At 37.7% G+C, this 67,869-nt stretch overlaps 11 protein-coding genes and 3 non-coding genes across 19 annotated transcripts in view; 5 read left to right on the top strand and 9 right to left on the bottom strand.

Moving 5' to 3' along the window:
* LOC133733059 (exonuclease 1) overlaps window positions 1-3,332 on the top strand; it is a 5,616-nt gene extending 2,284 nt beyond the window's left edge. Inside the window, exons 6-15 of the mRNA XM_062160670.1 lie at window positions 1-156; window positions 241-313; window positions 702-819; window positions 1,309-1,568; window positions 1,650-1,695; window positions 1,788-2,143; window positions 2,226-2,277; window positions 2,569-2,791; window positions 2,879-3,032; window positions 3,115-3,332. The exon at window positions 1-156 is cut by the window's left edge and continues 20 nt beyond it. Of these exons, the coding sequence (XP_062016654.1) occupies window positions 1-156; window positions 241-313; window positions 702-819; window positions 1,309-1,568; window positions 1,650-1,695; window positions 1,788-2,143; window positions 2,226-2,277; window positions 2,569-2,791; window positions 2,879-2,963 (1,369 nt within the window). The 3' untranslated portion in view covers window positions 2,964-3,032; window positions 3,115-3,332. The remainder of the gene's footprint in view (window positions 157-240; window positions 314-701; window positions 820-1,308; window positions 1,569-1,649; window positions 1,696-1,787; window positions 2,144-2,225; window positions 2,278-2,568; window positions 2,792-2,878; window positions 3,033-3,114) is intronic.
* Window positions 3,333-8,094: 4,762 nt separating this feature from the next.
* LOC133733058 (protein S40-1-like) lies at window positions 8,095-8,856 on the bottom strand. Its single transcript, XM_062160669.1, has one exon. The coding sequence runs from the start codon at window positions 8,671-8,673 to the stop codon at window positions 8,290-8,292; it is 384 nt and encodes a 127-aa protein (XP_062016653.1). The 5' UTR covers window positions 8,674-8,856; the 3' UTR covers window positions 8,095-8,289.
* A 5,670-nt stretch (window positions 8,857-14,526) lies between these two features.
* On the top strand, window positions 14,527-14,874 carry LOC133731284 (transcription initiation factor IIA subunit 2-like). Its single transcript, XM_062158694.1, has one exon. It carries the CDS (start codon window positions 14,527-14,529, stop codon window positions 14,872-14,874), a length of 348 nt encoding a protein of 115 aa, XP_062014678.1.
* A 5,554-nt stretch (window positions 14,875-20,428) lies between these two features.
* LOC133729339 (uncharacterized) lies at window positions 20,429-24,502 on the top strand. 2 transcript variants are annotated; one of them, XM_062156850.1, is made up of 5 exons: window positions 20,429-20,829; window positions 21,170-21,991; window positions 22,046-22,122; window positions 22,208-22,306; window positions 24,201-24,502. In XM_062156850.1, exons 1-4 carry the CDS (start codon window positions 20,727-20,729, stop codon window positions 22,298-22,300), a joined length of 1,095 nt encoding a protein of 364 aa, XP_062012834.1. In that variant the 5' UTR covers window positions 20,429-20,726; the 3' UTR covers window positions 22,301-22,306; window positions 24,201-24,502. The 2 variants fall into 2 exon arrangements, with proteins under 2 accessions (XP_062012834.1, XP_062012833.1); XM_062156849.1 differs by having other exon boundaries at window positions 20,433-20,829; window positions 21,170-22,122.
* Window positions 24,503-24,680: 178 nt separating this feature from the next.
* LOC133729340 (membrane protein PM19L-like) lies at window positions 24,681-25,952 on the bottom strand. The gene is made up of 4 exons (XM_062156851.1): window positions 25,502-25,952; window positions 25,175-25,394; window positions 25,034-25,079; window positions 24,681-24,946 (listed from the first exon to the last, which is right to left on the bottom strand). Exons 1-4 carry the CDS (start codon window positions 25,626-25,628, stop codon window positions 24,863-24,865), a joined length of 477 nt encoding a protein of 158 aa, XP_062012835.1. The 5' UTR covers window positions 25,629-25,952; the 3' UTR covers window positions 24,681-24,862.
* Window positions 25,953-32,600: 6,648 nt separating this feature from the next.
* On the top strand, window positions 32,601-34,752 carry LOC133733056 (pentatricopeptide repeat-containing protein At5g46460, mitochondrial). The gene has a single exon (XM_062160667.1). The coding sequence runs from the start codon at window positions 32,674-32,676 to the stop codon at window positions 34,429-34,431; it is 1,758 nt and encodes a 585-aa protein (XP_062016651.1). The 5' UTR covers window positions 32,601-32,673; the 3' UTR covers window positions 34,432-34,752.
* Window positions 34,753-34,873: 121 nt separating this feature from the next.
* LOC133727851 (cysteine--tRNA ligase 2, cytoplasmic-like) lies at window positions 34,874-36,276 on the bottom strand. Its single transcript, XM_062155248.1, has 2 exons — window positions 35,894-36,276; window positions 34,874-35,427 (listed from the first exon to the last, which is right to left on the bottom strand). The coding sequence occupies exons 1-2, from the start codon at window positions 36,130-36,132 to the stop codon at window positions 35,400-35,402; spliced, it is 267 nt and encodes an 88-aa protein (XP_062011232.1). The 5' UTR covers window positions 36,133-36,276; the 3' UTR covers window positions 34,874-35,399.
* Window positions 36,277-44,362: 8,086 nt separating this feature from the next.
* Window positions 44,363-46,054, bottom strand: LOC133733055 (large ribosomal subunit protein eL32z-like). Its single transcript, XM_062160665.1, has 4 exons — window positions 46,020-46,054; window positions 45,787-45,897; window positions 44,741-44,922; window positions 44,363-44,640 (listed from the first exon to the last, which is right to left on the bottom strand). Exons 2-4 carry the CDS (start codon window positions 45,874-45,876, stop codon window positions 44,511-44,513), a joined length of 402 nt encoding a protein of 133 aa, XP_062016649.1. The 5' UTR covers window positions 45,877-45,897; window positions 46,020-46,054; the 3' UTR covers window positions 44,363-44,510.
* Window positions 45,193-45,278, bottom strand: LOC133734910 (small nucleolar RNA Z196/R39/R59 family). The gene has a single exon (XR_009858655.1). It is a non-coding gene; the product is annotated as a small nucleolar RNA Z196/R39/R59 family (small nucleolar RNA).
* LOC133734909 (small nucleolar RNA Z195/SNORD33/SNORD32 family) lies at window positions 45,409-45,484 on the bottom strand. The gene has a single exon (XR_009858654.1). It is a non-coding gene; the product is annotated as a small nucleolar RNA Z195/SNORD33/SNORD32 family (small nucleolar RNA).
* Window positions 45,618-45,701, bottom strand: LOC133734950 (small nucleolar RNA U31b). Its single transcript, XR_009858695.1, has one exon. It is a non-coding gene; the product is annotated as a small nucleolar RNA U31b (small nucleolar RNA).
* A 2,014-nt stretch (window positions 46,055-48,068) lies between the features above and the next one.
* On the bottom strand, window positions 48,069-53,702 carry LOC133729338 (uncharacterized). Of its 2 annotated transcripts, none has more exons than XM_062156848.1 (10): window positions 53,320-53,702; window positions 52,543-52,670; window positions 52,328-52,462; window positions 51,779-51,889; window positions 51,157-51,441; window positions 50,624-50,823; window positions 50,102-50,360; window positions 49,525-49,635; window positions 48,805-48,996; window positions 48,069-48,668 (listed from the first exon to the last, which is right to left on the bottom strand). In XM_062156848.1, the coding sequence occupies exons 1-10, from the start codon at window positions 53,513-53,515 to the stop codon at window positions 48,321-48,323; spliced, it is 1,965 nt and encodes a 654-aa protein (XP_062012832.1). In that variant the 5' UTR covers window positions 53,516-53,702; the 3' UTR covers window positions 48,069-48,320. The 2 variants fall into 2 exon arrangements, with proteins under 2 accessions (XP_062012832.1, XP_062012831.1); XM_062156847.1 differs by having other exon boundaries at window positions 52,543-52,679; window positions 53,320-53,701.
* A 3,116-nt stretch (window positions 53,703-56,818) lies between these two features.
* Window positions 56,819-62,579, top strand: LOC133729337 (protein MEI2-like 5). Of its 3 annotated transcripts, none has more exons than XM_062156845.1 (13): window positions 56,819-57,045; window positions 57,834-57,880; window positions 57,968-58,093; window positions 58,168-58,637; window positions 58,858-59,016; window positions 59,111-59,227; window positions 59,352-59,503; window positions 59,945-60,036; window positions 60,150-61,098; window positions 61,183-61,267; window positions 61,371-61,439; window positions 61,605-61,784; window positions 61,972-62,579. In XM_062156845.1, the coding sequence occupies exons 2-13, from the start codon at window positions 57,850-57,852 to the stop codon at window positions 62,089-62,091; spliced, it is 2,550 nt and encodes an 849-aa protein (XP_062012829.1). In that variant the 5' UTR covers window positions 56,819-57,045; window positions 57,834-57,849; the 3' UTR covers window positions 62,092-62,579. The 3 variants fall into 3 exon arrangements, with proteins under 3 accessions (XP_062012829.1, XP_062012830.1, XP_062012828.1); XM_062156846.1 differs by having other exon boundaries at window positions 57,822-57,880; window positions 62,014-62,579; XM_062156844.1 differs by having other exon boundaries at window positions 56,820-57,045; window positions 57,822-57,880.
* Window positions 62,580-62,764: 185 nt separating this feature from the next.
* On the bottom strand, window positions 62,765-67,351 carry LOC133729336 (phytochrome E). 2 transcript variants are annotated; one of them, XM_062156842.1, is made up of 4 exons: window positions 65,010-67,351; window positions 63,864-64,668; window positions 63,322-63,618; window positions 62,765-63,157 (listed from the first exon to the last, which is right to left on the bottom strand). In XM_062156842.1, the coding sequence occupies exons 1-4, from the start codon at window positions 67,048-67,050 to the stop codon at window positions 62,914-62,916; spliced, it is 3,387 nt and encodes a 1,128-aa protein (XP_062012826.1). In that variant the 5' UTR covers window positions 67,051-67,351; the 3' UTR covers window positions 62,765-62,913. The 2 variants fall into 2 exon arrangements, with proteins under 2 accessions (XP_062012826.1, XP_062012827.1); XM_062156843.1 differs by having other exon boundaries at window positions 63,322-63,615; window positions 65,010-67,347.
* Window positions 67,352-67,869: the final 518 nt, after the last annotated feature.

Below are 67,869 nucleotides of genomic sequence, written 5' to 3'. Positions count from 1 at the left end.
CAGTACTGTTTCAGTTCCTCCCCTATATGAAGAATCATTCAAGAAAGCAATAATGACTTTCCAGCATCAACGGGTTTATGATCCTGTTTCTCAAGATATTGTACATTTGTCTGATTTGTCTGTTGATGTTGAAGAAAATTTGGACTTCTTAGGACCATATCCTTTATATAGAATTAATTTTGTCATTACTTCCCATTCTGTTATTTTAAATACCTGAGTTTATGCCTTAACCTGGAATACATCTATACCACAACATATAGCTAAAGGTATAGCAGATGGGGATCTTGATCCATTTACCAACATGCCATTCCAGGTAACTTGTATGCAATTTATATAAGGTTTCTTTCCCCTCATTAGTCATTATGTGTTCTTCAAGTGTTTCATGTTATCTGTTTAGTTGCTGTGAGAATAATATTGCTGTCAAGTGTCAAGTATTCATTTTAAGTCTTTCCTGGTGTGTGCTAGTTTAGTCGCGACAGATGCAAATTTTCTTTTCTATAGTAAAAAGAAACAATTTGAAGGCTGCGTTGCTTTTATGCTTATTTAGAGCCCCAGTGCTTAAGACAGTATGACATGATGAGTCGTGTTCACAAATCTTACTACCTTTGCACACAACTCTTGTGAATAGACTATCCGTGATGTCCTATAAAAAAAATTATAAAAAAAAAATAGAGTTTGTGATTGATCCTCTTTGTTTGCAGCAACAGGAAGAGAAGATTAGTGCCAACACAAGTTCCCAACCCAAAAATGTGAATTTTGGATATACAAAGAAAAAGCTAGATTTGCCTGTGCAGAATAATCTTCTGACAAAGTACTTTTGTATCCTCTGAATCACTTTTTTTTTCAAGTTTGACTATTATTTAGGTATTTGTTTCAATACATTGTACTCACTGAAGTCATCATTTTGCTCAAGGGTCAAGTCCATTTCACAGTTACAAAAAGTAAAATTTTTAGCATTCTTTGTAATACATGGATCTTACCCTGTATTATGCATTTACTTTATTTGTCTTTTTGTTCTCTTTATACCTTTGCAGTATATGCTGCTCACATTTGTTAAGGTGTGATAGTTTTGTGTCATCCAGCAAAGGCTGCAAGCCTGCAAATATGCTTATAGGATCTGTGCCTTAAAAGTTTATTGCAGCATGATGCATGATGTGATTGTGCGAAGGGTAAAGTCTCATGACACACACACACACAATATATCACAGTATAGTTACAATAATTGTTATAGTTCTGGCAGCTATGTTGCATTTCTTACAGCTATATGTTTGGTTCAAGTTACGGAAATTTTCCTTAACAACTCTAAAGGCTTTGCTTCTCTTGAAGCAAAGAGAAAATTCAGGGCACCACGATCATCACCTGATGATCCAAGTCCAATTTCTAGTTCTAGTCTCAGCCCAGATGAGAATACCTCTGTGGATGATGCTTTTGGTAAAACCAACTTCTCAGGTTCTTCTCCCGGTCTAGAAGAACATGTCTCTGTGGATGATGCCGTTTGTACAACAAATTACTCAGAGCCCATTCTGCTTGACCCTGAAAACATTGGAAATACGCCTCCTAGTGATTCAGTGAGTTTCATAAATAGATGCTTATTGATCAACCATCCTTACAAATATTGTGATGTAATAAGTTGTCCTTGTTTTCTCTAGGTAGAAGATGGTTTTCCCACTGATTTATCAGAATCTCCAAATGATGGTAAGGATATAAGTTTCCCCGAGTAACTTTACAAATCCAGTTTTACTTTCTACCTACTCATCTTACTTGAATTTATGTTCCTACATTGACAGATATGGCGGGCAAGACAAGAAGTCCAGAAAGTACATTGTTACAACAACCCATACATTCAATTCACAAACCCTGTTTAACACTGCATAGGGAGCGTGAATGTAAGAATGCCCAAGGCACATTTGAGGGTAAAACAAGGACAGAGAACAGAAAGGTCATTGTAAGAAGTCCTTATTTTAAGGAGAAATCAAACAATGAAAATAAGCAGGAAGATAAACAAGAAAAAATCTTGTTGAAGGATTCTCTTGGCAACAATATGCATGATAATGCAGATCCTGAGAGTGCCCCTTTCGGGAATAGCCATTTCCCTAGAAAACTTGTGAAAAGGAAAAACTCCCCAAATGACAGCGTTCAAGAGGTATGTCCTTTCATTCTATGTTTTAACAATCTTTGTATTACTGACTGTTTTCTTATAAAATTTAATGTTTGAACTGTTTCAGGACAATGGGAAACCCAAACAAATGTGTACTAATGCATCACTACCTGATAACGGTAAGTGAGTTAGAACTCAGAAAACTAGGAGATCACTGTTTTGGAAATCAAAGTTATATTATATTTTTATTTATATGAATTTTTCTAGATAAGATTGTCTTATTCACTTATGCTATCCATGTTGATGCCAGATTGTATAGCAGTGCTTGTTAAATTCCACCTAATTATAAAACTGGGAAATTGGGAATATAGATTCCCATTAGTCCATCACATGAAGCAATTTATATTAAGAAGTCAGTAAATTGGATTATATAGTCGATCAAGGATAATTTGTTTGTTTCTTTTACATAGGTCCCTCTGCTTCCAGCCATGAAGCAACATTTAAGGACACAAAAACTGAAGAAGGAAGATTTGGATCCAACATTTCCCATTTGGGTCGTTACTCTGATATAGCAGAGAAGTCGATGGAAAATTTTGTTTCAGTAATATCATCATTTAGATTTGGCTCATCTGGTTCTCGTGCAAGTGGCCTCCGTGCTCCTCTGAAAGATGTTCGAAATACTTGTACCAATAGGTAATATTTATGGACCTAATCTTTAAGTTCATCTCCTTTCTTCTGCTACATAATCTTCATGAATAACTTGGTGTATGTTTACTATAGGACAACTGTTGGTGCTGACTTTAGCCAATTTGAATACGTACCAAATAATCAAAAGACAAAAACATCTCGAAAACGAAGAATTTAGGTTGCTGCAAAACACTTTTACTTGCAGTAAGCCAGCAATTGTTCTGAAGGCAACTCTGCTTGGTGACTGGTGAGTGGGGATGTGTAACTTGGTTTTTGCATCTGCAATTTATGATCTGGTAGTTTGTTGTAACATCCTATCAATTATGCAGATTCGTCGAAGACCAATTTTGGAGTTCATGAGGTTTTTGGTGAATCAAGAGCGCTGTCATGAGTTGAATATCACTGTGTTCTTCCTTTTTTCTTTTGTATAAAAAGCTTAATGAACTTGATTGCCTCTGTAATAGTTCATCTGTTGTATCAACATTGTGATATTGCATCTCATACATGAAACGATTTTAGCGCCATTTCTTATAATATATGAACTCGATCGAAATAGTTTACTGTTGGTAGTCACCCTGATTATGTTGGTAGGTCAGACAATATATGAATTACTGGTGATAATAGCAGTTAAGTTGCCTTGCCTTATGGGACGTTATTAGTTTGAAAGTGTAGTTAAAATTATACTTTACGTAAATAGAATAGCAATGAGATTGGCATAATCCATATCCAAACCTAAAAAAAGGACTATCTGATTCCCTAGACTGGTCTTAAACCTCTGGGAATTCATGTTAACAACACGTAACCCTCTCTTTGTCCATCTTCAGTGTCACTTTCCTTATCTCAATCTAGTTGACCTTCATTAGATTCATAATTTCTTCTTTTGGTTGATAGCAACATAAACCCTATTTCGAAGGACAGAGCAAGCAACTAGATTAGTCTTGCACAACTGAAAAAGCACCATATAATTAAAGAATCCTAGTAGTTTCCGGAAATTCGGTTTGTGCATTTCCTCTCCCTCCTTTTCATTGATGCAATTTATGGAAATGGAAACTGTCAGAATGTGATTGTTCTCCGGTAGAAAAAGTGTAGCTTACCTAACAAGGTACTTTTGGTAGTGTACGATCTAAATAAGTGGCACTGTTTTCCTGACGCAAGTTCTATCAAAACGTTCTACATACATTGCTAAATGGGCTCACAGTAGTTACGAAGAAAATTAGAGCTACAAATTTACACGTTTTAGATTCTGAATATTAATAACCATCAAGTTTATCTGATACATTTTAAGATTTTATCCTTAGTGAAGCATTATTTTTAGAAAGTATTAAATCGTAGGTATTTTTCTGCTTGCTAAAATTAGGAATCATTTCTATGCTCGGATAGCTACATGTACCGATTTGTTTTCACTAATAAGCTTATTAACAAACATAAGTACGGTCACTTAGTGTTAGTTTTAGCCACTACCTTATCCGTTAGCTCCATTATTCACTCCTTTGGACAAGGCACATGGAAAACAACTTTTGTAATATACTCTCATAAAATATTCCCTTTTCACATCCACCATCCCATCTATTGACTAAAACGTATCACAGAGATAAATTTGGCACCTATTTTAGAGTTCTTACCTACCTAAAAACTTTGACAACTCTTAAAAGATCAAAGAAAGGGAAAAAAAAATATTTAGCATCTTTTGAGTCTTAATCAAAAATTTCCATATGCATCCCAACAACCATTCACTTTGTTCACATTATCCAAACATTTTTCCTTTTTAATAAAATTCATTAACAAAGAGGACCTTATGCTAATTCTGCTTAGCTTCTTGGTCTCCCTAATTTATTATTAAAAAAAAAAAACCATTTTGTGGACTATAATATAATTTGTCGGTTTTTGAAGTTTGGAAGCCTTCTCCATCATTCTATGAAGCCAAAGCAACAAAAAACCCGCACGCTAAATTTAACCAGACCAAAAAAAGGAAGCCCCGACAGCCCTTATGGGGAATTATTATATACAACCAGGCGAATCTATGTAACAATATCTGATTTGTTTATAGGGTTGGGACTTTTGAGAAGTATGTGATTGTGATGCGGTCCACGTCATTGGTTTCGTTTTTGTCTGACATAGTGATCATGACCATCCATGTGTCTCTGATGGTCTGGTGCTTACACACGTGGCCACGGTGTCAAAGGCTCTGATCCAAAGGCTAGCTCTTGTTTCTACATGGATTTTCTTCAAAGCAGTTTTTTAAATCAGAGACTAGGAATTATTGAGTTGGTTATTTTTTTGTTGGATAATATCCTAGTGTTCTAATATTTGTTCCTCAAAGGATAAAATTCATTGTAAATCAAGAAATCAAAATGATAGAGAGATAATTAGCACAGCTCGTACGTAAGAATGATAAACATAAATCGAGACATATAAATAAATTCTTATCTTCTTTCTCAGTTGTTCGTACTAGAGATCTATCATCATGAGTGTGTGAAGCAACCTTCCTAGATTGAAAGAAACAATGTATTGAGCAGGCTGCAATTCACTTATACTATTGGAACAAATTTTGCAACTGCTGCAAACAATTCTTATTAGTCCTATGCAATGTGATTGAATTATAATATCTTTTGATGTTCCTAAATCCTAATGCATGAACTAAAGATCAAGTGTTTCATAGTGCATAAACAAGAAACATGTATGTTTCTAACATAAACATAATGAGTATGACCTAAATCACGAGAGCAAAAAGTCATTGATTATTCGATCTTCTTCTTTTGCCATCATATTGATTATTCTAGGAGCATATTAATCTCAATAAGCTAACGATCGAATGCCATATAAAATACATGATTATTTTATATTGGTGGCAATTTAGTTATAGTTTTTTGCTGTAAGGTCTGCAAGGTCCTCTAGGTAGGGAACAAGCTGAGTACAAAACTGTGATGGTCTTGGTGGGAGAAAGTCCTACTTTTGTGTTTGATTCTCAGCTTTGGCTGCCTCCATTGAAAAAGTACTACTGGGGTTCTTGAAATTGGACTCACCACATGGGTATCGTCATCCTCAGAACTTCTGGAAAAAAAAAAAAATTACTTGGGCAAATTTAATTTGGTTATTAAACAAATGTAGTATATATTTGAATGTGAACAATGTGAAAGGGTTTGAATCATTCCAGGTATAGGAATAAGTTTGGGTACATTCTTTATAATTTTATAGTCAATGAGATAAAACAATGTAATTAAGATTCACAACATGGCTAATTGGGAATATGGAGTTGATAGAAGGATTTGAGTTTCACACTCAACTGGTTCTTTTACCTATTCTTATTTCATGGTCTCTATAATTTTAGAGTCAATGAGATAACTTATGTAATTAAGATTCACAGCATGGCTAATTAATTGGGAATATGGAATAGGAAAAATAAGGATTTGGGCTTCACACTCAACTGGTTCTTTTACCTTTTCTTAATTCGTTAAAATACAGTTACTATATACTGGTCAAAAATTATATTTTGTCCGCAAAGAAAAACCAAAAATGATCCTCTGTTCTATCAACTTCAGTGACTAGATTACACGTGTTCAGGTTATTATCAACTTTTGTACTGTGTTTATTATAATTTACTTCAACCAGTCAATTTTGTAAATATTTCAAAGGAAAGAGCGAGTCAATAACGTCCTCTTCATTTTATAATGCATTGTTAAACTCTTTCATGTGATTCTTTTGGTTAGAACTTGGAAGAGAGCAAAAAGGAGGGGACTTGAACTCATGCTTATTCAAGTGAAAAGGCTAAGTTTAAGACAATCCCTTCTTAGTTGTTCAAAACTTAGGATTCAAGATTTAGAGTTTAGAATGTAGACGATTAGAATATTATATCGAATAATTCTTAATATCTATTGAAAGAATGCTGATATTCTTCACAATGACAACTAACACTGAAGTCAGGTTATGCTTAATACAAATTGTTAAGAATTTGAACTCTTGAACTAAGGAAGCAAGACAATAGGAAGCTTAATTAGGCATCAACTATACCTTGGTGTTCAATTAATTAGTACCGGGCGGGTAATGCCTTAATAGTTGTAAAACTAAATATTTAAGGTTTAGAGTTTACAATGTAGAACAATTTTTGCTATTGACCAATATAATTCTAAGAATAACATATGTAGAAAGAAATGTCATATTCTTCATGAATTAGTCGCTATCACTCAAGTCCTAACATAATTAAAACTAAAAATAAAGGTAATATATATATATCAAATCAACGTTTTTATGGTACACCACAAAGTTGAATTGCCACAAATTTGTGAAGCGAATTTTTACCAAGGAGACAAAAAAAGTTAGTAACACATTGTAATCAATATTAGCTTATTGGGAAAACTGTTTCAGACAATACTATATCAACAAGTAAGGACACAAATTGTTGGCCAAACTGTTGCACAAGTTATTTTCACTAGTTTAAAGGTACTGTGGGTGCATATCATTCATTTCCCATCTACAAAAGATTTTGAGGATAATTGTTGAAACTTAGTGTACGTGCCAAATAGTTGTGTGTTTAAATAATTCAAGTCTTTTATTGGTCATTTTAGAGGTATAGATCATAGATGTCCGATTCATTTTCCATCTACGAAAGATTTGGAGGTTAATCGCCAAAACTTGGTATAGATGCCAAATTATTGTGTTTTTAAATAATCCAAGTAAGATTGGTCATTTTTAAAGAAATTCTAAAATACAATAATGTAAATTAGTTCCATACAAGTGTACCACTGAATGAATCTGGCCTACTCACATCAAAAAAATGAATCTATAGCCTACGGTTAACATATCAATACATCAACATATCAAATGAGAAAATTGATTCAAAACTTCATGTCACATGGAAAATCACGAAACAATGAGGCTAGAAAATTTGTGCATGCCTTCGTCATGGTCTAAATAACTCAGTCACAATCGCTAGGCACTCTTCGTTAGAGCAAGACTTTCAGACACCGGAATTTGACATAATGTTAGCTGCTAGAGTTAGAAGTTGGAATCAAATATCTAACTACATTTGCCCACCGATTAAGAACTAGACAAAAAAGGCCAAACCACACTTCCCAGACCGGCCGAACACCTCTTTCTATCTCTCCCAGAACAAACCAGGCTGTTCATGTTCTGCTGTGCCCAAGAGGCAAGAGCTAGAAGACAACATTAAAGCTCTCAAAGCGGTGGGTGCACTGCGCACCCTGCACACAGTATCTACGATTCTACGCGCCGCCCTTATCTGTAACTCTGTAAGCTAACTAAGATGGCTGCAGAATCGATCACATTGATGAATCAAAACGAAACGTTTAAGGTAGCCAAGAAGAAATCTATATACCAAATCGGAATCAATATCATTGTTTTCCGTTACAGATTACAACTGGATTATCATTACCCCAAGAGAAGGGAAAGCCACTGAAGAAAAAGAAAAAAAATGATCTTTGTATGTTCTTCATCTAATTAATGACGAAAACAAATGAATGTAATTAAAACTCTGATTAATTAATTAATTAAGCTTCCAAGAACCCGGTCATCCTGAGAATGGAATTCCGGACTTGACTCAAATCCCTCCCTTTCAGAGTTCTTCCGTTTCCCGTGCACACCGAAAACGCCATCTTCCCTTCCACGCGCTGCCGTATGATCAAATGCGGCGGCACTATCTCGCCTTCGTCCTTGTAGTAACGCTCATCGTCGTCGACGTCATTAAGAACACCACCACCACCACCACCGCGGAAGTCGAACACATGATTCGGAATCCTCACTGGCACCGTTTTCTTCTTCTTCTTTGTCACCGACGACTTCTTAGCGTGTTGTTGCTGTTGTTGCCGGAAATCCAAGCAGGACTCTCCGTTCTCCGAGAAGATCACCTCGGCTTCTTGAAACTCTTCTGTCATCACAAAACTTGAGACCTCTACCAATACTTTCGTCAAAAAAGAAATGGAGGGTTAATTAACAATCTAGGAATCGATCAAGAAGAAAGCTTGAGATGAAATGAAAATGGGGTTTGGGATTTATAGGGATTTATAGGGAGAGAGAGAGATTGGGGAAGACGAATCGTAGTGAGTACACTTTGATTGTTTTGTGGTGTCAAGGTGTCGTCACAATAATCTATTAAGGCATTGAGTGCGGTCCCCGCCAGATTTTTTTTTATTTATTCCATTTCGTTTTTTTAATCAATTCTAGGGCTTCTTCTTCTTCTAGCTCCATCTTTTTAATTTTCTAATAGAATAATTTTTTTTTTAATTTTAACCCTGTAAACGAGGCAACGAGCTACGTGGTTTTCTTGTGGCTCACGGCTCTGATCTGGTGCCACTAGTTCTGGGCTTGTTTTTAGCTAAGAACACATTGACTTCGTGTAATTGGTTACTTACTTGCTTTGGAGCTTTGTGGGATATTCCTTCCGTTTAATTTCTACTTTCTGTTTGGTCAAAAATTGAGTTTTGTTTTGGACTGGCCTGGATTAACAACTTTTTCTGTAGAAGTACGGATTTGCTTCATTGCTTGGGTAGGGCAACATTGCACGTATAGTCAATTTGACAAAATGGTATCGTAAAAAGAAAAATTAAAAATGGGTGTTTTTGATAAGGGAAATAATGGGTAGGTTTGAATTTTGAAGATGAGAAAATTAAATATTTATTGAATAGATGCAAAATGAGATCGGGTTCTTGGTGAATATTCTTAATTATCTGAGTTTGAATCAATTTTGTTAGCATGGGACAGGGTGGATACAATCGCGTAATGTGTTGGCATAATTAATTAGTAATTTTAAATTTTTGGCCATTATGTCTTTCATTTAGATAGCTAGATTTATTCATTGAATACGATATCTAAATACATGGTTGATATAGTACCGAAATCAAAGAAAATACATTTGTAGATTAGAAAGAATTAGAAAGGTTAATGTAATGATCGCTCGAGATTGCGTTTTCTTAAAGAAAAATAATACGTCATTAATTAAATGGAAAGAGAAATCGTACTTGAGATAGTTGAATTAATGCATCCTTAAATTTCTATTTTCTTCTAAAAGATGAGTTATGTGAACCGGAAAACCAAAAAGCAAAGAAACCATACCGAACCTCTAGGAACTAATTAATTGAACCAGATCGAGCCGGCTCATTGGTTCTAAAATCTGAACTGGACTGACAACTTCAGTGCCATGTATCGGCCGTGTGTCTTGTGTCATTTAAATAACCGTGCTAAAACCTAATCAATCACATTTTTTCCCTATGGCTTCTTAATTATTGGACATGCATTATCTTATTCTCTAAAGGATGAACTTGATATGTTGGTTCATTTCCATATGATAAGGCTTCAAACTAATGTTGTTTAAATTGAAACCAAACATAACCAAAAATTTCACCTCTTGAATTTTTTATGATAATTTCATATTTCAAATATGAAATACTAACATCATCAGTTCTCTTTTTTTTTTTAGAAGAATTAGTATTAAGAGAAATTAAAAAAATACCAATGTAAAAGAGTACACGCACCCTATACTACTTATTAGCGACATGGTAAAATCATGTTTGAAAAAGTAACAATTGCAGGGGGATTGATTGCATGAAGATCAAAAACACCGACCAGGTCCTCACACTCCACAGCAAACCAAGTTAGGACGGAAAGCTCAGATCAGCTCAGCCAAGCCAAGCCGAAGCCGAGTTGCTTGGAGTAATCAACTTGCGGTGGTGACTTGCGAGAGCTGTAACATTCAATCAATCATTTGGTTAAACGCGTAGGTGTAAAGCCTCAGATCGCTCCACCTCGGCGGATCCTACGGCTCATGCTCCGCTTCGGAGTGGGGCCCGTTTCCGGGTAGGGGTGACCCACGTGAAGGTCCCCACCCAATTTTATCCACACCTACAAAGAATGATTTTCGAATACGACAACACCAGTGGAAGGACGCCACCTGCGACGGGGGTCCCAGGTGACATCAGCATGCCGCGCAAACACGAGGGCGAAGAGAATGATTGAGCGCCACGTTGCTCCCGCCGTTGTTTTCGTGTAATAGTTGGGTGAAGCAATCGGCTGGGACTTGTAAAGTGGTGGACGTGAAGTAGTTGTGTCCAAGTTTAGGAACCAAACAAAAACCCGAATTAAAGTCCATCGTGGACTTTAGTCTAGGAGTTTAGGACACTTTGCTCTCTTGATTTAGAGTGTGTTATGAAAGTTTAATTAGCACTTATTGTTATCTAGCCCAACAAGAAAAAGAAAGAAAAGGACACCGTTGATCAATTCAAATGAATAACATGACGGTTCAGATATTTGATCGAAGCAATAACACTCTGATCATGGCTGTAATTTGGTTTGGTAGTCCCGAAACGATTTAGTATTTTAGGATAGATATTATATGATCGATGAATGAATTGAGAAGTTTGACAGAAAGAAGACAATCCCTGTATGGTTTAGCATATGGTCTAACAATGGTTTGTTTCCACCTCCTCGTTAGCAACGCAGTTCCAGTATTAGGCATGAAGATAGAGGACATGTTAGATTGCATGAAATTGGTAAATAAGGTTCAAGAAGCTAGCCTTATTGGAATTTAACATAACAAAGAACAAGCAAGATCGATCAAAAATAGGATTCGGCTCCTCTAAAGTTAGATTGTGTGAATTTATGTGAATTTCTTAAAATCACATTCATCCGTCTAATCCAACGGTAAAACAGTGGCCAAGTCAACTTATGCAAATTAGGTTTTTTTTGTTTCAAACCTTCTGAACGTTGCCGTTAGTTGTTACCTCAACAAAACAAAAATTCATCGGCATCCTAAGAATTGGGAAGTCTGACTGCCCGAGTACTATGAGATCCTTACGTACTGGTAATCCAAATCTGATACAAAACTCTAATCTCTCTAATATTTTGAACTTTTCTCCTCTATTTAATTTCCTCCCACTTTCAAGATGAAACAGTTGTTCGTAACTTCACATTTCAATTTCAAAGAGAAACTCCCATTTTGATTTGAGTTTTCAGCTTTTGTTTCAATTTGTTGAGAGAATTTGATTTATCCACTATACTTTTAATCGCAGAGGGTTCCATGTGTCTATTCGTCTACTCTTTGATCACATATTTTCATTTTCATTTGAGATAATGGGTTTCTAATCATTGTATCATACATTCAGTTTGCTTTATATATGCAGCGCCATTTATGTCAGTTGTGAATACACTAAACGATCTCAACTTTTAAAGAAGATAATGAAAGGCCATATCAGAGTGTAAACTGATTGAGTGGGCATTAGTAAACTTTATGTGATTTATATCTCTCGTAACCATGAAGGTTTCTCATTGAAGAATATCACAGGAGGAGTTTCAAGGGGACTCCTTAAAACTACCCTAAGTTAACGTCAGTTTTGGAGGAAAAATATTAAAAATCTGTTTCGATATGTATTAGTTGACATGGCCATTTATTTACCATTAGATTAAACAGATGAATGTGATTTTAAGAAATTCACATAAATTCACACAATCTAACTTTAGAGGAGCCGGATCCTCAAAAATATAACTTCGATAATAATTAAGCAACAGAACAAGTAAAACTCGTAAGGGGGATAGGTAAAGGTTGGTTCAATACTTCAATAGAAGACTCCCACGGCTATGAGATGATAAATTTGCCATAGTTGGGTAGACGTGCATAACTCTTTTTAGTGAAAACGACTAAGCATAAAGTTTTGGAAAGCCTATACATGATCATTTGGAATTTTAGGTTTTGGCGGTCCAGATATTTTTATAATAATGATGAAGAAGGTCATCTATGAATATGACTTCAACCTCATCTGTTTATTAAGGCCAAGTCCTTTTAGTTTTGGTCAGTGATCGATACTGATCAGTGTCATGATCACATTAAGTACTCGGCGATTAGGTACTGTATTTAGTCAATGCCGTTTTTTTATCTGAATCAAATTCAGATCAACTAAAAGACGTATACAGATCGCTCATTCAAGAAAGTTATTTACTAATCATGATATATAAGATATATTCAAAGTCGTTGTCCATGCATGCTTCTAAGAATTTCAATGTGGTTCGTTTTTCTCTATTAGTACTACTGTCTCCATTCAAAGTTAAGTAACATCTTTTAGAGTTTTGTATTCTTTTTTACGTTTTGTGCGAAGAATTAAAATGCTAGTCCCCTGCTGATTGGGTTGACGGATTTGTAATATAGGCACGTTACAATGAAGAAATGTTGAGTGAGACAAAACTCTCAGAGCTATGAGGATCCAATTAATATAGTCAAATTTCTAAATAAATGAGAGAAAACATACAGAAAAACCACTTGCATTCTAATTTGCATTGTGTTAATGAAAACCGGAAAAGTACGTCACGCTGTAAAATGTTTTGCTTTATTCTCATGCTCGATCATTCAAGTAAGTAAACGGATCATTACATTTTGTTATATACTAAACTTTGTTCACACCAAATTAGCAGTTGCTTTAAAATTTTGCAAGCAGTATATATCCTTCCAATACTAACTTACATCCCATACATCCGGTTCTCAATCGATTATCAAGGTTCCTGATGGCAAAGGATGTATAAGATCTATGTATGGATATTCTAAGTTATATAAGGTTATTTACTCACTCCTCCTCAAAATACTAAATTATGTGTTCGTATGTATCATAGAGTAGCAGTACATGTCATAATTATTTTTTCCTTAGAGTGACAGTAATTAGATATACAAAGATCGATATGATGGACGAGTAAGTATAATAATGGGGATGATCAGTGTTTTGGCGTGGATCGATCGATATCAATTGCAGAGATTCTACGAAACCCTAGCTAGCTACTAGCTATGATGGTCAGATGGTGCATGTGCTTCCCAGAATTTTAAATCAGTAACCAGTCAAGTTTATGTTCAGTTTACGTAAAACTTGGCAGGAGATGCAATGCATTCACATAATAGCCAGCTACTACATCGCTAGATATTCTTCAGTTCTATAATTAGCCATAATATAATGTAGCTGATTTCTCATTTTAGACGGGGTATTAGATGATGATGATTTATTAAATGTAAATTTCTGTGTGAGAATTCATATGTTTTCCATCAAATTAACTATTTTATTATAATAGTTCGAGCCCTATCAAGGGTGGGAATAGGGTGGGGTTTTTAAAAAAAAAAAAAAAAAAAAACTATTTTATTTATTTTTAGCTAAAAATAAATAAAGTTTGTTCTTTCAAGGAAACCCCTTAATGCCCCCCCCCTAATAAAAAAGCGATCCCTGAAAGTATTCTATTATAATAACTATGTTAAAGTTATTTTATATCGTGCAAATTTCATTTATATATGACTCTACTCTATTCGACAAATCAGGAGTAATCGAAAAAGCCATACCCAGTATATATATATATATATATTTTTTTTTACATATATATATATATATGGGTCTGAAGTCGAATGAGTAATTGAGTATTAAGAGAGATATTACTGATCGAAAGTTCTCTACTCCTTGAAGGAAAAGGAAAAGTAGATCGAAAGGCTTCTCCTTCTCGGTGACAGGATCTTACCTTTCCTAATCCCTGCAGAAGAAGGAGAAGGCTTCTCCTAATCGACTCAGGGTCGGCTATTACATATATAAACAAGCACCCCATACCTCTCTCACAATCAAATTAGTAACTGATACAGTATTCTCTCTGCCTCAATTCCCTCTTCTCTCTCATAATCTCTTCAGAAATTCATTCATCCTGATTTTGAAAGTTCTCTGAGTTTCATTTCCTAGCCGCAGGAAAAGAAAAACATCAAGTGCTTTCTATACAAGAATATGGCGACCCTTTACAGAAGCTCGGGGATCGGAAAATGTCTGGTTGAGACTTTGGAAGAGATGCTTGAGAACGGAACTCTCACCGCCGAACTTGCCTTTCAGGTTCTGCTCCAATTCGACGCGTCTATGGCTCAAGCTTTCAGAACCCGAGTGAAAAACAAAGTCTCCATCAAGGGACATCTGCATACCTACAATTTCTGCAACCATGTTTGGAACTTCTCCGTACACGATGCTGTGGTCAGATACCAGAATAATATTGGCGCCACCGTCGAGGAGAACGTTGACCGCCTTAAAATAGTGGCCTGTGACCCAAAAAGCCCTGCCGACCTTGTAATATCAAGCTCATGAATTCCATTCTACTTTTGTTCACGTTTGAGCTTTGAATTTATATGGAGGCAAAATAAGGGGCAATTCAAAATATGTGTTCCTGTGTTTGTTTATTCATTTGCATCTACATATAACTTGGATGCAGAAGTAGCCAGCTTTGCTTAATTAAGCCTTTTCATGATTAATTGATATTGTTTTTTACTAACAGAAAACACTACAGGCAGTAATTATTTATCGACTAACTTGTTGCATGTATGCACTCATGGGATGACAGTGTAAAGAATTGTCACTAAATAAGAATGACCAGCGACAATAAGTACTCAGCAAGAGTGACCAACAGACCAAGGGGAAGATATTATAGGACTTGGCTTCTCTGCTATAATATGACATGCTATAATTTGCTTGGATTCTATCACAACCGTCAGATATAGTTTTAAGGGTCAGCTGATGCCACATCAAGAAACATCAAGAAGTTTTAAGGGCCAGATGATGCACTTTTTTTTCTAGCAAATTATAGTTATAGCAGAGAAGCCAATTTCTTTAAGGTTTTAGCTATGCAAAGAATAATCATCAAACTTATACGGAGTTTTATCCTTAGCATATACCTATTTTGTGATGCAGTGCGAAATTTGAGGGTGCATTTCATTATGATAACGTACGCCTCATATATCCTGAATATCAAAATTATATATTTCACCCTGAATATCAAAATCATATAAAATATGAAAATATGGAATTCAACATACATATTAGTTAGCATAAGTCATATGCTCCAATAATACCTCAACATGCATATTAGTTAGCATATGGCTAGAATAATACCTTATTTACCTGAAGTAATTTATCAAACATTTGGCTTTCTTCTCTTGCGCTCCTTTATTATAATTCTTTAATCTAAGTATATATCTTGGTCTCTCTAAAACATTCTGACAAACATGTTTTCACAATTTTTAGAGAAAAAAAAAACTAGTTTTTTAGCTACTACCCAAGATTATGAGAGCGATTAACTTGACTCACCCCACAGAGTGACATAGATCCAATTGTTTGATGCACACACATACAACCTCTAATCTCAAATAAGAGTAAGACAGAAGTAAAGAGCAAGTATCAGCTAGTCAAAACACTTATGCATGGAAAAAAAAAAATAACAAATTACATTTAAGTTATTGACAAAAGATGACTTTACAAATAAATCATCTAAAGATTGAATTAAACATATAAGGACTAAATCTTACAAATAAGGACAATGTGCTTTCCACTTGCCACATGTCATGAGTTAATTTACTTTTTTATCCTTAACTACTTCTTTTAACTTCTAATCATTTTATAAATATCAAATCTTACAAGTAAGGACAATCTGCTCTCCACTTGCCTCATGTCATGAGTTAATTTACTTTTTTACCCTTAACTACTTCTTTTGACTTCTAATTCCCTTATGTTACTTTTTTTTTTTTCTGAGAATAATTTTTTATGTTACTTTTATTTCCTTGATAATAATCCATTTATGTTACTTCACAAAATCTCACTCTCTTACTACTCTCATCTCATCATCTAATCCTGCTACTGCACTCATACTCGTCCAGTTCTGCTACTTGTTTTCTGCCACTGCACTCGTCATCGCCCAATCCTGCTACTGTATTCGTCCAATCCTGCTACTGCACTCATACTCGTCCAGTTCTGCTACTGCACTCGTCATCGCCCAATCCTGCTACTGTACTCGTCCAGTTCTGCTACTTGTTTTCTGCTACTGCACTCGTCATCGCCCAATCCTGCTACTGTACTCGTCCAATCCTGCTACTGCACTCATACTCGTCCAGTTCTGCTACTGCACTCATACTCGTCCAGTTCTGCTACTGCACTTGTCCAATCCTGCTACTGCCCTCGCTGCACTCATACTCGTTCAGTTCTACTACTACACAGTAGCACATAATAACAATAAACTGCAGAAAGAAACTTCAATTAAACACAGTAGCAGGTACATAACAATAATAAACTACACAAATAAACTTCAAATAAAATGCACACAAATAAACATCAAATAAACTGCACACAGTAGCACATAACAAAAATAAACTGCAGAAAGAAACTTCAAATAAACTGCACACAGTAGCACATAACAATAATAAACTGCACAAATAAACATCAAATAAACTGCACACAGTAGCACATAACAATAATAAACTGCACACAGTAGCACATAACAACAATAAACTGAACACAGTAGCACATAACAACAATAAACTGCAGAAAGAAATTTCAATTGAACACAGTAGCACATAACAACAATAACACAGTAGCACAGTAGCACATAACAAATACAACAATAACACAGTAGCACAGTAGCACAAATGCAAGAATAACACAGTAGCACATAACAACAATAAACTGAACACAGTAGCACAACTACTGCACTACTTTTGTCTGAGAACAACAAGTCTTTCAAAAAAAATCTGAAATGCAACTATAATACCACCATCACAAGCAAAAGCACAACTACTCCAAACCAACAGCTATTATCTGAAGTCCCAACAAGTGACACCACATTTTAAGTATAACCCCACCACAAGCAAAAGCAAACTCAAGTAAGCATCAGAAAAAAACCGACTTATCTACAAACCAAACAAACCCAAATATCATTTCCAGCTTCTCTGCACAAACGAGATGCTGAAGACTATAATTTATGCTGCTACTGTATGTGCCAAAGTTAGTGTGTCAAAGTCTCAAATTACAAGACTCAGTAAACATATAACAAGACCTTTGATCAACCACAGCTGACTCCAATAATTACTCCTAAAACTTGAACATGAGATCACACCACAGACTCGAGTTCAACCCATATTTAGCAGATTACGTGCTTAACCGAAATTAAAAAAAAAAAAAAAACACAAGCAGCTAAACTATTTTGGACAAACTATCATCCAAAACTAAATTGATGCAGCAAACTAAACTGCTTTCAGAAATCATATTCCTTCATCTACAAATCTAAACTACAGTTCGTTTTGTAACAAAAAAAAACTACAGTTCATTCAACTTTTCTTTTTCTTATTAAAAACAGAACTCTTTGAATCCCAGAAAATAGCCAAACTAACAATTAAACTCTCATTCTCATAAATCCCATATCCCATCTCATAAAACCTCTCAATTCATCCTTAACAACAAGTTGCAACCACAAACTAAACATTAGTGATAGCCCAAAATCAACAGCAACTGACCAATTCCTCATCAGATTTCAGAAATTTGATGTTCCTGGCCGTCGATTCAGTTGATCTTCACTGATCGAAACCAATCAGAGCTTCTCGCAGATCACAACCAAGTCGGAATCATCCGAAACGAGGCGATCATCATCAGCAGCGACGCCGCCATCCCTCTGTTCCTGTCGCCGGCGTAAGAGCGCTTGGACGAGGCGGACTTCTTTGATGCCTTGAGGAGACGATGCGGGAGCTCATCGCCAGCTTACGGTACTTTGCACATCAGACCTCTGTTTTGGGGTTATTCCATCCTACAGTGGCGTCATTGTAATATTAACAAAAAATTGTTCAAATTTGTAATTGCGGATGAAACACCAGGAATTAAGCCTGCTTTATTTTCTTTGGGCCCGGGCTCCTTGTCCTTATTTGTATAAAACTTACAAAAGGTGGGTTTTCTGTTTTTCAATCTTTGGTCTGTTACTTATATGTAATTTTCTAAAAAAAAAAAGACTTTTCTTGGTAAAAAAATAAAAATTACATGGGTTTTTAACGGGCTCAACCAACGTGATCCTTTTTAAGTCGAGGCCCATTCTGGCTTATACTTTCCTCAGCCCACATCAAGTACAAATCAAACCCACAAAAATACACTGTGTCTAACGAACTGAAATGGGAGCAAATTCTGATCAAGGTTTCTGTTTTCTGTTAAATATGAAAATGGGCTAAATATATATTTTTCTACATCACACATCTTGTTATCGCAGTTGCTTCTGGGTCAGGGATGGGCTACTATTCAATTGCACTTGACTGTTGAGATTGGTTTGGTCTTCGTTCTTTGATTTTGGGCTTCATCTTAGGTATCTCATATATGGGTTTGGATTGTATTTTCAATCTTTTTAGTATTCTACTAAGGCTCTGCAACATTTTCTGTGAGAGTTATCGCCATGCGATATGAAAGTCTCATGCACAGTTTTGAATGTGAGAAAGAAGTGAGGAATTCACATTTTTGACTCTGACTTTCCCACTCCAGTAGTCCAGTTGTTGCTTTTCTTTCTGTTACTTGGAAAGTAGCTGTTTTAGCTTAAGCAAACTCAAATTTTCGATATTCCTTAAGGATTGCTCCAAGTGTAGTTGACAATTAATTGCAGTGTCTTTGCAAGAGAGTAGTGGTCGTATGTCAAGGCTGGGACTCCACATTTTAGTGTGTGTGGTTTCATAGCATGCAGAGATTAATTTACTTAGGTAATAATCATTTTGACAATCTACTTTTATTGAATAGATAATTTCTCTTATATTAAGACAAAAATTCCATGACGATTTGGTCTTGTCACTCTTGTGCCTTAAATCTTTCGTTGTGAATGAGAATTCCTATGGTCGACTTAATAACACCTACAGGAGTTATTATGTAAATGCAATGTTATCACCCATTTCTATTGGAAAAAAAAAATATCAAAACAATTACCAAATCAGTATTTTTTTTGTTACAAAAATAGCAGCAAAGTGTGTTACTACTCCGAGTCGAAACCTGATTTGGAGAAACCTCTCCCATGTTTATGAATCTAATAATTTTTTTGTCTTACCTTTAATGCATATATTGAAAGAAAAAAATTTGTTTCAACGCATCAACAGTTTTCCGGACGCATAAACCCCCTTTACATCCAACCATAAAGTCAATGATATGGCCAGGAATCACATGTCCCCCATGACCCAAAATGAATGCCTATATCCAAATTAAATCATGAATCCAAGTAATCCCCAATCGAAAAACTCATTAATTCTTGACTTTAAATTAGGTTGAAGTCTTGAGTTGGCAACTGTACTAGGTTACCCATCTAACTCGACTTTCTCATTTGCAAAAATACCTATGCAAATACCAAAATATGTTCACTTTCTTTTAAATTATTATACACTTGCATCATGTCCTCACCTTGCACATGGTGAAAAAAAAAAAAAAATTGTATAAACAATGAAGACATACCGTTGCAACAGTTGCTGATCTGCTTAAAGTTTTTAGCAATCATGCTTTGAGAGTTTGAGATTGTATCCTACGAGCTATCATCTTAGCAAAAGTGTATTCACTACGTGACAAATACGTAATTGTAATAACTTGTATTGATAACTTCATCCTTAGAAAATAAATTCAAGTGAGTTAATTAAACATATTTGAATGAGCATTACAGAAAGATCAAAATTACCACAAGAGGGTCTCACTTTTTATAATAATAGAGAGATGACACGACCAAATTAGATGATTAAACAAACTTGATCACTTAACCGAACATAGATGGCATAATTCAACACCACACACTGACCCTAATATGCTTCCCACTCTTCACTATAACAAGTCCAAAATTCAAAAACCCAAACATATCGACATCAGGATCCCACCCTCTACAAAATGCCACTTGCATTAAAAATGAGACCCCCTCACAGTGTTGGACATCTCATATCCCTAAAATAAAATTAGCCCCTAAAACCAAACCCACAGAATCTGATTACAGATTACTCTTTCTCTCACTTCCCACCATCATCAATCACCAATTTCTACGGAAATCCCAATAGATCCCCTACCAGTCCCACAAAACACGCTTTATCACAGAGGCCCAGATAGTAAATTTGGGTCTCTTCTCTCTCTCTCTCTCTGCGTACGATCTGTGTCCGCAAGAGACCCCAGAAATCTCAGCAATCATGCCGTCAGGTGCCAAGAAGAGAAAGGCCGCCAAGAAAAAGAAGGAGAAGGAGAATCAGACCCAAAACGGGAATTCATCAACCAGCAAAAGCAACCCTCAAGGTGATTACTTTGGCTTATTCTTGCATGCCCTTTTCAATAATAGACTTGACCCATCTCAAAGCTAATCGCTTTTTGAGGTTGCTCTGTCAATTTGGGGTGTTGGGTATGTGGTGGATTTTGTTGTTTTTGCTTTAATTTTGATTGTGATTGAATCTAGTTAACCCATCTGCCAGTCAATGATATTGGGTTTGGTGGTTTATGTGTGATTGTGTTATTGGGTATGTTTGTTTAGCTGAATTGTGGTTGAAGCAATTGAAAATGATGTAAAGATTTGATTTTGATTTTGAGCTTTCACTTTTATGTTGGCTTCATTTCATTTGATTGGGCCAAACCATTATAGGAGACGTAAGCTCTAAACCTCAAGCTAAAGAGTGGAGACAGTCCGTAGAGGGAGAATCTAGTGACGCAGAGGCTGTTCCGAAAGATGGTGGTGTTAGAATTGAGAGGGATTCGAAGGAGGGTTCCAAGAGCAACAAGCGTGCTGGGTCTGGAAAGGAATCAATTAAAGGCTCGAGTAGTAGCAGTAGCAGTGATAGGAGTAGTTCAGATGACGAGTCTCGTGTTGTTGAAAGGAGAAGGAAGGAGAAGGGTGATGCTACCGTTTCGGAGGAAAAAAAACCTGCTAGTGATTTGGTTAACTCGGTTGATTCTTTACTAGCACAAGTGACTCACTCTCACTCTACTAATGAGGCACCAGCTGAGAAGACTACAAGTTTAGTTGCAGAGAAGGCCCCTTTGGCTGAGAAGACTACAAGTTTAGTTGCAGAGAAGGCCCCTTTGGCTGAGAAGACTACAAGTTTAGTTTCAGAGAAGGCCCCTTCGGCTGAGAAGACTCCAAGTTTAGTTGCAGAGAAGGCCCCTTTGGCTGAGAAGACTGCAAGTTTAGTTGCAGAGAAGGCCCCTTCACTTGATTCTGATAAGCCTGTGGTGACTGTTCACTTTACAGAAACTACTCCAGTTGACGGTCTAGTGATCTCTGGTACAGTTGTAAAACCGGCGTTGGAGAGTGGTGCAGAGAAGTCTTTAGAAACTTTGACTGATTCGCTACCAGACAAAATCGAGAGTATAGTGTGTCCCCCGCTAATTGAGAATGGTAAGGCATCTCCGACTGTGGTGGAATCTGTATCTAAAGAAAATGGGAGTAAAGTATTGCCATCAGTAGGTGTGGTGGAATCTGTAACTAAAGAAAATGGGAGTAAAGTATTGCCATCAGTAGGTGTCTCTCCCGCTCAAACTAGTAATGATGCTGGATCCATTAAAGATTCCGAAATTCCAGAATATTCTGAAAGCCAGGTACAGATTGCACTTTATCCTTACCTCATTGCATCTCCTTTGCCTTGACAGTTGAATGCAACTTTCTTCCTTGAACTTTATGCAGCCTCTAGTAGCTCCTGCCCCACGAGTGGTGGAAAAAACTTCTTGCTTTGGTTGCTGCGGAATTCTGGACGTGATAACAGGCTCCAGGATATAACTTCAGGTTAGAAATTTTATATCAATTTCACAACTTTAAATAGACTTGTCTTACCTTTGATTTATTTATTGTTTTTAACTTTTTTCTATAGTGTTTTTAACTTTTTGTCCATGTGTATATGGGGGAACCTAGGAAGTGAAAAGTGGTTGGGATGTCATAGGAATGTCATAGTTGTCCAAATGCCTTCGGGTATGTTGCATTCTCGAACTCTTCCAACTGAGGTCTCATTGGTGTTGCTTTGCTTGCAAGACAGTTTGTTGTTTAGTTGTTAAGTTTCCACTCAGTTTTATACTCCTATAGAAAATTAGTCTGATCAGTTTCTCCAGTGCATGACTACAAAAAGTAGTTATTCCTAGTTTAGTAGATGTAGAAAATGGTACTCATTTATGTTTTACCTTTTTTCCCCCTCTCCCAAGTATCAGTATTTAGATGAAATCTGGGATAACTGGATAACGTCTCATGCCATACCTACTTGTTTGGAATTCACCAAACTCTTGCTGTTAGATAAGAGTAGAGCTTTTTCGACAGTTTCTTACGAAGTGCTTGGAAAATAATGGTGTTCAGTTTATGCTCGTTCTGTGCTTTCTCACTTTTGCCAGCTGCTCATTAGCTAGCAAGTCACAAGGTGCAATGCCAGTAAAATATTGTAGTTAAGTGCTGGAATTGTAGACACTGTTTGTCATGAAATGACTTGGTTAATATCTTTCTCATGAAGGCTTTTGTATGAGTTATTTGTTACTCATGATATGTACATTTTGATGGAAAATCAGTTTTCATGTGTTGTAAATTGTGTTCATTTTTACCAAGTTTCAAAAGAATTTTAGTTACAATCTAGGTGGCTGTCCCACTATAGGGTCTGAGCAGTAAAGCAACGATGCCTGCGTAGTGTGGACATAATGACCAGTAACGGGCAAGTTAAAAACGCGGTATAGAGTTTACCCTTGGCGAGTAAGGTTAGAATTTCATGCAATTTTAGCCTTTGGGGTTTACTTTCTGGAATAGGATTATTGAGGGTTTCAATTGATTTGTGGTTTGAGGAATGAAAAGGCTAATTTCGAAGAAGATTAAGGACACAAGAAAGATTGGTTAGGATTACAGGGATTACGGTTTAAAAGATAAAAGGAGAGAAGCAATAGGTTAGGCTTCATAAGAGGACTTACAGCATGAGTTTGAGATGGCCTCGCAGAGAAGAAAATTGAAAACAAAAGGAAATAGAAATATTTCAAGGAATCATACTTTTACATCCCATCATCCCTTATGCCTAGTTGAGGATCATCCGAGTACTAGAGTTCTGCTAAAGTTTGGAAGTGTGTTCCATTAATCTCCCTTGACTTACAAGTGTGCTGGATTGTTAAGGCTACTTGGCATAGATCTAATTATTAGTGGGACTCAGAACTCTTACTTAACAGTGCTGGCTATATATGGAGGCTTGTTAACATAAATGATCCTCTGCTATTTTCCTAGCAAATGAAACAAAATGCCCCACCGGGTTTGAATTGCAACCCTTTGAGCACTATTAATACTGTGCTTACAGATGCTTACATCTCCAAAACAGTAGTTGATGCTTTCAGCAAAACACAAACCAGCTCTGAACTTTGAGTTAATGGTAACTAGATATAGAAGTCCAAGTGGGCTCATATCAATATCAGAACAGGGTGTCTGTTATGCTCGTTAGGAGCTCAGTTTGTAATTGTTTGCACATACTTTGATTGCGCTTGTGGCAGTTCATATATGCCTTGTCAAATGGGTTGTGTGAATGGAAGTCAGAGCCTTTAATTTGTTGGTGTCTTCTGCTTTGGGATTTTGTTCTTCTATGTTTCTCCTTAGATTGTGCCTGAACATGTCTCTGTAGATTCAATCAGACTAAATGCTAACTTTTTCAAGGTTTCCTCTGATGCAGAATCAAAGCATGATGGGTTTCTGTCGACTCTTTGAAGCATGTGAAGTGAAGAATCTGGTTCACAAAATTTATGATATTTTGTTATTAGAACTTCTGAGTTTCTTTTTTTCCCAAAGAATAATAGGCAAGAGGCCTCCTTTGGTAAATCATTTTAAAGTGGTTATAGTTTGAGGAATGGTAGTCAGCTGAATATATACAGCTTTTACAACCTTCGTTTCTTGTTTTAATTTTGCAGAATAGTTTCTTCTGGCATTGTAGGGAAATGGAGTGACCTAAAATTGCAAGAACTTTTTTTAGTATGATTCTGGTGCCATAGATAGTTCATGGTTTTTTTCCTTGAAATAAAATACTCATTGCTGCGAGCCTTGCGGTGGCAATTGACATCTATAAACTATAACGCCGTTGATGCCTCGGCAAAAATTCCTTATTATTTTTATTCCCCTGTGCTTCAAACAGGTAAAGGAATTTTCACAAAAAATGTGAAAGAAAATGTAAATTGTATTCTTGTGCATCCCTTACTATTACTATGAACCCGTAACCCAATCCAATACAATCTTAACATACTAATCACGCCATACACACAACACTAAAAGGGAGTGAGATTAAACAAAAGAATGCAGACACAGCACACCCAGCACCAAAGTCACTCAACTCTTCCAAGTTCATCTTGATACAGAGCCATGGATGGCTGCTATATACAGAAGCTGAGTAGCTGAAAGGATGATTAAGAATGCCTCCATTGTCCTCTACAAAAAAAAAATCAGAGCAAGTATGTTTCAGTATACGATATCCGGAAGAAGGAGAATGCTCAATAATGTTTCATTTTATCTTACCAGGCGGGCATTCCTGATGTCAAGCTCTATCTCCTTCCAAGCAAAGCTGAAAAAAATTATGTTCTTGTTAACATAAAAGAAGATATTATGTGATCTTGAAGGTTATCAAGGAAAACAAAGGAAATGAAATGAGTAAGGTACCCCATGGCGAGGAGAGTGAGAGTCCAGGCAATGGTAGCAGCTGCGACCGCAGATGGCAAGCTATCAGATGTCCAAGAACGAAGATGGTTGAGTCCAGAAATGGCTGAAGCAACACCAACAACTCCGGCGATCAAAGCAAATGTCACAAAGAATCCAGTGGCAGCATTCCCCATTGGGAAGTATATGGGTGAGAAGTGCGCAGGAAGATTAAAATCAGCACCTGCAATTGATCACTGCATGTTAGTGTCGCTGGACTCCGGAAGCCTAAACTGTTAAGGGACGAGAAACAAAGATGCCAAAAAATGCATGAGGATCCAAAAGGTTTACCAATAATGAAACCATGGTCGATTGCTCTATTCATGGCCCAGCCGCCGATGCCTAGCACAATGACATACATGCAGAAGTTCAGAACCAAAAGCAAACCAGCGACAGATTTCAACTGCTGACCGGCCATTTCTGTAAGATCAAAAGCTGTTGAAGAAAAGGGTTAGCAGTGCTTGTTGTCTGTTACATTTTGGGGAAAGAGATAGGCTTATATAAGGGTTCCTTTGCATGAAGGGTTTTGGTTCTTTTCGTGTCAATGCTGTTAGGTTCCAAAGGCTAAGTGGGGTTGTAAAGGAGATAGATGCTTCATGATCAAGGCAAGCCAAGAAAAAATGCCAGATTCTTACTTGCTTCACATTTTTAAGTCTTCTTTTTAGTGGTACATTCTTCCCCTCAGCCACCAAGCTATAGTTGTTCCTCGAAGCTAGAGAACAGAAAAGGGAGATTCTTTGCCAGTTGCCAGACGGGGTCTAAATGGTGAATTCCACTCAGAGTTGCCAAAATACGACATGTTGTAACTAGAAGCAAAACGGCGGTGCGTTTCGTGTTGTTCAACACTTCAACTTCAACCCATTTTAGATGATGTTTTTCCCGCTAAATAGCCATATGCTCCAAGTTCCCGCCAGTTCTCATCTAAGACTGCTAGGATATCTACGATCAAATCCTATGCTCCAAGCCTCCAATTCCAACTTCTCTTCTCGTTCTCTCCTAATGAAGATCGTTGAAGAATCCAACTTCTTTTGACAAGTAATTCATCATCACCATCACCTCTTATTTGCGAATTTGATTTGTTTTTAGTAATTTATTATTTGTCATATGACAGTGTTGGCAATTAGAAACAAGGATGAACGATTGAAATCCGGATTATTTTGAGTATTAGTTTATGTAGAAAGCAAATCTTTGTATGAAAATTCAAGTTTTGTGATTGATTTGGATATTTAATTTTGGGTGTTTTAGAATTTTGGGTTAGTTTTAGTCTGAACTTTTTTCGTTTCAATCCTCATATATATGAATAACGATTCAATTTTGTTTCATAATTTCCTTCTAAATAATGATTAATCTCGTGGTGTTATTTATGCAATAGGACACTCAAATTAATAAATTTAGATAATGCTCCTTATTAATTATTTATGCACAGGCAATACTAGTTCTTAAGAAACTGAAGAAGTCTCGCGCGGACGTTTACGACTTGCAGTCAAAGCCGGAGGGAGGACTCTCGCCTAAGTACGATCATCTCAGAAATTCACAGTTCGGAATTCGGAGCCGGAGATATTAGGCCACATTTTGCCGTCGCCGAATCCATGGAGCCAATCACAGCCTTAGGATTTGATTCAACGATTACAGGTTCTCTCTGTGTAGGAGAGCTGTGGCAACGATTGTTGGCTTGTGGGTTTGTAAATGTTGTTCCTGATTCCTGAACCTTACATGGATGACATATTCCATGTGCCTCAGGCTCAACACTACTGCAGAGGCAATTTCAGAAGCTGGGATCCCATGATCGCTACTCCTCCTGGCCTGTACTTATATTTCACTAGCCCATGTTGCTTGTTTGTTTCGTAAAAGCAGCTTCTTCGTTTTCTCAAGTCTGCTCCACTGCGATTCTTTGCTCCTCGAATGGTGTATTGGCAGTGGTCTGCAGTGTTCTTGTATATGATGAGATGACAATCACACATTTGAGACCAAATCTTGATGAAAAAAAAGCAGCTCTTTTTGCAGTGGTTCTACCTATGTATCCTCTCCATTGGTTCTTTACGTTTCTCTATTATATAGATGTTGCATCACTTGCTGCAGTGCTTGCTATGTATCTTGCGTGTTTGAAGAAGAAGTACTGGTTCAGTGCATTGCTCGGTGCCTTGGCAGTTGTTATTCATACTTTTAGTGTGTTGCAGCGAGGTTATAAATGTTACTTTGGCTGGTCAAAGAGATAAGATAGGTGTAGATGATACTGACTTCTCAGTTAGCAAAAATAGTCAGCCAACTCCTAAAAACAGTGCTTCAAAGTTCAAACTTGAGAAAGCGGAAGAAAGAGGACTATTATTACTATTATTTTCTATTTTCATATTTATTGTATTAGTCATGAATTTCTTGTACCATTTTATTAGAGTGACCATTTTATCTCAAAAGTGGGTTAGCCTTCTAACTGTTATTTGTCTGTATCTGCAATGTTTCAATTTTACTTGCATGCTTTTAAGTTATTTGTTATACTTGTCTTCAACCGTGTGTGATTCAAATTCATTTATATAGCTTGATGACATATCATTTACTTGCATGCTTTTGATTTCGTCTACCCCTTACAGCTTGATGACATAAAGAAAATGCAGTAGTATGCATTCCCTTCTTAGTCAAATTGAGAGGTAAAACATATCTTTCTCCTCTCCTAATTGATATGCAATATAGCAATATTGTTGATTTTCTGCTATAGATCTTGTGATTGAAGACTGAATTTTCTGAAACTATTGTAATGTAGGTACTTATTCGCATCAATTTTAGCTACGTGAGTATTAGAAAGACATAACATGTTCCTTTAGGCTTACCATAGAAACTGTTCCTTTTACCAGTTCAATTTCTCGGCCGTCAGCTCTATAAGTACTGTTGTCTGATTTTGTCAATCAACAATACTTAAGCAAAGTAACTTGCATCTGTTTCTTCTAGAGTTCCCTCTTTTACAGGAATTTGATGTTCACCACTTTGTACTAAAGTGTGTCTACTTTGGTTTCTGTATCTTGCAGCTCCCTGCTATAATTTCTCCAGGCTTAACTTGAGTAATCCCTCCCCTTCTATCTCTTACTCAAGATCAAATAATGCATTTGTTTCAGGTAATGTTTCTTTCTAGACTTATTTTCAATTTTTCATTTTGGATTTTACCTTGTCTTCTATTTAACAATATACAATTATGTTCCTTCCTACTTTGCCTTCTCATATCTGCCAGGCAAACATTCCTGCTGCTTACCTAAGTGCCAATATGGAGTAGAGTGAACAACAGGAGATAATTCTTAGTGCACTTAACTCTAAATATGTCACCCTTGAAAAAGTTGCCAAGTGAGTGTTTGTCGTCTACAGTATTTGTATACTAGCAAACATATTCATTTCTGTGCCCTTTGTTACGTCAACTGCAACACTTAATTGGTAGTGTATTACTGTATAACAGATAGTATGTTTCTTTTTTCAGATTTTAAACTATATAATTATGGATGGGAACTTGGTTTGCCCTGCAAAGATGGGAAGATCTGTAGCTGTAGGTAATCCAGAGCTCTTGTTTTTCTTACTAGGTCTATGCTTGTCTTCTACTTGTTTTTGTGGATTGTGGATTCATGCTATATATGTTAGTTATATGTATATGGCCTATACGATGCTTTTATTGCATTTTGGGAATTATTAGTTACGTGACTTATCTTTGTTCAGTGGAAATAACTATTTGGATGCTTAGTGGCAACACATAGGAGCTTATAGGTGCCATGCAAAACTCTTTATTTCAATTTAGCCTTTTTACAAGATATATATGAAGAAACTTCTGCTTTTGCTTGCAGACATTTATAATATATGTGAGAAATCGTCTTCGGAGTTTTTTTTTAGAGTAAAGTCAACCATTTTATTCATAATAAACAGAAGAAAAAATTACAACTTATAGATGTAGAAACTACATCAAAATATAAAATAGCAAGAGAAATACTAGATGCAACAAAGCATCGGAAATAAAACCTAGCAAGGATACGAAGGGATGCAATTAAGCATTTGATGAGGCACCAGACAGAGTCCGGGCTATGTAAAACGGTACCAATAGTATGGTCGACCATACTTCCACGCAACGATATACGTCGAATAGAGGGTAACCTTCTATCAAGGTAACTGCCGGAAGTGTGACCGACCTTGCCTACTCCACGCAAAATAATGCGCTGAATAGAGAGCAATCTTCTACCTAAGTAACCAAAGAAGCAATTCCAACATGCAGATAAATTTAGGGCCCAAAAAGAGTCTCCCGGATCCCAAATGCGAACCCTAACAGTTTCGGGCTCATTCACCAGCTACCAAGCCCCAAGAAGGAAGATCCAGCCCAAAGCCCTACTTGAACAACCCAACAGAATAGTGGCCCAGGCCCACCAGGGTCTACTTTGGACACCCAAAGCCTCTCTGGGCACCAACCTTGATCGCGGCTCCGACAGCTGCTCCACCGCCCATCGTCGGAGAAGGCACAACCCGGTCCCACCAATGCGACTCCACCCGCCTCCACCAGATGTAGCGCAGGTCCAGCCCAAAGCCCAAGCGCTGCTCCACTCCGATCGCCGCTCCAACACACTGGGAAACTGGATCGAAAAACGACCCCTCACTCGCCACCAGTCCAGGGCCGCACACCGTCGACTTGAGCCTTGCTCGAGATGGCCGAAGACGCCCGACTCTCGGGGGCGTCCTAATCCGAGAAGGCAGCGAAGCAATTACTTCTCCCCATTGAACATAGACACGATCAGAATGGGTCTGAAGGGAAGAGATTGCCACAGGCCAAAATCGAGTCACCAACTTCTGCCACATCGCTACCAGATCTGAACCACTTTCCTCCGATGTCAGTCGAGCTCGGATTGGACGAAGATGACGAACTCTCGGTGCCATCCCATTCCAGGTATACACCGCAGCCACTTCCCTCCTCAGAAAAGAACCGCCATGATCAAATAGCGTCTGAGAAAAAGAAGTCGTCGTTGACAAGATTGCGAGCCACGTCCTATCAGGCAACATGGTATGAGCCGTGTGCCAAGGTATCGACACCGAGAACGATGCCGGAATTTTGCTCCATCGTTGATGGAGTAAGGTACATAGAGGCCAAGAGCGGCGCTCTCCCAACCCTAGCAGAGCACTAGGTATTTTCATCTTTGGTAACATCTTTATAACTTAAAGTCGCCTAATGCGTATGAGTCTTCGGAGTTGAGACCATTCATTAAGGCTGTTTGAAAGTTGCAATGTTTTCTCCAGGTATGTAACTATCTAAAGGCATGACTAATACTATTAGTTTTCTTGCTCGTTTGCTTTCTTATATTGAAGAAGATAATCTGATTGCTTATTGCTTCTATCTTGTGAGTCTCCAGAAGTGCAATCTCTAGAAAACCTATTACAACTCATTTTTAATTTTACAAACTCTAAAAACAACTTAGATTTACACTTTTCGGTACTTCAAAATGTGACATATTATCATCAACACTTTTTATTCTTTACAATTTTATTGATTTTTGCCGTTCTAGAGTCAAGACGAATTCATGGACATCCACAATGAATGCGCTGTGGGTTGAACTTGTATAGTTAGATTATTATTAGTAGTTATTTATTGAATCGTTACTTATTGCTTAATAACTTTGTGCTCATTGTATTGTATTTTAGTTATAATAGATACATTTGGTCACTAGTCTTTTACTGAATTATGTTTTTTTTTTTTTGGTGTCATGTAAAAGATACAAGGACGTTTTTTTCTACGTCCTAATAGACATTAGATGACGTTTTTATGAGATATTGACTCATTAAAAAAAAAAAAAAGTCAGTGGATTGTTGCAACTCGCGAGAATTTCCGCCTCTTCCCATTCTGTTGTTGCACCATCGTTTCCCATGGCTAACATTTGTCAAGCAGCGGCAGAGACCAGACGGCAGAACTATGGAAGGTTTTAGGGATTGTGATGAGAAGTTGGATGAGAAAGTTTTACTGTAGTTGTAGCTCACGTGAGAACAACCCCGCGCATGGATTTTTTTTTTTTTTTTTTGAAATGATGGGATGGGTTATTTGTGTATACGATGATGTTTTTCTGTGTCCTTTTAGATATTAAATGACCTTTTTTTGAGTTACAATGACTGTTTTTTTAGTGTCATTGCCATTAAAAGACGTTTGTAAATAGAAACAATGACACTTTTTTAAATGTCTATAAGGACGTATTTTGAACGTCCTAAAAGATGACTTACTATGACTCCTTGATAGATGACGTTTTTTTTCGAGCGTCCTTAAAAACATTTAAGGACGTTTTTTGAATGCCCTGAAATCCATTTTTTGTAGTATAACTACATTTCAATAAAAAACACACAAGAACAAAAATTGAATTGAACAAATTTCTACCAGAATTGAGTACTAATCAAATTATCAACAAAATCAAATTCGGAAAACATCTCAACAGCCTCATATCATATAATCATATAACACCAAATTTGATGAAAAGATTTTCGGTAATCTTTACCAGAAATCATGTCCTCTACCCCCTCTGTTTTGCTTTTCTCACAAGCTTCTGTGCCTTTGCCCAAATCGTCTCCCAAAACCACCTCTTCCATCTTCGAACCCTTAAGCAATTGTCCATGCACCATTTTGGTTTCAACTGGCGTCTCATCGCCTTCGTCACCTTTAATTGATCCGTTCTGGCTGTCAATGTCCGCTGGAGGAGAAGAGCCGCTACTTCTTTCAGTACAATTCTTGGTGGTGACCGCATTTCCATTGTCGCCAAAGGCTAGCTTCACTTCAGCACCAGATTTGGTTTCCGTCAGCGTCTCCTCGGCTTCGTCAACCTTCTTGCCGTCGATGTTCGCCGGAGAAGAGCGGCTACTTGTTTCTGCACAATTCTTGGTGGAAACCTCATTTCTTTCGTTGCCATATGGCTTATCTTCACTTCAGCACCGGATTTTCTTTCTGTCGGCGTCTCCTCGGCTTCGTCAACCTTCATTGCCGCGGTCTCGCCGTTCGCAGGAGAAGAGCGGCTAGTTGTTTCTGCACAATTCTTGGTGGAAATCTCATTTCCCTCGTCGAACCCTAGCTTCACCGCCATTGGTGCTGCGTTTCTAACTGAGAGTACGGAGTGAGTGTAGTGACGGTCAGAGAAACTTGACTTCTTTTTGCTTTTTTCTCTGAAATGGCTTCTTTGTCTTATTTGGCTTTCCTTTAATATTATTACAAATTAACATTTTGAACTTAGAAGTCAACATTAAGTCTTTTTTTCAACACAGTTTTTTTTTTTTTTGAGAAATTTTCTTTAACACAATTACTCATAAATTATTTCTGAAAAATACATGAAAAAGAAAATGTTAATTTTCATATTTAAAGAAAAATATTATTGAATATAAGTTGATTAGAAATTACAGTCATCAAAAAACGCGTACAAAAACAATCCGGCGTTTCAACTCCCATTTGGGTTATGGGTTGTTTTTCTCCGGCTTAAAAAGCCATGCTCAGAGTTCCCGCCAGTTTTCGAAACCTTAGAGCATCCCATTTTTCACTCTCATCCTCTGTTTCAGGTTCTAATTTCCACAACAATCTCACAGAGCTCTCCGAATGCTTGGTGGGTTTCATGAATTACACCAAACTGAGTGCCCCATCTTACAAGTCACTCCTCTCCGATCACCTCAAAAACCATAGACTAGATGAAGCTATCGTGGTTTTCAATAAAATCCCTTTTCCTGGTGTTGATACATACACCAAATTGATAACGGGGTTTTCGCGAAGGCACAGACTTGATGATGCCCTGAAGCTGTTCTACGAAATGCCTGAGAGAGATGTGGTCTCTTGGAATGCGATGATCAAAGGGTGTTTGGATTGCGGGGATTTGAGTAAGGCTAAGGAGCTGTTTGATGGTATGCCGGAAAAGAGTGTCGTGTCGTGGACGACGATGATGAATGGGCACTTGCAGGTTGGTGAGGTCGAGATGGCAGAGTGCTTGTTTCGGAAAATGCCGGCGAGGGATGTGGCTGCGTGGAACTCGATGATCCATGGATATTTTAGCTATGGAAGAGTGGGAGATGCTAAGAAGTTGTTTGAGGTGATGCCTGGGAAGAATGCCATTTCGTGGACTTCGATGATTGCTGGGCTTGACCAGAATGGGAGGAGTGAGGAAGCTTTGGTTGTTTTCGGGGAGATGGTGGCGTCTGGTGTACAACCCACTTTGACCACATTTGGGTCTGTGGTGACAGCTTGTGCAAATTTGGGGAGTTTAGATTTAGGTGTTCTGGTTCATGGTCAGATTGTCAAATTAGGGTACTGCTTTGATGAGTTCTTAGCTGCTTCACTTATAACACTTTATGCAAACTGCAAGCAAATTGAGAATTCTCACAAGGTGTTCAAGGAGAGTGGGCATAAAAATGTGGTGGTATGGACGGCTCTTTTAACAGGATGTGGATCAAATTCTAAACACGAAGATGCATCAATGGTTTTCAGGGATATGATGATCTCAGGAGTCATCCCCAATCAATCTTCTTTCACTAGTGCTTTGAATTCATGTTTCGGATTGGAAGATCTCCATAGGGGAAAGGAGATTCATGCCGCAACTGTTAAGCTGGGTTTTGAAACTGATGCCTTTGTGGGTAATTCTCTTATTGTCTTGTATGCCAAATGTGGAAGTATAAATGATGGAGTGGCTATATTTAAGAGAATTGGTGAGAAGAACATTGTCTCATGGAATTCAACCGTCATTGGATGCGCACAACACGGTTGTGGCAAGTGGGCTTTGGCTCTCTTCAACCAAATGTTACGAGCAGGTGTAGACCCCGATGAAATTACATTCACGGGGTTGCTCTCTGCATGTAGCCATTCTGGGATGTTGCAGAAAGCAAGAGGCTTTTTCAAATTTTTATCTCAGACTAAATGTATTGAGGTCAAAATTGAGCACTATACATGTATGGTGGATGTCTTGGGACGATTTGGTGAATTGGAAGAAGCGGAGGAGATGATTAGAAACATGCCTGTTCAAGAAACTAAGATGGCATGGCTAACTTTACTTGGTGCTTGTAGGATGCATTCCAATTTGGATGTGGCTGAAAGAGCAGCAAAGAGTATTTTCGATATAGAACCGAACTGTAGTGCTGCTTATATTTTATTGTCCAATATATATGCTTCTGCAAATAGATGGAGTGACGTAAGCAGAATTCGAGAGAGGATGAAGTCTGGTGGAACTGTAAAACAACCCGGTTCCAGTTGGTTTACTCTGTAGGATTAGCAAGCAAATTTTATCAAAAGTTACATTTGTTAGGAGGAAATTTGAAGGAACTTGTCGATCGATCAGAGGTTTGCTTTGCATGGATGTCGACACTAAACAAAAAGAGATGATGTTCTCATCACTGCGAGAGAGTTGCTAAGTTGCTCTTCGATTTGGGTTTGGTTAAATGGTGTGGAAATGAATAATCTGTGTTTGTTGTCACAAAAATTGTATATGGAATTGATTTAGTTCATATAGAATCACACTCATCATATCACATCGTAATAACTTTTGACGCACTAATTAATGTGTTTATCCAAGTGTCGGTGCTTACAATCACTATAGAATCTACATTTTTTAATCTGTTCTAACTCATTGGATTTGAATGATTTGAACTCATGAGCGCCATGTGTTTACATTTTGAATGTATTCCAACTCATTGGATTTGAATGATTTACACTTTAATCTAAAATTGATCACTGTGCCGGAGGGGAGGGGACATTGGTACGCTCTCAGAGATACTTGAGGATGCTACTAATGGTTTTGCTGACGAGAATGTGATTGGTGAAGCTGGAGACTGGGCATCGCACTGGAACTGAAGGTAGCGAATTTCCTTCACTTCCCTTGCGATGCCTTGGTATCCAGCTTGAGACCTACTCCAGGTAGCAAACTCTCCTGGATCAATCAGCCACTTCAGAAAACTCCTTTTCTTTTCTTCTTTTTCTGTCTTCCTGTTTTCTACACTTTCTGACTTCTTCTTTTCTTCCTCACTTGGCCTTGGAGTGATGGGATGAAGATAGATCATCCTCCTCTTTTCTGCTGCAAGTAATGCTTGGAAACCCTTGCCTTCCTTCAATATGTGGTGCCCCTTTTTCCTCGAATACATTCTACCTCCTTCTAGTTTTATGTTCAACACATTGGTCTCTCTTGTTTTGAAATCAACACCACAGAGGTAAAGAAATGGAAATGTAGTTGTCAAGTAATCAGTTGGGTTCCTTGAATTCACTTGTTCTGTTTTTGCAGTGGTTAGTTAATAAAAATGTCAATACAGTTCACACATACAAAATAAAGCAAAGAAGCTATGATATGAATCACATACAAATTTACCAATGCCCTGTATGGATCGATTGTCTAACTAGCAGTCTTAAACTCATTCAGTAGTTTAAGCAGCACCCTAATTTATACCCACACAACAGCTGAAAGCTACTACATCAGATGTATTTACCAATTGACTGAACAGTTTAACTAGCATTAATCTTAATGATTAAAATCATAGACAACATCAAGAACTAGATAATCAAAGAAAATAAAAAAAGGCACTATATATATTGTCTTGTCTAGATTGGAAACAAACAAAGCAATTAGAAAAAGAAGGGAATTTGGAGAAACGCATTCAGCACAGATCAAGGCAGTGGATCAAGGGAGTTGATGGTTTATAGGGTTCTTTTGGGACGAGGTCTCCAGATACTCTCATTACCTCCATCCATGATTTGAATACCCGGCCTTTTTCTCCATTTCAACTCTGATCTGATCACTTTTTGCATAATCTTTATTTTTCCTTGCTAATGTCCTGTCTGCAATCGTATGCAGCACATCATCTTCAGAAAGTTCAGCTCTCTCCAACGCCTTAGCCTTCAAATATTCCTGCACTACCTCGGAGTATGTATGGGAGGATAGCAAACCCAAAATGGATAGAACTATTTTAACAGCTTCCATGGTTTCAAGTTTGAACTAGTGAGAGATATAATTCCTGTTGCTCGGGATGCCTCTTGAGTGGTTTCAAAGAAGTGTTTATAAATCTCAAGGCATCTTGAAGAGCACCATTCAATATTGAAGTCGTCAGACTATTCATTCTTATACTTGCTGATCAATACTTTGGTTTCTATAGTCTCAAATTCATTCTTTGACTGCTCATTGATCAATAGTACTTGGGCTTTTCCTTCTTCTTGGGTAATTCCATTTTGTTCTGCACCTTCCTTGTTGGTCCCATCTCGAAATGGAGATGATGCATCCTCACACTCTTGTAAAGTATTATATATGTAATACACTGCATATGATGCACTATCCAGCTGGGAGTCACTATAATTGAGAGAGTTCTATAGTGTGCACTTAACAAGAAGTGTCTCAAAGACAGTGGATGATACCGTTTAGTAATATCACGTATTGATAGGACCAACTTGTTGAAGGATGTCGACATCATGTGTGCCTCTACAAACTAGGGTTTAGAGTTGTAATAGGAGAAGGTTCTAGGTATTCAATGTATTCGGATTCTATTACCTTTTGTGTACTTTGTAACTCCCTATATAAATGGCTCCTATTATCAATAATAAACACGCAATTACAATTCTCTACAACACGTTATCAGCAGGAGCTTTAACCCTAGCCTAAGAAGAAGAAAAAAAAACCCTAAAACCAAAAACTGCAGCCGCAAGCCCTAGCCGAAAAAAAACCCTACACCTCCCTGCAGCCTCCAGCCCTGCCGCAGCTTCCCTGCAGCTTCCTGCCGCAAGCCGCAAGCACTGTAGCTCCCAGCCGCAAGCCCCAGCGCGCTGCTACTGCCCCCCTACACACCTGCGCACCAGCCCGCGCGCACCTGCTGCCTACTCGCGCGCACGCTGCTACTTACTGCTGCTGCTGCCGCTGCCGCTTGCTGTTGTCCTAACACGCCTGCATCAACACGCGCGTGTTCTCAAGCCCCAAACCATCTCGTAAGTTTTTGTGAATTAAAGTTGCTGCTTTCATGTATTTTAAATTCTTTTATTTGCTGCAGAATTTTGAAATATATGAACATGGTTTCGAGTATTTATAAGCGGAATTGTGGGGATTCATGCTTAACGAACTAAGAGCGTTCGTAACCAATGAACTAAGAGTGTTCATAATTAACGAACTAAGAGCGTTCGTGATCAATGAACTAAGAGTGTTCATTCGGACTAAGAGCGTCCGCAAGCATCAAATTTGTGACCATATTAAAACATCATTGTTTGGTCTAATCCAAATTTCTTGGAAATTGATTTCTTGGTAGCATAGCTCGGAAATCTTATTATTTTAGTTTTCGTGGAAGTTTAGCTCCGAAACTAATATATCTTCTCTTCTTATTTTTAGGATGTCGAATGAACCTAGACTCGACTTTCCCATGCTTGACTCAACATGCTCGGACTACCATAGTTGGGTAACTAATGTTGAGAACCATCTCACTTCAAAGGGAATATTACCCATAATCCAGGCACCTAACTCGGATCTTGTGTTCGTCCGAACACCTACAAAGTATGCTCAAGCAGTTATCTTGATGCGACATCATATGGACAAAGCACTCAGATTGAAGTACATGTCAATCAAGGATGCAAGAAAGCTATGGGTAGCGCTAGAAGAGCGCTTTGGCAATGTCCAAGATTCCCTCCTCCCTGACTTGAAGGTTCAATGGAACAATCTGCGCTTTGCTGACTTCAAGTTCGTTGCTGAATATAATTCAGAAGCTCTTCGCTTACAATCCATGTCGAGATTTTGTGGACAACTTGTCACAGAGCAAGAGCTAATTGAGAAAACTCTCTCCACCTTCCCCGTTTCAGCCATTGTGGTATCAAAGCAATATCGTACTGAGGTCAATGCTAGACGGATCACGAGGTTTCATCAGCTTATCAATATCATATCTGTAGCTGAGAAACATGATAACATACTCGTGAGGAATTATAATTTAAGGCCCATTGAAACTAAGAGCGTTCAGGAGGCAAATTATAATGCACCCAAAGGAGGGCGCAAGGAGCGGAACCCAAATAAGGGACATGAGGGACGTATGGGTCCATATAACCGCCCTAATAAGGAAGGAAACCGCAAGTTTGGTGCGGATACACGTGGTGGCAATGCCACACGTTGGAGAGGTGGTCGTGGTATCCCTGGCTGTGGTGGTGGCGCCATGGCTCGTGGTGGTGGCACCAACCCTCCTAGGGAACGCCCACAACGTGCACCTCAATTGAAGGGAGGCAACCACAATGATGTGTGTCATCGATGTGGATCAAGTGAGCATTGGTTCAAACAATGCAAGGCAAGCGAGCAACTAGCTGCAAGATACAGGGCATATAGGGACCTGAGGGAGCAAGAAGTATACCTTGCAGAAGAAGAAGAAGATGGTGGAGATGTCAACCTCACCATACTTGAAATCCGAATTTGAGATGAAAGATCTTGGGAAAACACGGTTTTGTCTCGGATTAGAACTCGAGCATCGTAGTGATGGTATTTTGATCCATCAGTCAGCATATACTCAAAAATTACTAAGGCGCTTTAATGAAGATAAAGCGAAGCTTGTGAGTACTCCCATGATCGACCGTAGTCTTGAGCCCGGAAAAGATCCGTTTCGTCTAAGGGATGAGGACGAAGAATTCTTAGAGGCTGAAGTGCCCTATCTAAGTGCAATAGGCGCATTATTGTACTTAGCTCAATGCACAAGACCGGATAACTCATTCGTAGTGAACTTGTTAGCTCGACACAGTTCTGCACCAACACGCCGCCATTGGATTGGTGTAAAGACAATCTTTCGATACTTGAGAGGTACGATTGATATGGGCTTTTTTTATCCCTATAGAGAGAAAAGAAATAATGGAAGTGTGGGATCAGACTCTACAAGGCAACACGCCACCTTTCGTGCTCCTCCTCCCTTCCATCAAAATGACAACGATGTCTTGATGGGTTTTGCTGATGCAGGGTATCTCTCTGACCCTCACAAAGGTCGCTCCCAAACATGTTATGTCTTTACCATGGTAAGCACTGCGATATCTTGGAGGTCTACAAAGCAGACCCTTATTGCTACTTCCTCAAATCATGCAGAGATTATTGCTCTACATGAAGCTGTGCGAGAATGCATATGGTTAAGGTCTATAGTTAGACACATTCGAGGAACTTGTGGTTTGAAGTCTACCACAGATGAACCTACATGCATTTATGAAGATAATTAATGCAGATTGTTTTGAACAAATGAAATTAGGTTTCATCAAGGGCGACAACACCAAGCATATATAACCTAAGTTCTTTTACAATCAGCAACAACAGGCACTTCTAAATATTGAAGTGAACCAAATCCGATCTGAGGATAATGTAGCGGACTTATTTACTAAGTCGTTACCTAAATCCACCTTCGAGAAACATGTGAAGAGCATCAGATTAAGAAAGTTATCCGAACTCCCATGATTGTAGCAATCAGGGGGAGATATTGACATCAGGGGGAGGTATGATGTCTACATGTTCGATCTCGAAGAGTGAAGGACGTGTTGTGCTCTTTTTGTCCTTTGACCAGGGTTATTTTTGTCCCACAGGGTTTTTGTTACTTGGCAAGGTTTTTAGTGAGGCAACGATCAAAGTGTCATCACCAAGTTCGAGCGGCACAAGGGGGAGTGTTGAAGGATGTCGACATCATGTGTGCCTCTGCAAACTAGGGTTTAGAGTTGTAATAGGAGAAGGTTCTAGGTATTCAATGTATTCGGATTCTATTACCTTTTGTGTACTTTGTAACTCCCTATATAAAGGGCTCCTATTATCGATAATAAACACACAATTACAATTCTCTACAACACTACAGCATTTAACTTGCTAAGAAATCATGTCAATCTTGTTTCATCTTGTCCAGAAAAGTCCTACTGGTTTTGCCCTTACATTATGCAATGATTAACCAAGTATTGGGTTATTTGTTTTTCTTTGTTTATATATGTATGTTGCGTTCTTACTTCCAAGTTGTCATATGTTTAGCACGAATAATATGATCCTTTCTTATTACTTGTCATGTGTTCCATGCTTGAACTTGTATAAGTGGTGAATGAATGGAGTATCTATAAGGAAATAATGTATTTCCTTTTTTGTTGGGTGACTAAATTTGCAGTTTTCTTGTTACAGGTTAATAGGTCTCTTGAAATTTGCTGATTATTTATAATCTTTATCATTATGCTGCTTGAAGATTTTGTGAGGTTAGTTCTTACTATGGTTGATCCGAGTATTCATTATTAGTAGTTAGAAAATGTTTAGGACATGTACTCTCTAAGACAGTACTTCATGCTTATGAATTAGTTTTGCATGTTATCTTCTTTTTAGCATTACTCCTAACATTGACAAATTTTATAATACTCTTCTTTAATCATTTTTGTAATTCAAATTTGACTTGCATGCAGTGCAACCATGAGGAAATTGATGTAGATAGGAACTTGTTAGGAATTTTGTATTTGGTTTCATTCGAACAGTACTTTGGTCAATAATATACAATTTTGGTTAGCAAGGGCATTCATAGATCATTGGTTTCCAATGTGTGTGTGTGTGTGTGTGTGTGTGTGTGTGTGTGTATTTTTTTGCTTCATATGGAAGTTTTAAGGACGTTTTTTTTTTTTTCATATATGTCAACATTTTTTGGATGTCCTATAATACATACAAGGACATCTTTTGTAGATTTAAGAACACTGATCTAGTGTCATATATAGTAAATATTAGAGGACATTTTTTGAACGTCCTAATAGATATTAGAGAACGCTTGTTCGAGTTATAAGGACATTTTTTCAACGTCCTAATAAACATTTTAGGACGTTTTTCCAAATTCCTTAAAAGACACTTACAATGACTCCTTGATAGATGACGTTTTTTTTGTGTGTCATCTAAAGTTTTAAAGATGTTTTTCGAACGTCCTTAAATGTATTTTTTGTAGTAGTGATGTCAAATCCCTGGTCCCTGAGTTCATAATTTTCATTGAAGTTGATTTGGGTTTTCAATCAAGTTTACATGAAAATAAAAGGAGAGGGCAGAAACATCATTACCTCTATAGCTTCACCGCTCCCCTTCACCGGAGCATCCACCTTCGCGGTCAATATCTGCCTCTATGCCGCCTCCGTCAAGGGTGGCTCACCGACTTTGCAGCAACCACTGAGAGCTCTTTCTTCACCAGGCAAACAAGGTCGAAAACTACCACCGCAGCTCCCATAGTCTTGCACGTGGACATAATTGTAGCTCTCGTCTCGCTTTCTGGACGCTTTGAGAGATCAAAGATTTGTTTCACAAACTTCGGGATATACAAAGCGAAGGAAAGTGGAAACCCAACCGCCTCAGGGAGCTCTTTTAACATGTTTGCCACCTCGGGATACTTGTCACACAACTCATCATATTTGTAAGAAGAAGCTCGGCCGAGGCGCGAGAGAAGAGACTTGTCACCGTCGTCGTCATTTCCTCGGTTCGACTCGTCGTCTCTTCTTCTCGCAACCGTCGTCGTCATTTCCTCGGTTCGTCGTTTCTTCTTCTCGCCGCCGCCGTCGTCGTTTGCTCGGCTTGGCTCATGGTGATGTTGTCTCTTCATGACTGAGCGAGGGAGAGAATGAGAGAGAGAAATGCAGGAGGAGAGGAATGAGGCAGAGGAATGTGGGAGAGGACTTTGGTAGAGAATTAATGAAGGAGATGAGAGAGAGAGAGAGGGTGTCAGAGAGTGACGTTCTTGGCGGTTTGGTTCAAGAGCATATTAGTGAGCAGTGGCATAGCCAAAAATCTCACTTAGGAGGGTCAAACTTTATTAACTAACAAATTATACTCATTTCCAATCGTCCTCTAAAAATAACACAATCTTCTACCCAAATATATATATATATATATATATATATATATATATATATATATATATATATATATTAGTATAATTACGAAAAGAGTCAGGATCAATGAACACATTATTTGACACACTTTTTGACACTTCATTTGAGCCCTCAGATATAAAGACATTTAATGGTCATGATTAATTATGGCAAATGACTTGGCATAAAATTTATTCTTAACAAAAAATAAAATAAAATAACGTAAAACTTTTGTAAAAACAAAAATAAAATAAAAGGTTTAACAAAAAATAATTAACAACTGAGAATACAGTCAAAAAGAACAAAGAAAAAAAAATCAAGAACAGAATAACACGATCTCAGATTCTTGTTAAGTGGAAGATTGATAGACCAACTGTTCAGTACATCAAAAGAAAATAAAGAATAACCCAGAAACATTCATGGAGGAATCTTGCATTGAACATAAAGCCAAGAAAACCACAATAAGTAGAGAGGGAGAAAAAAGATGATTGATCACCACAATTTTGATTCTCAGTTACAGGTTAGAGAACAATTAGAAAACCATATCCATCAAAATTATGGTTGTAGGTTTCTCTTTATTGCATGATTCAGGTTTTGAGATTGGGGTTAATTGTTCTTAGGCTTTGTGAATTGTAAATAGTTAGAGAACACATACACAGATATAAACACACATCTGGGAGAAGATCAACAAATTTGTAATGGAACGATTAAAATTTCTTGTACCAAAATATGGATTGTCAAAAGAATTCTTATAAAAAAGAAAAAATTGCGAAGAACTTGTGTTCGCAATATTTAGGAAATTCCCATTTGTTTCATCTTTATTACTTTGCCAAAGAATGAATGGAAGAATGGAAAATAGCGTTCTTGTTTAGAAAATGAGTTCTTGCTCTTTTGATCTTTTTTTCTTTCTTTCTTTTTGAACGTGTTTTTCTGTTTTCTAATATCTTGTTAGACTTATTATTTCATTTTAGAAAAGAATTTTTAACAAATTTTATGTTTTTGTTGGGAGGAAATTTAATACCATGTCATTTTCCATAACTAATCTTGACCATTGAATGTGTTAATATCTAAGGGTTAACATAGCGTGTAAAAAATTGTGTCAAATAGTGTGTTCATTGATCATGACCCTTAAGAAAATTTAGGTGTAATATTTCTTGTACTAATGCTGAAATTGAAAGATCCTCATATCATGTTGAATAAATTTTGGGATTTGAGATGAACGATAAATATAGAAAAAATTATGTGTTACACACCCATGCAGTGGTATCCCAGCGCCAGGACACCTGCACCGACATTGCGGCGAAAGCTAGGCAAAGCCAGACCAATACACTGCACCGTAGACGCACGAACCCAAAGGATCCCTCAAATCTGCTGGCCACAGGATGGAGCTGGGATTCGAACGCTAGACCTGGGGGTTCCAGACTAGGCCGTTCGACCAACAGATAAGTTTGTATTGAATTTTGAAAATTGAGACTAATTAAGGATTTTTCAAAAATTGAGAAGGGTCAATTTTATTTCATTCCATTAAGGTTCATAGATCATTAACACTAATTAAGGACTCTTTCCAAATATTGAGAAGGGTCAATTGACCCTTCTTGCCCTTAGCTAGTTACGCCCTTGTTAGTGAGGGGTTTAGACATTAGAGAAGGTGTCAGAGAGTTAAGCTCACGGCTGTTCTGTTAAAGTGAAGATTAGTTAGTTAACAAGAAAACTTAACGAACTAAATAGTAGTGATGTGGAACGTAATCTTTGTTTTCGAAGCTTCTCACACTTAATCGGTCCCACCTACTTATGCATCGTGCACATATATGCTTAGTATAATTATATATATATTAGTATAATTAAGAAAATTTAGGTGTAATATTTCTTGTACTAATGCTGAAGATAGATCATCCTCCTCTTGCACGTATATCACCTACACTTTCTGACTTCTTTTCTTCCTGACTTGGCCTTGGAGTGATGGGATGAAGATAGATCATCCTCCTCTTTACTGCTGCAAGTAATGCTTGGAAACCCTTGCCTTCCTTCAATATGTGGTGCCCCTTTTTCCTCGAATACATTCTACCTCCTTCTAGTTTTATGTTTCAGACAATTCATTCTTTAACTTGCTGATCAATACTTGCGCTTCTTTAGTCCCAAATTCATTCTTTGACGGCTCACTGATCAAAATGGAGATAAAGCATCCTCACATTATATATGTATTACACTGCATCTGAGGCACTTTCCAGCTAGGAGTTTACTATAATTGAGAGGAGTTCTATAGTGTTCTATATTAAAAAATTATTACGCCTTCGTACTTAATGAAAGACAACCAACCGACTTACTTTCTAAACAAATTGAAAAGTTCACCAAAGAAGTATTGATGAATCAAACACTGGAAACCTTGTGTAAGATTTCACAACACAGTAATAAGCCAGAGTAGTTATTCAATAATGAGTATTAAAAATTTGTCTACAACTCATTTTTCAGGTCAAAACAAAAGAACCACTACAAAACATGGCTAAAAAAAGCTCATTCATCCTCTTGGCTACGCAACCTAGCAAGCTTGTTAGTGACAACAACGTCAAGCTGGGCGGCTCTCTCAACAATTTCCTTCCTCTTCCTTGTGGAGATATTGTGTGCAATCTCGGCACAATAGGTCCTGGTTAACAAAGTTGCAAAACAAACGGTCAGAACTAAAATCTGTAAGATGAATCAAAACAAAAGAGAAACAGTACAGAACAGTGTGCCCAGCAGCTCACCTATTGTGCATCATCAGAACTTCTAGCTCCTTGACATTGTGCACAACAAACTTCTTGAAATGATTGGGAAGATAATGGCGAGTCTTCTTGTCAGAACCATAACCAATGTTGGGCATGAGAGTAACTCCCTTGAACTTTCTTCGTACACGAGAGTCAATACCCTTAGGCCTCCTCCAGTTGGTCTGTCAAAGAAACACAATATTCAGAAATGTCTCAACCTAGTGAATGATAAAACCACCAAGGAAAAAAAGAACCAAATAAATGTATGCAGGGTTAAAGTAACAGAAAGCTGTTGAGAAACAAAGCTCTCTGTGTCGCAAGACCTGTATAGATTCTATGTATGCCCTGTAAACGAAATGTCCAGCTACAAATAAAGTCTGGACATTAGATACCATGGGCAAAACCTTCCATAGATTAACACTACTTAACAAATAAAAACTGGTTTAATAAATTGCAATCTCAGCCGAAAGATGGTGATAATTAACTGAATAATCATTTAAATATCAGTGTTTGGTTAAAGTTTGCATCATGGATTGCAGGAAGACTTTCAAAAATTAAGCAAATAAAAGAGACAAAATCGAAATCTGATCAACTATTCGCCCAACTGTGCCGCTGCATCTCAAGCATGGGCATTAAGAGTGTTATCCAGAAATAAAAAGGGTATGCAACATAGATCAGATGGTAGTGCATGTAAATATTCATCATTCAACAGCAGAAAAGATGGGTACAAATCATCACTTCTTGTTGCATAACCCCTCAAAATTTCGACATACAAAACAAAATTACCATTGTAAAACCAGATCAGAAAGACAATCACTGATATACCCTATTGCATAAAAATTAAAACTTTTAATCAATTTCTACATGAATGGAATTGGAATCAGATATAAGTAAGTCATTCACCACCTTGCATCTCATAGATGCAAATAAGACTGGGGCGACAATCACAATCATCATTTTCACTCAAAAACCAAATTCAAATTTACAAATTGCAAGCTAAACTAAACACAGAGCTAACAGCGATAATGGAGAGAAAAAGTTAATACCTTGACGCAGATCTTGCGGTCCCATTGGGGCCTCTTGAACTGCTTGACCCTCTTCTTCACAATCGCCTTCTTCAACAGCGGAACCGCCATTTTTTCACTCACCTCCTCCTCCTGCAAATCCAAACACAAGATTGAAACTGAGTTAGATAAACCCAATAGTCGAATGATATTGATGAAATAGATCTGAAACCCTAACAAGGGAGAGGGAGAGAGAGAGAGAGAGGGAGGCTGACCTTAGGGTTTAGCTCGGCGGCCTGGCTCGAGTTTTTGATTGGGGACTTGGTGGGGCTTTATATAGGCGAAGAGGAGTGTGCTGTGCTATCGGGTACATTAGGGTTTTTGTGAAATTCGGGTCCGTTTGGTAAACGGGTCAGTATAAAGCCCGTCTAAACAAACCCGTATAAAACCACATAAATTTAGGTTTGATTAAATAGAGGTAATTTTTGTACTTTTTTTTACCTGGCTGCTTGATCACAATTCACAAATCAGAAACCCACAGATTTTTTCTTTTTTTTTAAACAAATATTAGTGTGTCTGTGTGTGCGCGCGCACAAATGTGGTATGATTTGGTGATTTGGTTTGCACATTATGACTCGGTAATCATTATAAGTTTATAACAAGAGAAAATTGATTGATAATCCTCTTTGATTTGCACAATATGACTCGGTAATCATTATAAGTTTATAACTAGAGAAAATTGATCGATAAATCCTCTCTTACCATGCGGGTGTTATTATTCACTGTTGATTTACACGGGATTTGTTGTTAACGATATGCTTTAGTTAATTAATAAATATAATTAAAGCATATCCTTAACAACAAATCCGGTGTAGCACATGTTTGGAAAATCTTTATTTCTCCCAGGTTCGAATCCTGGCACTGGAATTTCTTTTTGCTAAAGCTTGGATTTTCAATTTTGTATTATTAATAAATATAATTAAAGCATATCTTTAACAACAAATCTGGTGTAGCACATGCTTGGAAAATCTTTATTTCTCCCAGGTTTGAATCCTGGCACCGGAATTTCTTTTTGCTAAAGCTTGGAATTTCAATTTTGTATTATTAATAAATATAATTAAAGCATATCCTTAACAACAAATCCGGTGTAGCACATGCTTGGAAAATCTTTATTTCTCCCAGGTTCGAATCCTGGCACTGGAATTTCTTTTTTCTAAAGCTTGGATTTTCAATTTTTTATTATTAATAAATATAATTAAAGCATAAATTTAACAACAAATCCGGTGTAGCACATGCTTGGAAAATCTTTATTTCTCCCAGGTTCGAATCCTGGCACTGGAATTTCTTTTTGCTAAAGCTTGGATTTTCAATTTTGTATTATTAATAAATATAATTAAAGCATATTTTTAACAACAAATCCCGTGTAGCACATGCTTGGAAAATCTTTATTTCTCCCAGGTTCGAATCCTGGCACTGGAATTTCTTTTTGCTAAAGCTTGGATTTTCAATTTTTTATTATTAATAAATATAATTAAAGCATAAATTTAACAACAAATCCGGTGTAGCACATGCTTGGAAAATCTTTATTTCTCCCAGGTTCGAATCCTGGCACTGGAATTTCTTTTTGCTAAAGCTTGGATTTTCAATTTTGTATTATTAATAAATATAATTAAAGCATATCTTTAACAACAAATCTGGTGTAGCACATGCTTGGAAAATCTTTATTTCTCCCAGGTTCGAATCCTGGCACTGGAATTTCTTTTTGCTAAAGCTTGGATTTTCAATTTTGTATTATTAATAAATATAATTAAAGCATATCCTTAATAACAAATCCGGTGTAGCACATGCTTGGAAAATCTTTATTTCTCTCAGGTTCGAATCCTGGCACTGGAATTTCTTTTTGCTAAAGCTTGGATTTTCAATTTTGTATTATTAATAAATATAATTAAAGCATATCCTTAACAACAAATCTGGTGTAGCACATGCTTGGAAAATCTTTATTTCTCCCAGGTTCGAATCCTGGCACTGGAATTTCTTTTTGCTAAAGCTTGGATTTTCAATTTTGTATTATTAATAAATATAATTAAAGCATATCCTTAATAACAAATCCGGTGTAGCACATGCTTGGAAAATCTTTATTTCTCCCAGGTTCGAATCCTGGCACTGGAATTTCTTTTTGCTAAAGCTTGGATTTTCAATTTTGTATTATTAATAAATATAATTAAAGCATATCCTTAATAACAAATCCGGTGTAGCACATGCTTGGAAAATCTTTATTTCTCCCAGGTTCGAATCCTGGCACTGGAATTTCTTTTTGCTAAAGCTTGGATTTTCAATTTTGTATTATTAATAAATATAATTAAAGCATATCCTTAACAACAAATCTGGTGTAGCACATGGTGTAGCACATGCTTGGAAAATCTTTACCACCAGTACTACTACTGCTTAAACTAGCATATGTAATCTCTATAATCACCTGAGTATTTTTATGCCTATTATATTACAAAGTATACTTCCTTTTGATTTTCCTTCAACTTGATAAAGATGAGAAAAAAGTATATTAACTGATTGCTAGTTCACTCTGTAACCTCCATTATACAAAGCTTATCGAAAGAACAGGCCTTTAAAGAGCTGTAAATCGTGCAATCAAACTCATATGAGTTGGGAGAACTGGGGTTAACATCAACCCACTCCTTGTCCACCATCTCAACATACGCATTTTGCTTTACAGTTGCATTGATCTGGAGTTTATTGAGCTGCTTTGTCAACTTCTTCATATAGTCTGTCGAGAATATCACGTCAAAACTCTCTTCAAAATCATTTGTATCTTTGAAGATTTGGATCCCAACATCAGCTTTGTTCTTATTAACAAACCCGAGAAGTAGTGAGTTTGCACCTACATTTCTTGGATTGGTGCTGCATATCTGATAGAATGTACAGAAGCAATGTATCAAGAGAAAATAATTTGCTCCAAGGAATGATCATCAATGCATTTTCTGACCTCTATGTTTTAATATGTGAGCAATTGAACCTCTACACTATGTAATGAAGTTCACTAACCTCAATATACTCGACACCCATCTCACTTAGATTCTCCGGAATACTGTGTGACGAAAGCAAGCTGAAAACTCCTCCTGATCCAACTGGTGATTGAAGAATTTCCCAAGGTGATTTCATCAAAATCTTATGCTTCTTCTCTTCTTCCATTGAATTGCTGACAACTGGAAGTTTCTCTTCCTCAAAGAAGTGGACCTGTGAGAGGGTTAAAAGAGAATGTAAGAAATACATACTACAAATCAAATGCCAGATATAAGACAAGACACCTTGGCATCTGATAAAGAAGTAAAAAGTATGTGAATTTCACGTGTTCTATAAAGGTGATCAGTTTAAACATCTAGTTTACACACCCAATCAAACAGGGTCAGAGGATCATATCATTTGGTTGGAATCGATTGCATATCATAATTAGGTTCTACATTTCAAATTCAAACAGTATGTTCAACGTGGAATGAGAATTGTTCTGTGAATTAAATCAAACCATTGTTCCCTATTCCATCAGTATAACCAAGAGTGACCAGAATCTAGTATATCTGAACAATGAAAGAAAATGTTTTAAGGTGAATTTATATAAGAATATCATGCATGCCCAGTCGGCAGTGTTTCCACCCAATACATGCATGATTACAGATTTATGGAAACTAACATGATTACTGCTTTAGCACCATAATATGCCATAGTGCTATATCGTAATTATAAAGAGAGACTCTTGATGGGATGAACCTTTTCGGAGTCAAAGCCGAAGTAATCATTTTCTGAGAAATGCATCTTTAAAGATTCAATTTTCTGAGCTGAGCAAACCAAAATCAAAGGAACCCAGGCACGGTCTTCCATCTGCAACAAGAGATGTTCATTAGGCCATGCTGTTAAAACATTATCCAAACAGGGGTAGCCCATCCATCCCAGTACTAAAACACGAATCTTTAGTAACCTATAAGTAGCGAACTAAGTTTTGAAATGAAATGGGAGCATGAATATCAGTAAAATATCCACAGAGTCTAGTGTGTATCTTCAAAGGAAAAGAAAATCTCAGCGTGAGAGACATTCTTTTGACCCCTTAAATGTAATTGAGAAAGAGTGTGCATATCAAGTGCATAGTTTAAACTCAAGTGGAGAACTGAAACAAACAACAACAAGGCTCCAGCCAGAGCCTGCTGTGATCACAAATTTGTTGCAAATCTTACAATATAAAGTAACAGATGGCAAAAAAAAAAAGAAAAAAAAAAAGAAGATAAATGTGTGTGTGTGTGTTTAAAATGATCAGGAAAACCCTACAAGAAAAATAAAGAACTAGTATCACCTTTAAAAGTCTCTGATCGTCACGATGTAATGTCTGAACAAAGGAAGACATAGAGTTCTCTGTGTCGTAAGAATTGTTTACGACTAAAGCAATGGCAACTTTGCCTTTAGATAAAAGATCTGCTCCCTTCTCTTGAAGATGGAAATGTGCACTCAGCTTATCTTCGCTTGCAGAGGAAATGAGACATTTCTCTGATATTTCCAGAGTACTACTTGTTTCTTCTGCTTTAAGCGCGCTGACCATCTCAGTCACATTCAATCTGAATCAAGAAGTCAGAAAAAGGTTAAAATGGAAATACGTCTGACAGTAGAGCAGACCTCTATTATAAAGTGAATGCACACTTTCATCTAAAGAAAACATTTTTTTTTATGGAGAGACAGATTCCTATGATCAGATATTATTGATTGATAGTGAAATCCACTTTCCTTTTAAATTTAAACTACATGAAGCAGAAACACATTGCTTCTCCTTCATGATACAGATAAAGAAGAAACTAAATGTAAAGAAATATATCAAACTCACCTTTTAGAATGTATCACAACATTTTCTAGAGCTTGTTGAAGTAACAGTGAATTAACACCAACAATCTGATTAGCAAGTAAGCTCCGTTGTGCTTTCTCTCCAAATCTTAACCCATCAAACACATGTTTTTGATCCATTTCACACAGCTTCTTTTTTGCTGCTATGAGGCGCTTCTGGGACTTTTTTCTCTCTTTCCATTCCTGAAATGTTACAAAACATGAATCACTAAAGGCAAAAACGACACCTTAAAGAAATCAATAGGACATTAGTCTACCTTTAAAAGGCACTGCAATATGCATTGGTAATTCTTAAAAACTTTAGCTCACTAAAGTCTTACTGATTGCTTGTCTACATCTAATTTAACAAAAGCACCAATAGATGTGACTTTCAATTGGTGATACTTTAAATCAAAAGCTTGAAGAAGACAAAAAAGAATCACAATGCAATTTAGAATTTGCCATTTTAGAAATGTTTGGACTTAAGTAACAATAAATAACTCGTTTCTGTAGGTAGAACAAGAGAGTGTGCCTCACAATCTGGCGCCTTTCTTTCTTCGATCTCTCATCAAAGCGTAAATTTAGTTCAAGGAGTCCCTTTGGAGGTGTAATCTGCATTTCTTTTTTCTTTATATCAACATCTGGAACAATTTCTTCAACAAACGGTATCAACACAAGGTGACCAGATAATGTTGTTCCTGCTGGCTTTGGCTTGCCAGTTGAGTCAAGAATATCAAGCGATGAATCAAGCATGACCTGTAGAAGATCGCTCGCTCCGCTGTTGAAAACATTAACAACATTTCCCACAGGTTTACCTGTTTCCTGAAAGCAAGAAACATAATTTATGATTTAACGGAAAATAATAATAATAATTTATGACATTGAACAATATAGGCTGCTGACAAAAGTTACAGTACTTTTCATGGAAAAGATGATGAGGAAATATAAATGTGTGTGTACATTGACTATATTCACATTTCAGCAGTCACACAACAGATGCCAAAAATTCAGGTCACCAAAGGAAGAATTTGAGTATAAAATCATACTGCTTTCTTTAAGTAGACCTCCGGGATACGAATGAAACTTGCTGTAAGAAACACATATACATGCTTGTGCACAAAGCCATATCTGTAAGAATACAGTCATTATCAACACAAACCTTGAGAATAACTCTCATTCCGACTAGATCACGAGTATAGATTTCACCTTCTTCCAACTGTGGCCTATCTTCTTCCCTCACAAGTAACGTTGAACCAATAAGCTGCCTAGCCTGAAAACATCATCAATGGTTACAAAACAAACACATGAGATTTATGGTTCTAAATGCAAAATGGTTTTCATTGTTCTCAAGGACAGAGGAGAGTACCTAGGGAAGCTTAATCATGAAACTCTCTTATCTAAAATGTCAATGTTTCACCATTAGGATAACCAGATGTTTTATGCATGTAGCTAAAAAAATTGAAAATTTTAGAGGGAGGGAGAGAGATCAACACAAACTTTTATGACCCAAGTGGGTTGTGTGTGTGTGTGTGTGTGTGTGTGAGAGAGAGAGAGAGAGATCAACAAAAATTTTTATGACCGAAGTGGTTAATCCCGCTATCTTAATGCGTTTCAGGACTAACAGGGACTGTAATTGAAATTATGAAACAAGTGAATAAATACATGAACAACAGAAAACAGAATTTACTGTAGCTCGTGAGAAGCTCACCTGGTCCACATTGTCAATTCCTCTCAATCTAAGTATCCAACTCTTCTGGCCAGGGTGTCCTCTTCCCTCCACCAGCTCAACTTCTTCAACTCTTTCTTGGCCTGATATTTGTTGTCGCAACCATCTTCTTCCAGGCTAAAACAAAAACATCAAATTAGCAAAAAAGTAAACTATAATATTCAGGGAAATTTTGCATATCAGTTTGATCGTTTTACCTCAGCAAATCGCAATTCAGGAAAGTCAGTGCTAGGCTTCACACGAATTTCTCCTTGAAGCCCATGGACATTGGCAACGTAACCAACACTAACAAATCCTGACTCCACCTCAGCAGTCTCAACAATCTCTGCAGCGGCTGAAGTGGCAATATAGACAATCAAATTAATTTATTGTAAAAATTACTAGCCACAGTGCTGAATTTCCATAGACATTGCACAGATAATTGATTATTCATTTATCACATATACTGGTTCCTACAGTACTTCCACCAACTGGTTCCTATGCATGATACAAGGCCCCATTTACCACAATCAATGAAATTTAAAGTATTAAACTTCCACACAGCATCAAAGACGAAAACTTTTCTTATATGGATAAACTTATCCAAGTATGTGGCTGTGAACTTAGACTAAACATATGAAGTTCAACTCAAACTTAGTGAACTGATTCATCTGTTTAGCTTCTAAAGCTATTAGAAACCAATACCATAGTCCATGAAATTATAGTATCAAACTTTCATACAGCATCAGAGCCAAAAATATTTCTTGTTGGATAAACTTACAGTCTTATACAAGTATGTGTCTGTAAACTTCGACTAAAGATATGAACTTGGACTCAAACTTACTGAACTCCTCCATTTTTTAGCTTCTAAAGCTATCAAGAACTAAAATTTAAGCAGACCCAGTACGCAAAACACTGAGACAAACAAAACCCATCAACCATATGACTCCAAATTACGACTGTAGAGTCCTATTGAGAAGTGAAGTGCAAGTTACCAGTGCTGTGTAGGGGAGGGAGGGCAAGGCGGTAATTGTGCAGACGATTCAGGGGAAGTCGGAGAGGTGAGGAAACTGAGTCAAGACGAGTGTGCCGAGTTTGAAGGGAAGCGGCAGCGAGTTTATGAGTGGTGGGTGGGAAAGTGGGGATGGGAAGGAGTGGATTTGAACAACAGAGAATGGAAGCTCTCTGCATTTTTGGGCGGACTCACTGACAATAAGCTGCGCTGTTGAGTTGTATACTAGGATAACGGTTCAAGTACATACTGTACATTAATATATCTTAAGGAATTTAGATTTTTTTTTTTCCTTTCACACATTCGATGGAATCGAATCTCTGATTTTTACTAGAGGGGTTTGCATCATTGGTTTCGATGGATTGTGTATATGATTAGATTTAGAAGCAAGATGGCAAAACAACTCCCAATTGGCTTTTATGGCGTGCTTCATTGGCACCAAGATCCATGTAACTTTATTTAGCTTCAACAAATTATATTCGTGCCAAGTGTTTGTTTGAGATAACAACCATTGAAATAGTGATTTTCCATATTTGATTATCAATCAATTAGGGTCTCCAATTACAAATAAGTTAGAAAATAGAAATATACTCTGACTTGATATTACTGGGACATTTTTCACTTTTGAACATGTTTTGCATTCCAACGCGATCATGAGATTTAAATTACTTTATAAAGTAAATAGCTCGTGTCAATTTCGTGATAAGAGGGCATTTAACCTATTGCATCAACTCAAGTCGTGGCCACATAATCCAATAGTTATGTTATTCTTCCAAGATATGAGATATTGATGGAAATTAATTGAGTTGGCGAAATTAATCAAGATATTAATCAATAGGTATATCCGCATATACGTGTTATTATAATATGTAGATGTTTTTTCAACTATGAATTGCATGTCACTTGCGGGTTGCTTTTTGCTCCAAAAAAGTCGGAGCGATTCCGAAACCTAAACCTAGGTTTTGTGAGCAGTGCGACGGCGTCCCTTGGCTCCGATCTGCAGCAGGGCGCTACGGCGTCGTTTTCCAGACCAAGGAGGACGAGACTTCGATCTCGGGTTGCGTTGTGGTTGAGCCCGGTTTTGGTTCTTTCGGGCTGCGTTGTGGTCGACGGCCGTGGTCGGCATCAGGCTTCTGGGGGAGGCTCTTCCTGCATCATCGGTTTCCAGTCAGAGTGAATCGGCGTCGGGACTAGAAGAGGAGATCGGTCGTGGTTTCGGGACTAGAGGAGGAGCGAGATCGGAGCTTTCCTGCTAGAGCTCGGCGTTCGGATCGGCGGCTAGCACAGGCTTTGGTGGGCGGCGAGATGGCTGCCACGGTCTCCTGCCTGGGGAGGCCGCCGGACTGATTTGGCGGTGGCGGGCGGCTTCTCGGAAAGGCCAGATTCGGCGGTTGGGTGTGAGGCACGTAGGGTGTGGGTAGTGGGCCTTGGGCCTCTGCCTTTCTGGGCTGCAGGGATGTAGTCTAGAGACTTGGGTCTATAGCCCAATTCCCCCTATTTTCTCACACTTGGGTCGGGTTTGGGCTTTTTGGGATGGTCTGTCCTGCTCTTTGTCCTGCATCTGTTCCTAGAATGTTGCTGTGGGTGTGTTGAATGTCGCGACGTACACCAAAAGGGTCTTAGGCGTCAAGATGTTCAGGACATTGGTTTCATTTTTGGGCAGTGTAGGATTAGGGAGTTTTTTTCAATTCTGCATTTTCTTTTTCAGCAGTTCCTTTAGGATTTTAGTTTTCAAGTATGGATTTCTTTTGGATTTAGTACTCTTCGTGAGCTTGCATTGTAATATGAGGGGTGCTTGTACCCTTCATGCTTGACCGAATGAGGTCGTCATGATTTCGATCAATGGATTAGTCTTCCGTTGCCCTCAAAAAAAAAAAAAAAAAAAACTATGAATTGCATGTTAAGAATGTATTTAAGAATTTGTGGCAGCCCAAAAAAAATCAAATACGGTTAATATCTTATCAAGTTTAATTTAGATTTTTATTGTACACTTCTCCCATATCATCCCAAAATACATGATATAATATATATCTTCCATCAATCCATAATATGATCAAGACAACACAGCTTGACACAACGTGTAAAATCATATTTTTTTATGGAATCTTAGCCAACATATATAGGATTGTATAATCATATCCAACCAATTTAGAAAGTCATTTGTGCTATGTTGGTGTTGTAATCATATTTTTAGAAAGATGTTGTATGGTTCCATGATCTGTCAAGATTTTGAAAGCACCATTTCAATACTAAAAGTGCCCTTACAAGTTTGTTTGGATTATAATCACACGAACCTAATTGATGTAGCCAAGTTGTATATATACAGACCACAATGCTCATTACAGAAACGAATTCATGCTTTCTAATTCATTGCTCCTTTCTTTGTCCATAACCAAAGGGTGTCTTTGGGTTTGAGTCAAGAGTCGCCATTAGAAAGTTTAAAGCTAACTTTTTCAATATGCATATCCTTTTAAGGAAAGTTTTCTCTAAACGATCAAAGCGTAGACTCTTAAAACTCAAGTTGGTATCATACTATGATACTATCAACAGCAAAACAAATTCTGCTTTAATGAAAATTAAGTTGCTTAACCTCTGGAAGGCAATATGATTCGTACTTGTTTCTTTATAATCAAACCATTCGTTTCTTCTCATGATCCTTACTCCCTGACCAAAGTGTGAATAATATAAGAATTCATATGAACTTGTGCAATAATACGGTTTTAGGTATTTCACCGTGCAATAAGTTTAAAAAGTGTTTTATGAATCTTGCCAACACCGTTTATGTCATTTTATATAAGTGAAGTTTAATCTCGAAAAATCTATATAATGTCATTAATACCGAATCCACCCACTTAGATATGTCGTAACAAACTATTAAATGAAGGTTTTGCAAGTTGTACGTGATCATGCAAAAGTTTAATTAATGTACGATATCAATGACAAATGATCGATGATAAAGATACTTGCGTCCAAATCAAGCAACATTTAACAAATTTATTGAATTCGACACTTTTATTAATCAACGAGATCGATTTAGATCATAAATTACACGATCGTGAGTATCGGATACACCAATTAATTTTTATCCAAATACATTAATAAAAAGGTGCAATCATACATGGTAACTATTGAATTGAGGATTCTAAAGACGTCACGTTTGAGCATACGATGATGTGGCTTATTAAAAAAAATTATCCACTTTTCGTCCTTCCCCTTAATCCAAACTCTGTCAAAATTAACCTCCATAATCCATCATCATAATCACTGTAAGATTCCTAAAATACTATATAATATGCCAATGTGGAGTACCACGTAGTTACCATATATGTTCACGTAGGCATATACTGAGGATAAGAATTCAACCAAATAAGCAACATTTGTTTAATTTTGTTAAAAACTTAATCCAAAATTCCAAACAAACAAACCAGGATTTAGAACTATCAATTTAAATACCCCCACTTAAATCCACCACCACCATTATCATAACCCAAACCCAAACCCAAAAACTCCCTCTTTCTCAATCATTCTCCCCTCCTTTTTGGGTTTTTATTCCTCCTTGTCCAATCATCACCACTCTCTCTCTCTCTCTCTCTCTCTCTAAAAAGCTCCAAATTGGTTTCTAGAGAGAGAAAGTTTCAGGAGTTGCATGAAGCCCTGCTTCTCTCCAACTCTGTTTCTGCGATCGTCTACACTGTGAACAAGCTCTGAGGTAAAACACCCAGTTCTCAATTTTAAGTCTTTTGCAAGTTTGATCAAATGGGTCTTCAGAGTTGAGTATTTGTTCATGTTGAGTGTTTGATTTGGTTAATTGCAAATAAAGGTTTGAGCTTTTGTTGTCAATTTGTACTGTTATGCAAGTTTGATCAAATGGGTTGTGGAAGGTGATTTTGATGCTGCTTGTTTCGTTATGCTATTTCTTCATAATTCATGTTGAGTATTTGATTTGCTTCAGGTTTTGTAAATTTGGAAAATTGGAATAAAAAGTTTTGAGCTTTATTGGTATTCATTCATATGCATGCTTCTCTGTCAAAAAACTAACGGCTTTAATCACTAATATGCGTCTGTGGGATTTTATCTAATTTCCTTTTGAGTCTGTTTTAATGCCCTCAATGCAAATATGGGGTTTTTTTTTTTTTTTTTTTTTTTTGTCCCATGGTAAGGTGTGCTTAACATCTGTGAGTTCATGCTGGTTGTGCTGTTCATGGCTGTAAATTGTTCCAATTGATTGAGAATGGACGGTTACCTGCTTAACAATTTGATATAAATTTCATGTGCAATGCATTTCGATGTCGAGATCCCTTGGGTCTCAAGAATAAGACCTTATTTTTCCCCCTTTCAGTCGTAAGATCTTAGATTAGTGATGACACACACACACGGTGTATATCTATTTTCTGTGTATAAATCTCTGATATTCTAGTTCTCTATTGCTATTTTTCTATTTCTTTTCTACTTATGTTACCATAACTAAAATTAAACCTCATGTAGTGTTCATTGCAGGCAGAGACCGGATGCAATGAGTCAGCCTTGGAACTTTTCATCTTCTGGTAACTCCCGATATTGTGTATCATATTTTCCACAGACTATATTCTGTTTGTTTTCTGATTGACATGTCTATTAACTTGTCTTTGTAGGTTCTACTAAAACTCAGATGGTCGGTAGAGGAGCATGGGGGATTTTATCTGGATCTGATGCCCATCATACCTCAAGTGATGCTACCCTTTTCTCAAGCTCATTACCCGTACTTCCTCATCCAAAGTGTATGTCCAAGCCATTTTGTTAAGATTTTCATTCTCAAGTTTAGTATAAATGCTAAGATTATGTGTTATTGCAGTGAACTTGAATGATGTGGAAAATGGCCGCCAATCTATTGATGATCTCTCGTCTGGCTTAAAGAAACTCCATCAAAATTTGGAGGGTAATGATCCAATTGATGATATTGAAACTCATGCAATTGGTAGCTTGCTTCCTGGGGACGAGGAGGAGCTTTTAGCTGGCATAGCGGATGATCTTGACCTCAGTGGGTTGCCTGGGTCCCTGGAAGACTTGGAGGAGTATGATCTCTTTGGTAGTGGAGGTGGCATGGAATTGGAAAGTGATCCACAGGATAGTCTGAGAATTGGCATTTCAAAAGTAAATTTATCTGATGGTTCTATGGGGAATGGGATGCTTAATTCTGCCCTTTCAAACGGTGTGGGAACTGTTGCCGGAGAACATCCATATGGCGAGCATCCCTCCAGAACACTATTTGTGCGAAATATCAACAGTAATGTTGAGGATTCAGAACTAAGAGCACTTTTTGAGGTAATTCAAATAAGGATGTTTTTTTGCAGTAATACCCTTATTTTTTGTTCATTTGATCTGGTATGACTTTGGTTCACATAAGTACTGTGCAAGTCTGCTGATACATTGCATATGCTTCCTGAATATAACTTGACAATATAGTAAATTATCGTGGTCTTTGTTAAGATCATAGAGCATCTCTAATGAAACATTACTGACCTATATATTATTTATATTGTAGCAATATGGCGATATTAGAACACTGTACACTGCATGTAAACATAGGGGCTTTGTGATGATATCTTATTATGATATTCGTGCTGCTCGAACTGCTATGCGTTTGTTACAAAACAAGCCACTGCGACGGAGGAAACTTGATATTCATTTTTCAATACCGAAGGTCAAACGGCTTTCCAGTTCTTACTAGTAATTTCTTGACACGCTTTTTATGACTTCCTAAACTTTGCATTTTCTTTGTCTCAATACTACACCAGGATAACCCATCAGAGAAGGACGTTAATCAAGGGACCTTGGTAGTTTTTAATTTGGATCCATCAGTTTCAAATGAAGACCTCCTTCAAATATTTGGGGCCTATGGTGAGGTCAAAGAGGTGATATATTTATCTTATTCCCCCCCCCCCCCCCCCCTCCTTCATTTCTTGTGTTCTTGCCCCTTTTTATTTGTAAGGATCAGAGGTGATTAACATGATTTCTGTTGTTTGTTTTACAAAGCAGATAAGGGAAACGCCGCATAAGAGACACCATAAATTTATTGAGTACTATGATGTCAGAGCTGCAGAAGCAGCACTTAAGTCATTAAATAGGAGTGACATAGCTGGTAAACGCATAAAGTTGGAACCCAGTCGCCCTGGAGGAGCTCGTCGAAAGTGCGTATGTTACTTAGATAATATGATGTATAGAGCTATTTATTTCTAATTGAATTCATGACCACCAGAGTAATTAGGTGATTAACTTTTCTTTAATGGTTACTGAAGCTTGTTTGATTAGCATTTTCTATTCCTTCTATTCCTGATTGAGAAATTTCTTTCTGAGAACTAATTCTAGTCATATATTTCACATAACTATTGTTTGGCACATTAATTTTATGTTTGCAAACACCACCTTATATAAAGGTTGTTTAATCTACGATTATTCTTCAGTTTGTTATTTCTTGGTTTTCTGATTTTGATCTTTGGATCCCCAACCCCACCCTTTTTGTGTTTTATTTTATTTTATTCTTGTTTGTTTTTACTTCTTGGATTTTGGTTTGTTTGATTGCTTGGGAACTAATTTGGTGTATTTGTTTAATTGCACTCTATCCCTTTTAGCTTGATGTTGCAACTGAATCAAGACCCTGAACAAGATGAATCTCGGAATTATCTACATCCAGTGGGTTCACCCGTAACCAACTCTCCACCAGGTAAAATTTTAGATACTTTCTTGGACATATATGCCTTCATTGAGATATTAGTTGCAAAGTGTTTTGGTATTACATTTTTCTTAAAAAATGAGGTCAATGCACATTCTTAACAGGTAGCTGGGTGCAGTTCAACAGCCCCACTGAACATAGTCCTATGTACAGTATTAGTAAATCTCCTGGTTTCAGGACCACGAGTCCGACAAACAGCAACTATTTGCCTGGACTAGCGTCAATTCTGCATCCCCAAGTATCAAACACTCTGAAAGTGGCACCTATTGGTAGCCCAGGAAGGGGGGGTATTTCAAATCAGATCTTTACAAATACAAACTCAGCACATGGATCTGCATTTCAACAATCACATTCAGTTCCAGAGCCACAGTTAAGCCATTTCCATGGCGCATTGCACTCCTCTGGACCTTCAACTTCAAGTGGATCATCAGCTGTGGAAACATTATCAGGTCCACAATTTCTTTGGGGAAGTCCAACTGTTGAAAAAACCAATTCTTCTGTTTGGCCTCAGAAAGCAGTGGGACATCAACTTGCATCGAATGGGAAGGGGCATACCCATCCATTCTCAGGTCCTCATAGCTCTTTCCTCAGCTCTTCCCCTCACCATCATCATGTTGGATCTGCTCCATCTGGCATTCCATTTGACAGGCACTTTAGTTATGTCCCAGAGTCGGCGGAAACTTCATATTTGAGTCCTGTTGCCTATGGAGGCATGGGATTAGGCCCCAGTGGTGGAAATTTTAGGATTAATAGGGGCGCTCATACCGCTACAAATGTTGGCTTTTCCATACCAGGAAGTGTGCCTGAAAGTAGTTCCTCCAGTTTTAAAATGATGTCCTCACCGAAGCTTAGCCCCGTGTTTTTAGGTAATGGGCCATACATGGGACTGCCTCCTACAAGCATTGATGGTTTGACTGAGCGTGGGAGGAGCAGACGAGTTGAGAATAATGGGAACCAGATTGATAGCAAGAAACAGTTTCAACTTGATTTGGATAAGATTGTCAGCGGGGAAGATACCCGAACAACATTAATGATCAAAAATATCCCAAATAAGTAAGACTCTTCTTCATAATCCTCTCATATATCTAAATTTCTGATGGCCAGTTGTAACGATTTTTGTACTTTGTTGTTCTGTAGGTACACCTCAAAAATGCTACTTGCTGCAATAGATGAAAATCACAAGGGTACTTATGATTTTCTCTATCTTCCAATTGATTTTAAGGTAATATTTGGTTTCTTCAAGGGTAGGCTATACATTTTTCTTCAGTAATGTTATTTAAACTTCACTTTCCCTTATACTGTCTTAATTTATTCCTGTTATGCAGAATAAGTGCAACGTGGGCTATGCATTTATCAATATGCTGTCTCCTTCACACATCATCCCATTTTATGAGGTACTTTGTCTTTCTTGTTCTTGGGGGGTCGATTGTAACACCCTTGCGAATATTAGTTTTAGCTTAGCCACGGACATGTATATGTTGCACACAAGAAACAGAGTCCTTATCAATGTACACCAATCTTAGTCCTTATCAATGTACACCAATCTCATTATAATGCAGGCATTCAATGGAAAGAAATGGGAGAAGTTTAATAGTGAGAAAGTTGCTTCTTTGGCTTATGGGCGAATCCAGGGGAAGGCAGCTCTTGTGACCCATTTTCAAAATTCAAGCCTAATGAATGAAGACAAACGCTGTCGCCCGATTCTCTTTATCTCAGAGAGTTCAGAGGCTGGTGATCAGGTAGCACAATAAAGCACTTGCCTTTTGAAACTTATAACGTTCATGACATTTGCTACTTGAAACTAGATTTTTTTTTGTTTTGTTGGCAATAGCTTCTTGAAACTAGTTAAACGTAGAAGTTATGTACTCGTCGATACATTACTACATACACATGCGTATCTTTTCTTTATCTTTTTATTTTATGTAGATCATCCAGGAACATCTTCCCTCCAATAATTTGAACATCCAGGTTTCTCAGCCAAAGGAGTCGGACATTGGTGCATCAGGAAGCCCGGAGTCTGGCGGGTTTGATGAGAACAAAAGTTGAGTGTACTTCAAGAAGAATGCCCGCAGCCCAAGTTTGGTGGTGGCTGTGGCTTCTGAGCCTCATATATCGTGTATAAAAGCAGGAGTCGAAGGACAAGGCATGCAGATTTTGTATTCTAGTTCCTTTTGGTCGTAGTTCTATAGAGCTTTAGAAGAAACGGCAGCATTTTGTTTCATGTGCAGTTAAAGGTAGAGCATATTGGCGGATCGAATTCTCCCAGCTGCCAGATGCATTTGTCATAGTTGTGCAGGTCCCTTATTTTTAGTCTTGAGGGATTGGATAGTTTTTAGTCTGCAAATACATCCATTAGGTATTTGGGTAAATGTGTTTTTGAGCAATCGGGTACAGAACTGTATAGTGGGGGATAAACATTCTTATGTTTTGGCATTTATTGGGGTTCTTGAAATGGAAAATCCAAATGTGCTATGTGTATGATGTGAAATTAGAAATTGTTGTGTCCATCTTTATCCAAGTTTTCTGCCTTTGAATGTGGTTTTTTTTCTTTTTATCTGCATTCAACAGTCCACACAGCTTTTACCATTAGGAAAGTGCATATGGTAGATGATAGATATACATCCTATTTACTTCGATCAAGGGAATTTTTATCATCAGTTCTAGATTGCATTTACACAAATTGAGTGTGTTGCTCTCTACAGCTCTAATAATCACATGATGCCTTTAATACGTATGAACTAGGTACACATTATTATTATACATAGATTAAAGTTGGTACAGAACTACAGATACAGGTACAATACCTCGATTCATACAACCTTGCTTGTGCCATAAACATCAATAGTCTTATTCCGATGAAAATTGAAGTTATGTGCTCCTCTGAGATTGTGACAGTAACACCCTCTGCCTTTCTTTCCTTGTTCTAAGTTCAATATCAATGAGGAAGTAACACTTACCATGCTCTCTTACATACTGGACCTGACCATTCATTCTACCGAGAAGTTTTCTGGACAGGTTTAGCCCAAGTCCTTCTTGTGTATTCCACTGATTTTCACCGGCGAACACATCTTGAATAAGTGCAGTGGGAATTCCTTGACCAGGGTGAGTCATTCTACATGCACAAGAACATAAGGGGGGAAACATAAGATATCGTAAGAACGACCAAAAGTAATAGAGAACGGCATATGTTCAAAAAAGTACTTACAAAACAATACACTTGAGGTTAAATTTAGTAGCTGTGCATAGTCAAGATATGACTAGCTATGGTTGAGGTACCTGAACTGTAAACGGATATAGGTGTTGCCATCCTGTATTCGCTTTAGACCTGGTGAAATTCTGATTTCAACCCAGCCATGTGGAGAAGGTGTATGATGCACCACATTAAGCAAGAAATCTGACAAGACCAACTGAAGCCTGATTTGGTCGCCAAGCAAAGATAGTGTTTTGAGTTCTTCTGGAATCTCATGAAATAACTGTAGATTTCTTTCCCTCAATGAGATCATTGATTGACTCACAATGGCATCTATAAGAGTTCTCAAGAGAAATTCTTCCATGTTCAGCTTCACATTGCTGCTATAACCAGGATAACACATGAGGCTTATAATTCTCGCACAAATTCGCAAGTACACTAAAAGGATAATGTCATTTATTTGTTACGTGCTAATTTACCGTGTAATTATTTCAGAAAAAACGAACCGACATTATGATGAAAAGATGAGGACACTGCTATTTTTAAAAGAAAATATCCCAAAAGTAATGACATCAAGGGAGTTAGAAGAGTTTAATCATATCATGGACCAGTTAAGAAGAAGACTCACCCTTCCTCTATGCTCCTCGTATCCAGATTCTCAAGGATTGCCATGATTTGTCTTTCACATGCATCACTAGTGTCAAGAAATTGCTTCTGATATTCTGAAACATTTGTATTTGCAAGGAGTCTACGTGTAAACCGGATACCACTTAAAGGATTTTTCATCTCTTGTCGCATGTAAGTTAATTCCTTAAGTTTTGAAGAGAATTTATCCTCTTGTCCGAGTCCTTCCACGGCTGGCTGCAGGTCTGGTAGAAATGTTTGCAAGAAGCAGAAGCAACCAATTATATTCCCATTGGCATCAGTCCTCTTGCTTGCTGTTAAGATCACCTCAACATACTTCCCTTCTCTATCAAAAAACCCAAATGGAAACTTTTCAATGTCTTTCCCAATGATTCCTTGATATAGTACAATCCTAAATTTGGTTAGCGAATCTTGACCTTTCAATTGACAGAACTCTCCAAAGATTTCTCCAGGGAGCATTTTACCAATAGCATCATCTCTTGTCAAACCAGTCAGCTTTTCCATTGCTGCATTCCATTCAGAGCAGCAGGCATTCTCATCAGATGCAAATATTGGTGGAATCAATGGGCTAAGACTCTGTATGATAGCCTTATAGTCCCCTTGCAACTGGATAAATTTATCCGTAACAAGTTTTTCACAAGTAATGTCTTGACCCACGAAGCATACGCCAACAACATTCTTTGCATGATCCCTACTTGTGCAACTGTTGGCCACAATATATACCGCTGAGTTTTGCTGAGGAAGTCCAAAATTTAGTAGTTTCAACTCAATATTCTTGTCCTCATCACCTGGATTGTATAAAAATCAATAAATGGGCATACAAGTGAAAGAATAGGAAATTGTGAAAACGAAAAGGATATCCATCCATAGAAAAGAAAGTCCAAACCCCAAGTAATCCTATGTATCTTTAGGAATAAATTCTAAGACAACCCTTTAATACAATACAATTAAAGAACGAAAACCCATCAGCCATAATCATCATATATATAAACTTCGTTTGCTGGATAATTTGATTATAGAAAGAAAGATCGAAGAAATAAAATAAAAGGAGAAGCAATAGAATGACATGTAGGTTGCATATATGAAAACTCTTATAAGACATGTACTTGATAAATAAGAATAGACTTACCTTGTAACGCTCTGGATAAGATACTTTGAACAGCTCCACGCGAGTCCTCATGAACAATATCATTAACAAGGGACTTCCCCATTGCTTCACCATCTTGTAATCCTGTCATTTCAGCCATCTTTGCATTCCATCCATTGATGAGACCCTCTGAATCAACCCCGAAAATCGGAACTTGAGCCGTCTCAATCAATTTAACCATTTCACATGCCACAGAACTGATCTCATCCATCCCCTCCACCTGCATCTCAGCATCACCAGGACGAGCATTAGTTATTGGCTTAGGACCAGTTTCCTCCATATCCTGGAATGAGTCTCTCATTATGAGCTGTAAAGAGTGGATGGCATTAATCTCGGAGTCCTCCCAAGGCAAGCTTCTACTTTTCGCTACTTCAAGAAAAGCCTTAAATGATGATCTTGGGTGCATTCTTCCACCATCATCCTTATCCTCTGGATGATGCTTAGCTCCTCCCCACTTGACTTCCTCGGCGGTGTGAGACCTGAACCAAAACAGAAAATCCTTTGAACTGATTCTTGCAGTAGCCATACCACAAACCGCATTGCCCAGTAGAGCTGCAGCAGGGTAACCAGCTTCAGCCAAACTGTCAGTACTCAGTCCTGTAGAACCCCCATGATTCTTGAGCAGCCACTCGGCTATATCTTTAACCTGTGACTCAGTTGGTGTGACACCCGTCAACCAACATGTCCCACTATAGTACAATGCAGCCCCATCAGACTTCACCAGATCCATTATACTAGGAGATTGGGTTACAATACCAGACGGGGCATCCCGGAGGAGCATGTCACAAAGTAAAGTCTGTGTTTTGAGAATCTTCTTTTCGGCCAATTGTGATGCCAACTGAAGCTCCATGTTAAGCTGCAACACAAATGCCTGCATAAGAAACTCACAAGCATAGCGAAGAGGGAAAGGAACATTGCGGGGTGAAGTGTGATGGCACACCACCAACCCCCAAAGCTTGGTAGAATCAGGACTGTTGATAGTAACCGCCATGACCAGTGATGCAACTGAGCCCATGTTTAACATGTATGTTCTGTGGCAATCATGTGGTGACCGGAGAGTTGAATTCACCAAACACAGAGGCTGCTCCAGCTCTTCACTTTGAATGAGTTTTACAGGATTTGCATTGCAATCACAAATCATCCGCACCCGATTCTGCTTGAACAAGAACCGAGCCGCCTGAGGGATATCCGTGGCAGGATAATGCAACCCCAAATAGGACTCCAAATCCGACCTTCTGATCTCAGACACAACTTCCCCATGATCATCTTCATGAAACTTGTACACCATGACTCTGTCATATCCAGTCAGCTTCTGAACATCCTCCGCAACAGTATCACACAGAGTCCCAATATCTCCTCCAGGGAGAGACTGAAGCCTCGAGATTGCCCGAACCGCAAGCTTCTGGGACTGCACAGCCCCTGCAAGGGACAATGCAGGATCACCAGACTTGGCAGGCTCTAAATCAATCACAATCCCAACATCAATCCTATGCAATATAGCATAAAATGGCTTTTGGGTGGTCCTAGAATACACCCAAATTGGGTTCAGCAATGATAGCTCCCTCGAAGCGGCCGCTTTGGCCAGTGAAGCCCCAGATGAGGGTGTAAACAGAGTTTTAGCATCAATTCCAATCAGACCCTTTTCTTCTTTTGACTCAAAAGTACCATCCAAACCCAAAAACTCAGAGCAGTTCTCACTATAACAGATAATCCTAAACGTAGGTTCATCAATTGCAAGCATGCACCCAAAAGACTGAACAAGAGCACCTCTTTGGATTTTTGAGAAATAAGCAGTTATGTGCTCCTCAGGGACAGACTGAAGTGGATGAAGCATTGATCTTGTATAGTTAAAGGACTTACCAGACACAGTGGACTGTTCAAACTCATTTAAAAGTCCAGCGTCTGCATTGTAGTGAGCAATAATTGCTTTATCTCTTTTGACGGTGATCATGGTGTTGTTGTTGGCCCTCACGTTGCTTGTAGCTGAGGATGAGAATGTACCGGTGTTTCTCTCAGGCTCCATGTAGACAAGTGGTTTTTATTGTTGAAACGCTTCCGAAGTTTGGACATTTATTGTTATCATCACCGTTCTTCTTCCTGCTTGGTGTTTCTTCTTGTAGCAGCTTACACACGTCTCTGTCATCGTTTCCCAAGCTATGGGGTTTTGTTCCTGCTACTCAATTTTATAGATTCCTAATAATCAAGCTTTTTGTCTGATCAGTCTCCTTCTGCTTTGTACTCTCTCTCTCTCTCTCTCTCTCTCTCTCCTCCTGGATTTTCCTCCGCCATGCAAAATTTGATATACGCGTCACCACGAAATGAAAGAGAGCTTAGGAAAAAAAAAAGTGAAGAGGCAGAAAAAAAGTGATGGATGTTAGGAGCAAACGACACACAAGCCACAAGGGTGTTGGGTCCATTGGTTTTGGTCTGGTCATGTTTCAATAGCCAATTCAAGAAAATGATAGACATAAAATCTTTTCGGGATTGGTTCAATGAAAATTAATTTTTGGAGAGTGATGCTTCTTACGAGGGTGATCTATCAACTTGAGAGGCTTTGCTCTAGCATTCACCACAACATTGTGCTCTGGGGCCAGCAATTCTACTCATTTAGAGGCTACGGTTCCTTAAAGGGACAGAAACTCATTAATCTTGGCACCAAATTAGTCTACTCATTTTGATAAATTGTTTCAGGATTACAATTTCAGAAATGGAGCTTCTATTTATACATCTCAAATTAGTACGTTGACAATTTTAAATCCTATTTTGCCCTTAAGGAAAAAAAAAAGACCAATGTGTTGTAGGAGAATAGAATTGTGTGTTTATTATTGATAATAGGAGCCCT

Source organism: Rosa rugosa, chromosome 2 (genome assembly GCF_958449725.1).
Source record: "Rosa rugosa chromosome 2, drRosRugo1.1, whole genome shotgun sequence".
Lineage (NCBI taxonomy): Eukaryota > Viridiplantae > Streptophyta > Magnoliopsida > Rosales > Rosaceae > Rosa > Rosa rugosa.
The sequence above is the reverse complement of the archived record's forward strand: the minus strand, read 5'-3'. Positions and strand labels throughout refer to the sequence as shown.

Coding starts and splice junctions, on each gene's coding strand:
- LOC133733058 (XM_062160669.1), bottom strand. CDS start 8,673: ATGACAGAAGAGTTTCAAGAAGCCGAGGTGATCTTCTCGGAGAACGGA.
- LOC133731284 (XM_062158694.1), top strand. CDS start 14,527: ATGGCGACCCTTTACAGAAGCTCGGGGATCGGAAAATGTCTGGTTGAG.
- LOC133729339 (XM_062156849.1), top strand. CDS start 20,727: ATGCCGTCAGGTGCCAAGAAGAGAAAGGCCGCCAAGAAAAAGAAGGAG. Junction 20,830..21,169: donor CAGCAAAAGCAACCCTCAAG/GTGATTACTTTG, acceptor AAACCATTATAG/GAGACGTAAGCTCTAAACCT. Junction 22,123..22,207: donor CAGAATATTCTGAAAGCCAG/GTACAGATTGCA, acceptor AACTTTATGCAG/CCTCTAGTAGCTCCTGCCCC.
- LOC133729340 (XM_062156851.1), bottom strand. CDS start 25,628: ATGGCCGGTCAGCAGTTGAAATCTGTCGCTGGTTTGCTTTTGGTTCTG. Junction 25,395..25,501: donor CGACCATGGTTTCATTATTG/GTAAACCTTTTG, acceptor GATCAATTGCAG/GTGCTGATTTTAATCTTCCT. Junction 24,947..25,033: donor ACATCAGGAATGCCCGCCTG/GTAAGATAAAAT, acceptor TTTTTTTTGTAG/AGGACAATGGAGGCATTCTT.
- LOC133733056 (XM_062160667.1), top strand. CDS start 32,674: ATGCTCAGAGTTCCCGCCAGTTTTCGAAACCTTAGAGCATCCCATTTT.
- LOC133727851 (XM_062155248.1), bottom strand. CDS start 36,132: ATGGAAGCTGTTAAAATAGTTCTATCCATTTTGGGTTTGCTATCCTCC. Junction 35,428..35,893: donor TATTCAAATCATGGATGGAG/GTAATGAGAGTA, acceptor CTGCAAAAACAG/AACAAGTGAATTCAAGGAAC.
- LOC133733055 (XM_062160665.1), bottom strand. CDS start 45,876: ATGGCGGTTCCGCTGTTGAAGAAGGCGATTGTGAAGAAGAGGGTCAAG. Junction 44,923..45,786: donor ACCGCAAGATCTGCGTCAAG/GTATTAACTTTT, acceptor TTTCTTTGACAG/ACCAACTGGAGGAGGCCTAA. Junction 44,641..44,740: donor GTTCTGATGATGCACAATAG/GTGAGCTGCTGG, acceptor TTTGTTAACCAG/GACCTATTGTGCCGAGATTG.
- LOC133729338 (XM_062156847.1), bottom strand. CDS start 53,515: ATGCAGAGAGCTTCCATTCTCTGTTGTTCAAATCCACTCCTTCCCATC. Junction 52,680..53,319: donor CCCTCCCCTACACAGCACTG/GTAACTTGCACT, acceptor TTGCCACTTCAG/CCGCTGCAGAGATTGTTGAG. Junction 50,824..51,156: donor AGAAAGAAAGGCGCCAGATT/GTGAGGCACACT, acceptor GTAACATTTCAG/GAATGGAAAGAGAGAAAAAA.
- LOC133729337 (XM_062156845.1), top strand. CDS start 57,850: ATGAGTCAGCCTTGGAACTTTTCATCTTCTG. Junction 58,094..58,167: donor CGTACTTCCTCATCCAAAGT/GTATGTCCAAGC, acceptor GTGTTATTGCAG/TGAACTTGAATGATGTGGAA. Junction 61,785..61,971: donor GTTCAGAGGCTGGTGATCAG/GTAGCACAATAA, acceptor TATTTTATGTAG/ATCATCCAGGAACATCTTCC.
- LOC133729336 (XM_062156842.1), bottom strand. CDS start 67,050: ATGGAGCCTGAGAGAAACACCGGTACATTCTCATCCTCAGCTACAAGC. Junction 63,619..63,863: donor ACGAGGAGCATAGAGGAAGG/GTGAGTCTTCTT, acceptor TCCTGGTTATAG/CAGCAATGTGAAGCTGAACA. Junction 63,158..63,321: donor TATATCCGTTTACAGTTCAG/GTACCTCAACCA, acceptor TTGTGCATGTAG/AATGACTCACCCTGGTCAAG.